This window comes from Apium graveolens, chromosome 4, assembly GCF_009905375.1.
Source record: "Apium graveolens cultivar Ventura chromosome 4, ASM990537v1, whole genome shotgun sequence".
NCBI classification, from domain to species: domain Eukaryota; kingdom Viridiplantae; phylum Streptophyta; class Magnoliopsida; order Apiales; family Apiaceae; genus Apium; species Apium graveolens.
In genome coordinates, this window is record NC_133650.1 from 294,888,072 (window position 1) to 294,958,994 (window position 70,923).

The following is a 70,923-nucleotide window of genomic DNA, read 5'->3' on the forward strand; positions in this document are numbered from 1 at the left end:
AACAACTATGTTTTCCATGATTTTCTTTTGTTCAATCATATAGACTTTGTATGCAGTTCTCTCAAATGAATATCCCAGAAAAATTACCTCAAAAACTTTAGAGTCAAATTTTCCCACATATTCAGAGTTGTCCTTCAAAATATAACACTTGCTTCCAAACACATGAAGATGTTTTAGAGTAGGCTTCTTTCTTAATAAGATTGAGTAGGGTGATTTGCCAAGATTCTTGTTGATGAGATACATGTTTTGAGTGTAGCATGCAGCATTGACAGCTTCTTCCCAATAATTAGTTGGCAAATTGGCATCTTGTAGCATTGTTCTAGCAGCCTTTACTAGTGTTCTGTTCTTTCTCTCAACTACCCCATTTCGCTGAGGTGTTCTTGTAGCTGAGAACTCCTGAACAATACCCTTATCTTTACAGAATTCACTTAAGATTGTATTCCTGAATTCTGTGTCATTGTCACTCATCAATCTTTTCACACATTCACGATCTTCAGCCTGCTTCTCAATCTTCTTGATGTGTTCAATTATGATGTGTGGAGTTTCATCTTTAGAGTGCATAAATTCTACCCATGTGTATCTTGAGTAGTCATCCACCATCACAAGTGCATATCTCTTTCTTGAAATTGACAGGACATTAACTGGTCTAAATAAATCCATGTGAATAAGTTGCAAAGGTGCACTTATCAAATTTACAGTTTTACTCTTGTGACTTGATCTTTTCATTTTTCCCTTTTGACAAGCATCACAGACTTCATCTTGAGTAAACTCCAGGTTTGGCATATCTCTCACTACCTCCTTCTTGACTAGAGTGTTTATTGCTTTGAAATTCAAGTGAGATAGCTTCTTATGTCATAGCTTGCTTTAATCTACAGAGGCCTTAGTGTAGAAGCAACATATTCCATCCTCATTTGCTGAGTCCAAGTCTACAACAAATAAGCTTCCCTTCTTTGCTCCTTTCAGAGCAACCTCGCCAGTCTTTTTGATGATAAAAGTGCATTCTTCTTTGTCAAATGAAACCTTGAATCCTTTGTCTGCAAATTGACTGACACTAAAAAGATTCACTTCAAGACCAGCTACCAGTGCTACATCTTTAATGACAATATTTCCAGAAATCAATTTTCCATATCCTATTGTGAAACCTTTGTTGTTGTCTCCAAAAATCATTATGGGCCAGCCTTCTCCTCAAATTATGATAGCAGGGTCATATCACCTGTCATATGTCTTGAGCAGCCAATGTCTATGATCCATATGACTTTCTTCCTTTTGCCCTGCACACATTGAGGATTAAGTATGTTTAGCAACCCAAGCAGTGTTGGGTACTTTCTTCTTGTTTACAGAATGTGCAGAATTAGAATGAGTTGATTCACAAAGAATAGTGTTCATGGACTGTTGTGCATTCTCCCTTTTGATGCAGACTCAATATTCACTTCTTTGAGGTCCACTCTCAGCTTATGGCAACTCTTAATCACTTTCAAGTTACAAGACATGCAGTCAAACTTGTCACAGAATGAGTAGGAATCATTCGCATTTGCTTTATTGTACTTGCATGCTCCTTCCACTGGCTTGCTAACAACCTTTTTACAAAGGTTAGATGATTCGCAGAGCCACATTTTTTACTTTGTTTTCTTGGAGCATCTACAACAAATGCAAAGTTGTTGCTTTTGTTTATCCCAATCTTCCCATTTCTATTCTTCTTCTTCTTCTTTCTTGCATCTTCAGTTTTAACTTCCTTGACAGGTGTCTTGGAATCCTGGTTGTTCATGGGCTTCTTTTCAATTTCAACTTTGGAAGTTGGAGTTGTTTCTTCATTTTTTTTTTCATTGTCTTCATCAGCAATTTCTTGCTTTATGATCAACTCTTCTTCACTGAAATTTACTTCACATGCTTTGAACATAGGTGAACCAAACTTTCTCAGCATAGCTGGGACATCTTTACTTTCAGTTGTTTTTCCTTTATCACCTACCACTTTCTTGTTGTTGTTCTAAGCATCATAATCAAGACCAATAGCTATGTTAGCACATGGCTTGTTCTTCTCATGATACAAACCAACCAACTCAGATGCATTCCTATAATATTTCAGTTTCACTTCATTTTTTTCCAACTTTTCCCTCAACACGACTTCAATTTCACTAGCACACTTTAGCTTGTTTTTCAAATATTCATTTTCTTGCTTGAATGTGTCAAGCTCCACAAGCAGCAGATCAAGTTTTTGCTTCTCACTCTCAAGCTTCTCATTTGCTTTTGTTATCCTACTGACCTCCTCAGTAGCTACTACCATGCTAGTGTGTATATAAAACATCTCTACATTCATCTTTTCCACAGTCTCCTTATATTGACTAGCATTTAAATCAATAGTGGTTATAGTTGGTACCTCTGATTTGGAAGTGGATGCTTCTCCATGCTCAAAGGCCATTAGTGCATAGTTTCCAACTTATTCATCCTCGTCATCATTATCAGTGTCATCCCAACTCTTCCCTTCTGCAATATAGGCTTTTCAAGACTGTTTCTTCAAGAGAGCTTCGTACTTTGCTTCCAGTTCCAAGTAAGCTTTATCCTTCTTCACCTTTTTGGGCTTCCTGCATTCAGTAGCAAAGTGACCCGACTCATCACAGTTGAAGCACATTATCTTTGATCTGTCCACAGATCTTGTTTTGTAGCCACCTTTGATAGCTGAATTATACTGAGCTTTTGGTTTTCAATTGTTGATGTTGGAAGATTGTCCCTTGCCTTTGAAAAATCTTGGCTTCTTGACTCTTAGGTTGGAGAATTTTCTAGCCAAGTAAGCCATGGATTGATCCATTTCATCTAGCTCATCCAAGGTGTAGTATTCATCTTCCTCCAGCTCTAACACAACTTGCTTCTAAGATCCTTTATTCTTTTGTTCCACAGCTTGAATAACTGGAACTTGGTTATCTTGCTCATCTTCACTTTCTTCTCTGTCATGTACAATCAAAGCACTGGAACCATCAACAACATATTCAAGGTGTGCTTTCAATGACTTTCTCTGCAGCATCTTAAGTTCATAAGTTTTTAAGATTCCATATAAAACTTCCAAAGTCATTCTGCTTAGATGTCTTCCTTCTCTAATGGATGATATTTTCTGTTCAAGATGGTCAGGAAGAGCTAGCAGGAACTTTAGGTTAACCTCATCAGCTTCATAATATTTATTATGTAGCTACAAGTCATTTATCAATTTATTGAATCTCTCAAAAACTTCAGTAATTCCTTCCTTCACATAGAATTTCTATCTACTCCCAGTTCTGTTTGGTTGTGTCACAGTTGATAATGTTATTGTACATTACATTGTCAAGTGACTCTATTAAATTCAGTTGTAAGCCACTATCTAGGGAGACTTTCTCCTTTTCAGGTTCAGTATACTGTGAGGGATCTTCAGGAGCGTAATTGTTAGATATATTTGAGATGTCATGTCTAATATGTTTCATGTTTAGTTTTCAGATGTTAACAAACAGGAAATATCAGTACTTACTGGAATCAGTACTTACTGGAAGTCAGAATTTAAGGATAACAGAACTTAGATTATCAGAAGATAAATATCAGAAGATAGATATCAGAACTTAAGTACGGGAGGACTTACAGTTAAGGAAGGAAGCTGATTTACAGGAAAGAAGATCGAGACTAATACAAAAGAAGATATGCATGGAAAGAGTTAGAAGATAAGAAGACTTGTATAAGATATCTGATTGATATATTTTAGGAGACAGAATTAAATTCCGTATCAATTAGAAGTTATCTTATAACTGTGTACTATATAAACACAGACATAGGTTTACACTATATGTGTTATCATTATCGAGAAGATTATACATTGTAACCTAGCAGCTCTCGTGATATTTGTTCATCACTGAGAGAGAACAGTTCCATTATAACAGAGTTTATTAAATATATCTGTATATTGTTACTTGTGTTCGAAATCAATTTAATTGTATTAAACACTGTATTCAACCCCATTCTACAGTGTTGTGTGACCTAACAATTGGTATCAGAGCCTATCTGTTAATACATACAGTAAAGATCCAAACAATCATGTCTGAAGAAGCAGAAAATCCAACCAAGTCCACCAAAGCTGAAGAAACTAAAAACACTCAAATCCACAGTCGATGTGAGACTATTAGGGTTCCCATACTGAGACCTTCTGAGTATCCCATATGGAAACTGAAGAAGGCTATGTTTGTGGAAGCTACAGATCCAGAATACCTTGACAAAATTAATGAAGGACCACATAAGTCAACCAAGCTCTCTGTTGTAGTTGCAGATCAGCCAACAAAGACCATACCAAAGGAGAAAAGTGAGTATACAGCTGAAGATATCTCATCCATTGCCAAGGATGCAAAGGTAAGGCATTTGTTGCATAGTGCCATTGATAATGTCATGCCAAACATGGTATTTCATTGCAAGACTGCAAAGGAGATATGGGATGCTTTGGAGATAAGATGCCATGGAACTGATGCAATCAAGAAGAACAGGAGGACTACACTCACTCAAGAGTATGAGCACTTTCACTCAAAAGGTGATGAGTCATTAACTGACTTATATGACAGGTTTGTCAAACTCTTGAATGATCTGTCACTGGTGGACAAGGAATATGATCTTGAAGATTCAAATCTAAAATTCCTTTTAGCTCTTCCTGAAAGTTGGGATTTGAAGTCTGCTACTATAAGAGACAACTATGCTCTTGATGAAATTTATAGTATGCTCAAGACTTATGAACTTGAGATATATCAAAGGAGCAAGAGACATGGGAGAAAGTTAAGGACAGCTGCTCTTAAGGTTGAGGAGGAAACCTGCAAAGGAAAGGCTCTCATCATAAAGTCTGATTCAGAATCATCAAGTTCTGATGATGATAATTCAGAAACTGAAAGTTTACCTAAAATAGATGCTGATAAAGAGATGATGAAATTGTGTGCTCTTATGGTGAAGGGTATCACAAAGATAGCTTACTTGAAATTTAGAAGGGGAAAAAAGTTTTCCAAGAAAGGGTTCAGAAAGTATGAAGGCAAAGGTGCAAAGTCTGACAGAGGAGACAACTCAAATGTCAAATGCTACAATTATGGTGAAAGAGGCCACATATCTCCTGACTGCAAGAAAGGAAAGAGTGACAAAGGCAAGGCACTTATCACAAAGAAGAAAAGCTGGACAGACTCTTCAGATTCTGAAGATGAGGTGAATTATGCTTTAATGGCAAATGCTAATGGCAGCCCTGAAACTGCTGAATTAAAGGTACCTCAAACAACTTATGCTTTTCATACTGATGATATTACTGAGTTGAGATTATATCTTAAAACCATGTTTATTAGCTACAAAGATCAAACTTTAACATGTGAAAGATTAACTTCTGAAAAACTTGCTTTTAAGAAGAGGAATGATTATTTAGAAAAAGAGTTAGTTATGTTCAATCAAACTTAGAAAGAAAGAGATGATGCTTTTTATGTTAGAGATGCATTGCTAAAATTAAATAAATCTCTAAAAACTGAGTTAGAAAAAGAAAAAGAGATTATCAGGACTTGGACTAACTCTGGCAGAACAACTCAGAATTTATTAAGTAGTGGAAACTGGAAAGAGGGCTTAGGTTATGGAGATGATAAAAGTGAAAAAGGAACTGAACAAATTGAGCCAATTATTGTTAAACAGACTGCTAAGCCAAAGGTAAAGCATGTTAAGTTTGTAGCTAAAACTGTAAAGTCTGATTCTGAAAAGATGAAAGAGTCTGTGACATAAGTTAAGGAGAAGTCAACTTCTGTCAAATTAGAACAGGATAAACCAGCTGAAGTCAACAGAGGCTTAATGACAAAGAAGCAGCTTAAGCATAAGCTGAAAGATATAAGGAATGTCAACAAGGTTAAGGCAGCTAGGAAAAATAGGGATGGAAAGGAAGGTGTGAATAAAAGCAATAATTATATGCCTGTTCCTAATGCTCCTAGAAAGAAATGTTATAACTGTGGAAACTCTAACCATCTTTCTTCTTTTTGCAGGAAGAATAAGAATATAAACTCTTTACCTCCTAAGTCAGGAATTAAGAGTCAGTCTGTTAGGTTTAAGCCACAAAATCCTTATTTTCATTGTGGTAGTTTATGGCATTCCATTTATACTTGTAAGGAATATCATAGTTTATACTATAATTATTATAAAAAAACCTTTTTTGAAGAAAATGGCTTTAATTCCTTCTAGTGTAAAGTCTGATGCAAAGTCTGATATAAGTTCTGATAAACAACATGTTAGCATAAACTCTGATATTAAATCCGCTGCAAATGCTAATAAACTTAAAAAGGCCAAAGGATACAAGCAAGTCCGGGTCCTTAAAACTAACCATTAGTGGTCTTTGTGATTGCAGGGCAACAGGATAAACATCCTAGTACTGGATAGTGAATGTTCAGGACATATGACTGGAAATAAAGCCCTGCTCTCAGACTTTATGGAGAAAGTTGGCCCAGGAGTTTCTTATGGAGATGGCAACATGGGAAAAACTCTGGGATATGGCAATATTATTATTGGGAATGTCATCATTGAAACAGTAGCTCTTATCTCAGGACTTAAACATAATTTGCTGAGTGTGAGTCAAACCTGTGACAGAGGTTATCATGTGGATTTCTTTGAAGAACACTGTGAAGTTGTAAGCAATTCTACAGGCAAAGTGGTTCTGAAAGGTTACAGACATGGTAACATTATGAAACTGCAATTACTCTAACTAATCATGTCAGACAGCTGGATAAGTTGGTCAAAGATTCTGTTAAAATTATAAGAAGTGATAATGGCACTGAGTTCAAGAATTCAATCATGGAAGAGTTCTGCAAAGAGCATGGAATCAAACATGAATTTTCAGCACCTGGAACTCCACAGCAAAATAGAGTTATAGAAAGAAAGAACGGGACTCTCATTAAAGCTGCACGAACTATGCTTGATGAAGCAAAGCTGCCAACCTACTTTTGGGCTGAAGTTGTGCAAACTACTTGTTTTACACAGAATGCAACACTCATAAACAAGCAAGGAAAAACACCATATGAGATGGTGAAGAAAAAGAAGCCAAATCTGAAATATTTTCATGGATTTGGTAGCAAGTGTTTTGTTCTTAAGACTCATCCTGAGCAGCTGTCAAAATTTGATCTAAAAGCTGATGAAGGAATTTTCGTTGGATATCCACTTTCCACAAAAGCCTTCAAAGTCTACAATTTAAGAACAAGGCTTGTCATGGAATCTATCCGTGTATCTTTTGATGATAAGAAGATTACTGGACTTGAAGATTTCAATTATCACGATCAGCTGAGATTTGAAAATAAAGACTTAAATTCTGATTCTGTAAATTCTGATGACTTAAACTCTTATCCTGTAAGTACTGATGTCATTAAATCTGTGGTAACAACTTCAAAGGAAAATACACCTGTCCAGGGGGAGCAAGCTGCAAATCCTACCACATCTCAAGACTCCCAAGAAGCATCAGAACCAGTCACTAGCTCTTCAAGTTCTAATTCATCTAGTTCTGATGAGCCAAATTCTGATAATTCTAAAAACTCTGATACTTCAAATCCTGAAGGATCCAAGTCAAAAGTCAAATTCTGAAGTCTCAGAGAGCATAACTATAGGGGAGCATCAGAAAATGCTGATGGAGATAGCATGGATCATGGGGGAGGATTCAGTTCTAGAAGTCAACTTCAATCTGCAAGGAAGTGGACCAAATCACATACACCTGACTTAATTATTGGAGATCCTGAAGCAGGTGTCAGAACTAGAACTGCAACATCAAATGAATATCTCTATCACTCTTTTCTATCTCAGACTGAAACAAAGAAAGTGGAAGAAGCTCTTCAAGATGCTGATTGGTTGCAAGCAATGCAGGAAGAGTTAAATGAATTTGAAAGAAATAAAGTCTGGACCCTAGTGCCAAGACCAAAGAATAGATCAGTTGTTGGCACGAGATGGGTGTTCAGAAACAAAACTGATAGTGATGGCATAATTACAAGGAATAAAGCATGGCTGGTTGCTAAAGGCTACTCTCAACAGGAGGGTATTGATTATGATGAAACATTTGCACCAGTTTCTAGATTAGAAGCCATAAGAATCTTTTCGGCTTATGCTGCTCACAAAAAGTTTAAAGTCTTTCAAATGGATGTGAAAAGTGCTTTTCTTAATGGAGAATTGGAAGAAGAGGTCTATGTTGAACAACCTCCAGGCTTTGTAGATTCAAAATTTCCAAATCATGTCTACAGGATTGACAAAGCACTTTATGGCCTTAAGCAAGCTCCTAGAGCATGGTATGAGACTTTAGCTTAATTCCTTCTGGAAAGTGGATTTCACAGAGGTACAATTGATAAAATATTGTTCTACCTCAACCATGGAAATGACTTACTTTTGGTACAGATATATATTGATGATATCATATTTGGTTCTACAAATGCCAAACTCTGTGAGAGGTTTGCAAAGCTAATGCAGTCAAGATATCAAATGAGTATGATAGGAGAACTTAGTTATTTTCTGGGCCTTCAAGTCAAGCAAAATGAAGAAGGTACTTTTATCTGTCAATCCAAGTACACCAGAAATTTACTGAAGAAATTTGGAATGCAAGATTGTTCAACTGCATCCACTCTCATGGCCACTGCAACCAAGTTAGATAAAGATACAGGTTCACCAGTAGATATTACTAACTACAGAGGTATGATTGGTTCTTTACTCTATTTAACTGCAAGTATACCTGATATCATGTATGCTACCTGTGACATTCTCAACCCCGGGGTCAGGAGTTGTCGTCACCAACAACAATAATATTAAACATAATATAATCCAAATCATTAATTATACATAACTACGACCCCTTTACCAAGACCTTTTTCAGGTTTAAGTATGATTTAGGTTACAACTATTACAAAACCAACTTACAACAAACTATCATATTGTAATTATCCTAATGCAGCAACTCAACAGACCACCTTTGTTCCAACACAACCATCTCAGAGGAGCCTGACACGAAAGAAACTGGAACTCTGCCCTGACTACCGTGGAAGAATCTCCTAAGCATCTGCAATATATATATAAAACATTCTGCAAGGGTGAACAATCGCTTGCTCAGCAGTACCACTATATGAATAATAAATAAAACAATTTATGATAAAACAGTGATAGGAACAGAGATTATAGCTCGTGTACAAAAGCAGAGTAAACATTTATAAACTGGATATTCAAAACTAGCATGCTCCGAAAAACAACAATAGCAGTCGTGTGTCGTATATAATTACCAGAACTAAAGCTTAGCATGCTATTTCATTTTCAATTCATCTGTCTCATCAAGTTGATTTGTTAATTGATTTCGAAACTGAATCGATCAAATCTATTGGACGTTCAACGGGTGAAGATAGCTGATCAGTCTACCCTCACCGGACACTGACTAATGGCCATCCAGAATAAGAATGTGTTCGAAAAGACTAGCTAGGTCTTTCCCCCAACGCTGGACTAATCGGTTAAACAGAATGCCAAACTCAATTAGCCACTTACGCAATCACATGCTGGGCCGTTACCGAATAACGGGCCTCTTACACAACTCCAATAGATTAACTGAATTCCCTTTTTGCCTATTTCCAAAATTCCATGACATAAACATTCCACGGCATAGGTGGATTAAAACCTTCTCTTTTTATCCAGTTTCCAAAATCACTTTCACCTATCTCTTTTTAAAATCATTCTATCACAGCACACTATTCAAAATGCTTTTCATTTAAATCACGCTTAGAGATAGGCGCTTTCAGAAGCTACTTTTCCCCAAAATAATTTGAAAATAGTGATTTATAACTACAGGGGATACGTAACTTAAAATGTTTCTGTTTCATTACGAGAATAAAATAACAGTTACTCATATATACTGAACCACAAGAGTATGGTCAGGGGTACTTGCCTTGCAGGGATGTTCAACTATCACTGATTGATTTCGGATTGACTCGGACGTTCGGCTTATGACCTAATTAGCAGACTATCCTGGATCTGACTTCAACGCTTAGGTCATTCTCTTGGAACCTCGTTGCGCTTGTTGACTGACCACTAGGTTATCTTTAGTCCAATGTCAATTCTCAGACCTTCCGACTAAAACCTACAGGAGTCGAAATACTCTATGTTAGACGTCTAGGTATGCTTGACATATCCTCAATACCAATCCTACCCAAACGATAATAATCCCGACTCGTACTTATATGTACTATTATAATACAATAACACACATAACAGTCAGGGTTCACGTTCTCGAGAAATCGGTTTGGTATTCGTTTTCGGAAAATACGCATACTCGTCATTTAACAAAATTAGGGTTATTGGGTTTTGGAAAAAAAATATTCACCACAGCATACAATCAAGTTCCGCATAAAATATATGTATATACTTATTTATACTTGCACGACGTTCCGATAATTACAGGGTATGTCCCGCATTTTTGAATTTAATTTAAAAAATTTGAGCAGCACCTCCTCTGTTTATTGGCATACCCATCGAACAACTCGACGTCAAATCACAAACACAACCAATGAATCCATTCCAAACCAATCACGCAATCCACATTTCACAATTTCCCAACCACTGATTTGAATCAACTAATTATTATTATTATTTACATCTTATATTTTTATTCGTATTTTATATTTATTTATTTATTTGTAGGACTCAGAATAACGTCATCACCATCCACCGTCGGATGAGCCTCAGCGGTAAAATTCGCGGGTACCCGTTACTTCGGGTTTCCGACGCGAATTTCGCCGATTAAAATCTCGGAATAATAATAATATTCAAAAAAAATCAAGAACAGTTCATCGAAATTTTATCCAAAATTAACTGAATAATTAGAACCAATACTTCGAATTCTCATAACAATTCAAAGAATCAATTCACAGCCATACTCGATCAACTTACACACACATATGGTTGTGCGTATATGTTTACCGAATAGACAGTAACGAAACCGAAGCAACAGGGTAACCGCGCGTATATCACACGCATGCCGGCCACCTCGCTGGAGATGAACACTGCGGCGGCCGGAAAGTAACCAGAACTGTAACACAACAAGGCAACACAGCTAGACACACGTATATACATCTGTTTTTATATATATATATATGCATAACCCAGAAAATCAATCGGAACCACCCACCTTACCGGACGGAGCGGCGGCAACTGTACCGGAAAACAGGGTCGGGGAAAGAGACACAAAAGAGAGGAAGAGAAACAAAATCAGAGATATAAAACAGTGGTTGATCGAAAGAGAGAAGAGATTTCCAGGAGAGCTTGAGAAAATTCACAGAACATTTGCGAGAAACCCCGTCGAGCACAAGGGTTTTATGTAAATTAATTAGCCAAACGCAGCTTGCCACGTGTGTGCCTGGTTTCTATAAATTAGACACGTATCCTGGTTTCTACTGTAGTCTCAGATTTTGTTCGCATTTTGCCAAACTAACGAACCAACTTATAAATAAAAATTAACCCGAAACCTCAAAATTTAGTTGTAAAATATTACAAATATCCCGGAGTTAATAAAACTATAAATTTCTTGGTTTTTTTTAAACAATTTCTAAAATGCACTTTATACCCGCTTTTATCAAATAAACGAATCAACGCGCGGGTAAAATTAATCCCCAAAATTCCCAAAATAATTTTAAAATTCTCAGGATAATACGAACTTAATAAAATATAAGTTTCATAATTTTTTGAAGATTTCCATGATTAAATATGGATTTTACCATTAAACACACTCAGAAAATCATTTAAAAATAAATAATTAATAAAATATTGATTTCTCAATTTTATAAAGTCCTAAAAATAATTATTGAAATAATAAAATTATAAAACCAATTTTAGAGATCATCCAAATATTTATGGAATTAAAACTATAATAAAATTACTTTTACAGACGACATAAAATCATATAACTCGATAATAATTCACACAGTCTAATCCCCCATATCAACATATCACAATTAATTAAATAACAATCAATAACTGCTGCTAAAATCACTATACATATTTATTTAATTATTTAAACCTTTATTACACTTTTAAATATTAGAATAAAAAGAAAAATGCACAAGTCGTTACACTACCTATCTTTGTGCAAGATTTCAGACTGATCCAAGAGAACTCACTTAATAGGCGTGAAAAGAATTTTCAAGTACCTTAAGGGTATTGCTGATCTAGGATTGTGGTATCCTAGAGAATCAGATTTTAAGCTAATAGGTTACTCAGATGCAGATTTTGCAGGATGCAAAATAGACAGGAAAAGTACTAGCGGAAGCTGCCAATTTCTTGGAGGCAGATTGGTTTCTTGGTTTAGCAAGAAACAAAAGTCAATTTCCACATCAACTGCAAAAGAAGAATATATTGTTGCAGGAAGTTGTTGTGCACAGATTCTTTGGATGAAGAATCAGTTACTGGATTATGGGTTAGAATTTTCTAAAATCCCTATTTACTGTGATAATCAAAGTGCTATTGCTATGACAGGTAATCCAGTTCAACACTCAATGACAAAGCACATCAGCATTAGGTACCATTTCATAAGGGAGCATGTGATGGAAGGTACAGTGGAATTGCATTTTGTTCCAACAGATCAACAACTAGCAGATATCTTCACAAAACCACTATGTGAAGCTACAAGACTGGTAAATGAACTTGGAATGGTTTTAGGTTCTTTCTCTAAATCTGCTAAACCTCGACATCTATATGATTTTTTTAAAAACTGATCAGATTTGCTTGGTTCATAACTCTCCAAAGAAGAGCTAGGCCTTCACTTCTACCCTCAAGCTCAACTACAAGTAACCCTTTCGAAGCCAATTTTCCTTCTGATGCACTTCATTTTATCCTTTCTCCTAATAGTTTCGCATAGAAAAATAAAATCAGGCCTTTCTTGACATATAACGTATGTAAGGAACTGAACTTTCAAGGATTGGCCCACTCCCCATTGTTCCAGCTTAGCGTACTCATAATGGTTGGCGATCCTGCAATGTAGAACCCACCATTAGCAAGTTTTTTTGACCTGAACTGTTATTTTCTTCTGGGTTGGTCATGTTCTCATCTTCCATTTCGTCATTCAATTTCAGCCCAGTAGAGTTGGCCTCCTCAGTCCTACGTCTCTTGGGGTATGTTACCTTAAGCTCAATTAGTTCCTCATCCATATCATTTCCTTCCATTATCACAAGATTTGGACTTAAATGTTCAGTTGAGATAAGGTTATTGATTCCCCGAATTACGCATATATTATTCTTATTTGAAACATTCTGCCTATCTTCAACATCTCCTAAATTAGTGGGATTGATTCCATCTTTTACGCCCCTAACAATAGCCCTTCCTTATCCAAATCTCCTCCGTCATTTGTCGATGGTGCAGGCGGACCTATGCCACCCTGTTTCAGCCATTTTGCTCCCATGGTGTAATTTTTACGTCTCGGATCAGCACGCATCCAAACTCCATAAGGCCTTTCTATCAGATCAACGTGTGTATCAAATGATTTTTCATAAAATTTCTCACTATGACCGATTAAACCACATATAAAGCAGAACGTTGGGATACTCTCATACTTGAAGGTTACCCAACACCAATTATCTCCATTTTTTCTCAGTTTCATTCTTCGTTTCAGGGGTTCATCCAGTGCTATATTGACATGAATTCTCAAATAGTCCCGCCACGCTCCCACGAAATAATTGGGGTCTAACTCTACAAATTTGCAAATGTAATCACCAATGTCAGCCACCACTCTTTGAGACATAAAGCCAGCATTCATCCCATGTAATTGGACCCAGAGATCTAACTTATTGATTGGGATTTTCGAGGATTATCTCCCTCCATGAGACGTTCAGAAATAAAATGAAATCTACCGAAAGTCAATTGACTCCCTTCCATTACTCTCTTGATATCCAACTCATGATAAAACTGAAAAATGTATTTATTTCTGTCCAGTTCTTTCACGTATAAGCCCCTTCCCAGTCTCCATAAGGCCTATATCTTAGTTTGCATTTTCTGGAAATCAATATTGGACTACGTTAAGAATCTTCCTATAAGACACCAACGTAAATCAATTTCTGAAAGATCCTCAGTCTCTTCCTCATAGTTTAATCCACCTTCCTCCTCTTCCCCAATTCGAATATTTGCACAACTTTCCTTCATTTCCTTGATTGGATTTCGGTACCCAGCCATAACGGCTAAAACGAACAGAATAAGACAAAGATACTAATGCACATGATTAACCTTAGACTTTCCAACCATGTCAATAGGAAAGACAATTACTCTTCTCGTGCAAATGTGCTTAATTAACAAAAAGAAATATCACACGCCAATTATGTTTAAAAGAATATCATGTATAATATTGTAATATACATTAAATTTTTAACCGAATTTTTTTAAAACAAAACCGAATCGAAATATTATTCGGTTCAATCCAAAAAAACCGATAGACCAAATTACCTAAAATTATGGACCTAACCGAAATAATATAATTCGATTCAATTTTTCAGTTTCAGTTCGGTTTTGCTCACCCCAAATTGGGTGAGAAAATTTGAAGTAAAATAATAAAATGTCAACATTTTATAACCTTTTAATAACATATAAAGGTTTGTTATATTGGTATAATATAAAAAAATGGACGGAACAACCCACAAAGAAAAGTATAAGGAATTGAGTAGGACGGAGGGATTATATTTTAACTCTGAAACTGAACATATCTTAGTATGATTTATTTATAAAATTATTTTTCCGAGGAAAAGAATATAATATGTATTCTTTTCTTAAAGTATAAGTTAAATATTTCTAAAAAGTAAGTAATGTCAAACTTAAACCCTAATTTTGGGTAATAACTGGATCACAAAAAAAATCCTGACCCGAATTGAAGAGCGGGGCAGTACCCAAACAAAACAAAAGGGCGACAGATTGAAATCGGACCAAACTCAAACAGGACACTTGGGGGTTATGATTTGGGCACGTCAGAAACTAATGTCAGGTTCAGGCAGCCATCTAAATGAATCATAGACCCAGTACTTGCATACAATACATACAATAACATCAGTACCTTTTTGCAGTACCTCGTACAATCCAACATTTCCATATTCATTAGATCCGCCGCCTTTTCAATCATACACGATCAACGATGATACACATAATTCCTTAATAAATATGCCTTGTTGTTGTATCCTTCTTGCACCTAATAATAATAATATCTTCTCAATTGATTTTCCCCATAGCCATGTCAAGGTATGCCCCCTTTTTAATTTTAATTTTGATTTTTATGTGTTTAAATATTTGCCAGAGTGTTTATTGTGTTGTCCAAATTACAGCTAAATGGTGCTAGGTTTTGATTCGATCATTTTTATAGCTGGAGCAGTTTTTCGATTGATTTACGGAGTTTGTTATACTGGAATTAACTAGCTAACAGTCATAATCAGAAATATGAATGTCACCAGGCTGCAAGAAAAGTATTAATATAATTTCCACTATACGACCATGGTTTAGTCGAATTAATAAGGATTGAGTTAGTTACTGTGTAATTCGTAAAAGTATAAAATGTTTACCATTAGCTCTGAACATCCTTGTTTTGTCTTCAATTGGGATCGACAAGTTGAGAAGCTTGTCTATTGTCCACCATCTGCGTATATTTGTTTTTATCCTGAGATCACTTTTCCTAGAGTTACACGAACTTCTGCTCATCCCATGCCCCTCAGAGGCAAATTTTACATTTACGCATTTATTATTTGAGATACATTTTGAAAGGAAGAGTTGGGAGGGTGTCGGCCCTAAATATCATTTTAGCGTAAAAAATGGTCCAAAATGTTACTTCTGGAAATTATGGCCCAAAATATCAGTTGGCCACGCAAACCGAAATAGCGTTTTGACAAAATGCTAGATCGTCTCACATTTTGTACCATCTTGTTTTTTTTAAACACACAAACGCTACACCAAGGCACATTTTGCCTTCCTTTTTTTATTTTTTATTTTATAAACGCTAAATTGTGTAACGTTTTGGTCCCCAAACACAACTCCATGTAGCATTTTGACCCCAAAATATTACTTTATCTAGCGTTTTACTTATATAAAAAAAAATAATTTTAAACCAAATAAACAATTGTTCAACACTAAAATAATTAAAAATTATTTTAAACTGTTTTCAAATCCCAAAAGAGGATTGGTGAACCCTGAAATGTTAAAAATTGTTAAATTATGTCACATCCTTAAATTTTAAAATTATTTAATTTAGAGTTTACATTTTTGGTTCCTAGGCCTTAAACCCTAGATTAGATTAAATTAGGGTTTAGGCTAAAGGCCTTACACCCTAACCTTAAATAGGTGTACGTTTTATTAATTTTTTTTAATCTATACTATATTATAATAGCCGGAATAGAGATGATTTGGTTCAACGGTTTGGTTCAACGATAATTCCCTAATTTTGATTATTACAAAAATAGATAAATAGTGTTATATATCTAATAAACTATTAAATTATTAAACTACTACTAAATATAGTATACTTATCCTACTAAATTACGAATACAACTTATCATATTATTAAAAGATATAAATAATAGTGTTACATATCTGCAAAACTACTAGAAATAGTCTATTTATTCTACTAAATTACGACCACATGTTATTCTATTATTTTTAATAAAAATTTATAATCATTATATATTTATATAAATATTTTAAAAATATAACATAACTTGATAAATAAAAATTTAAAATATTAATGGAAACCCGTGCATCGCACAGGATTTATGCTAGTATTTTTAAAACCCAAAAAAGGATTGGTGAACCCTAAAATGTTAATTTTTTTTTAAATTTGATGTGTTTTTGATCCAATTTTCTAATATTTTTAAAACCCAAAAGGGGATTATTGAACCCTTAAAAATTAAAAATAGTTAAATTAGGGTACATCACTAAATTTAAAAATATTAATTTAAAAAATAAATATTAAAAACGTAAAATTAAGTAGTATTTCCAGCCCCAAAATAACATAACTTAAAAAGCTAAAGTAATAAAAACAAATAATATCCCGAGTAAACGCCACATAGTGTTGCGTTTTATAGAATAAAAAAAGAAAAAAAGAGTTAAAACGCTGCACGAAGTAGCGTTTTGAGCTGTTTTCTAAACACTACACGATAGCACGTTTTCAAGTGACATTTTGGGCCTTAATTTTCAGAAATGACATTTGGGGCATTTTTATTGAAGTGATAACATTTTGGTCCATTTCTCGAGTTAGGAAGAGATTAAGTTTATGTTTCTTTCCTTCAAATTATAAGGCATGTATTGTTTTACAATGTTTATTTATTCCATTATACTACTTCCCTCGTTATATAGTCCCGATGTATCCCTAAGTGTTTCCTAATTTCTTGAAAACAACCTAAAAACTGATTTAAATTTGGACAATGGGGTAATCGGATTAGGCCTGTCAATGGATCGGGTTTGGATCGGATCGACCTAAATCCATATTCATATCCATTTATTTTTTCGGATTCAGATCGGATCAGTCCCAGATTTTTTATAGGCCGATCCATATTCGGATCCTTTCGAATTACGAATTTCGGATTGGATATCCCCTCCATTTATGTATATTTATTTTTTAACATAACATATTACAAAAGCTATTTTATAAATTGGAAACATACCAAAAATTAAACATACCATTGGATTGTAGAGTATTTGATTCTCACAATAGAAAAAAATTGATGTATTGATGTGGAATTATTATCTGAATTGAGATTTGGGGTGGGATTGGCAGTGATATGCCGTTCTGAAAAGTTAAAAAATTAGGGTATAATATAGAGGACTGCAGTCTAGAGATTGGACCATATGAAGTATAGATAGAAAATGGGCCTTTACTGAGGATAAAACTTCTAAATTAGAATTAGTAAAAAATCATTTTATTATATAATATTATATATATATATAATTTTTTATATATAAATAAATATATATATAAACTGAATCGGGTTATTAAAGGATCGGATCGGCGTAAATCCATATCCACTTCATTTATAATCGGATTTTTCTTATCGGTTCCCGGATCGGATTTTTAATAGGTCAATCCATATCCGCTAAAATAGTCTCAGATCGGATCGGGTTGGATCGGATTTTCGCACCATTGACAGGCCTAAACCGGATAGCTTAGTATACTTTAAAGGGATAACTAAAATATTAGATTTAGTATTTAGAGTTAATAATTCCATAATTTGGACACTATTAATCTCATGAAACAAGCATAGTCTTAGTGTTAAATTTAAGTAATTTGGTCATTGTCGCGGGATCATTTATACCATGAAAAAAATAGCCTAGGATAACTTATTAGATAAATATCTGAAATTCGGTAAGGTTGAAAACCTTGATACATAATTTTGTAGACTTATTACTGGGAATATATATAAAGAATCTGTAGATGTACCGAAGTTGAGGTCCATATGTTGTTGGGTAGAGTTTTTATATAGTGTACTCAGTTCCGATTGTTATTATTATTAAATATGGTCGAGCTTAAGTAAAACTCAACAATAATTTTAACCGAAAATGATATTGATGATGTAATTTAATGTATGCATTTGTTAAGTGCAGATTACTGGCATTCAGCAATATTAGGAGGGCAGTAAACTCCCTTCTCCAAACTCCTAAGGCCAGACACTCTCGATTGTATAATTGTGGGGCACCATGTGCATATGGGATGCCATATTCACTGTCTAGATTGTACTCTCAATATAAAGTATCAAACAGGAGACTTGTCTGTTGCATGTCATGTGAAGTAAAAACAACTTTGCAGAAGGCTGGAGGTCGTAGAAACCTTTATTTTTTAGCAAGCAACAAAATATCATCTCATGCTCAAATTGCTTGGAAAAGGCTCTCTCACATTTGTTCCTACAGTGCTCCAATTTTACCCCCAATTAGTAGAATTGCTTGTGCAGTGAGTCTTGCTTTGACCCGTTCACACCTGGTAGCACCTGGTGTTCTTGCCTTAATTTTCAGGGAATTAACATGTTCGAAAAGGATATGGGCAGAAGCAGAAGGGTTCCCCTCCAAGGATTCACTGTACATGCATGCACAAGATGGGCATGTGTACTTGTCTTCTTTTGTTTTCTCTCTTTTTGAAAGTTTAATGATGCTTTTTAGAGCAATATATTTAACGGTTATATTCTCACCTTGCATTGCTATGGCTCCATTTGCGGATTCTTTTGGCATCGAGTTTAGGAAGAAATGGCTTCGTCTTGTTCATTTAACCCTAGAAATAGCAGGCCCTGCGTTTATTAAATGGGGTCAGTGGGCAGCAACAAGGCCAGATCTTTTCCCTAGTGATATGTGCACTGAGCTTGCTGAACTCCAAACCAATGCTCCAGCACATGGCTATGATTACACGAAAAAGTCTATTGAAAGAGCATTTGGACGCAAGATTCCTGAAATTTTTGAGAAGTTCGAAGAAAAACCTATTGCATCTGGTAGTATTGCTCAGGTTCATCGGGCTACTTTGAAGTTCCGGTATCCCGGGCAACGGAGTAAGCCTATTCTTGTCGCTGTAAAGGTCAGACATCCTGGAGTAGGTGATGCAATTAGAAGAGATTTTTTGTTAATCAATTTCTTTGTGAAATTTTCAAAAATCATACCTACCTTAAAATGGTTGAGACTGGACGAAAGTATGCAACAGTTCGCTGTGTTCATGATGAGTCAAGTTGATCTTGCGAGGGAGGCTGCTAATTTGAGTCGTTTCACTTACAATTTTCGCAGATGGAAGGATGTCTCATTTCCCAAGCCTCTGTACCCTTTGGTGCATCCAGCTGTCTTAGTGGAAACTTATGAACATGGTAACAATATTCTGCACTATGTAGATGAGGTTGATGGACAAGAGCCTATTAAAAGTGGTCTTGCCCATATCGGGACTCATGTCCTTCTCAAGATGCTTCTGGTACTGTATAATTCATATTAGTTGGTGTCTTTTTACTCATATTATTGTCATTTGGTTTAGTTATGGTGTACTTTTGGTTTTTTTTCCTGCACATTGTGCTTTGTCTCTTATCCTCCATCCCATACTGTTTATTCCTGTTTATTTTCCCATCTTTTAATTTGGTTGACAGTTTATTGAGTTTAATGCTTCTGTTTGTACTGAATTTCCAGGTTGACAATTTTATTCATGCGGACATGCATCCAGGAAATATTCTTGTTAGAGTTAATCAGAAAAACGCTCCATCGAAAGGGCTGTTCAAATCTAGGCCCCATGTTGTTTTTCTTGACGTTGGTATGACTGCTGAACTTTCAAAAACAGACCGAGTCAATCTGCTAGAGTTCTTTAAGGCTGTTGCTTTAAGGGATGGACGCACTGCTGCTGAAAGAACCCTCAGATTATCCAAACAACAAAATTGTCCAAACCCAGCAGCTTTTATAAAGGTGATATATGAAAGCCTGACATAGTTTTGTAATACGAGCATGAATAACGGCAAAGTGTGTGCGACAGATGTCTAATATGAGGTTGCTACTTGGCTAATGCATATATATACAATGTTTATCGGTTAACTGATCACACTGCCAATCAACAGGAATAGATTATTCTCTGCTTTAGAGACAAAACATGTATTATAATAGGTTTTGGGTTCCAATTAAGAAAACTAACTTGGTTTTCAGGTGTCATATGTAACTGTTTATGATGGCCTTTTAATATGTTCGATTCAATTTTGTATAATTGATATAAAAATTTGTTTTGTGCACTAGCTGATAGGGTCATGATTAAAAAACTACGATTTAAGCTTACTTCTTCCCTGCTTTAGTAACAGTTAACTAGTATGCGTGCAAGATTTCAAGGAGTAGCTTTTATGAGGTAGCTTTGTGTCTTTAATTATGTACTTTCTAAAAATTAAGTTTTGCTTTATCAGGAGGTGGAAAGTTCTTTTCGATTATGGGGTTCTACTGAAGGTGATGTAATTCATCCTGCTGATTGCATGCATGAGTTGCTTCACCAAGTTAGGCGCCACAAAGTTAATATTGATGGCAATGTAACCACTGTGATGGTGACCACCTTGGTTCTAGAGGTATGTTGTGCGGATCTTATGCTTATTAGCATTACTTAAGTTACTATCACTAGAATGAATTGGTCAAAGTGTATGCTTCGACCACTGCTTCCACTAACTGAACATCGGAACTAAAAATTCGTGTGTTGAAATCAGTTGATTTCATGCCCCTACATCACAGTTCAGAATAGATTAATGGAGAATACTTATGCTTTAAAAATATAATCTTGTCAGTTGTCAGTATTGTTGTCTTTGTTTTATAACTATGAAATCTTAATTGTAGTTAGTGAGATAAAAAGGAAATAGTTAGTGGAATTAGCAAAGAAAAATGGTTAGATCAGAATGATACATAGTTTACTACAAGTGATTACTGATGTGCAGATTGCTTTTATAGCATAGATTTTTTGGTATTATGATTGTTTGTGATGCTGGGTTTCTATCTAATGTTCAATTTTGCCCTTGACCCGATTGGGCAAGTTTAAAATGAGCTTTAGCTTTACGCTCTAAAAAGTGGTAGAACTATGTTGTTCATTGTCCAGATTTATAAACTCTACTGTTTGTTACCCATCGTTGATCCTGCAGGGATGGCAACGGAAACTTGATCCAGAATATGATGTGATGCATACATTGCAAACTATGCTTTTCAAAGTTGACTGGGCCGAGTCTCTCTTCTACACTATTGAAGGACTAATGGCCCCTTAAAAGGTGCCCCGGTTTATTACGTATCAAAATTTTTGATAAAGTAGTTCAATACTTGTATTTCTTATGTTGGAGTAAAATATTTATCATTTGAAAATAGAATAAGAGGTGGCAGTCATTCCCTTCAGGCTGTGACGAAGTTATCTGTCAAGTATAATTTTACATGTTATTGACAAAAACTTGTAGCAAAAGATTTTTGATGATGATGAAAATCAGTATGAAAAGATTGTAAATGATGGTGGTTGTGCTGCTTACCTTGTTTGATTGTCACTCCGCGCTTTGGCAAATGAAGTCGTTTTTACTCTATCGAAGTTGTATAACATGTTAAGCACCTAAAACAGGATGCTTTTGGACTGAAACAAGCAAAAGGTCATCCAGATGCAATATAATATCCTTGGAAAGCAGGTCCCAGTGAGGGGTTTGATGGATATATTAGAAAAGAAACATGCTGGATAATGGACTACAACTATATACTTCTGCTTACTGAAATAGATTATAGATCTGAAAAATATGATTGAGTGCAGGGTAGATGAATTGAACCCAGCAGCCAGCGAAGTTTCAGAAAACTAGAATCCGCTGCTGAAAATTGGATCGGAGATCATCAACGCTGCACTCAATAACTTTTTAAAGATCTGCATTGTTTTCCTTTCATGGTATTGCTTACCCCTGTGCTTCCCTTCAATTTAAGAGGCTCTATATAAATGAATTTTACATGTACTACCTCCCCATCTTTTTCTTGCTCACTTGCTGGGTGATCTGTTTGGTTTTGTTAGAGAATAACCAAGGCATTGCAAGGTTGTACGCTATTGGCTGTTGGTCGTACAACTGTACTGCTTGTTTACAGTTTGATCTAATTTTAAAAGAGTACTACAGTTTGTACTTGGTAAATGAAGTACTTATCCCAGCCTTACAGAGGAATGACATTATTTTGTACTGCCTCCTTTTCTTTGTTGTTGTTAAGACTTTGTAGCATCTTGTTCAGCAGTATCTCTGTTTGGTCACCATAAGCATCATGCTTGTATTTATTTACTCTATGTATAACTCTATGATAGTTTAGGCAAGTGACACTATTTTTACTCTAACTCTAAATTCGACTATGCTGGCTAACTTTGCTCATGCTCTCGTTTGTTTGTTCATGACCGGTTGTTCAGTCCTTAAAATAAACGTTTACAAAACAAGACATGATTTTTTTTTAATTCACAAAAATATACAAAAACATTTATGCTATTTTGCTCAAGTTTCTGTTCTTCGAAATGGATCCGGGAAAAATATAAATTTATCTTTTTTAACTTAAAATAAAATAGTTAAATTCTCATGCAGAATAAAATAAAAAAATAGTTATAGAAACAATATATCAAATTACACAAAAAACTGAAAACTATAATTTTTTAGGAGTATAACTATCAATAACAATTTTTTGGAAATTATACATATATAAAAAATATACATGTCTTAGATAAAATCAGTTTTTTTCAACATAGCCTATTCAATTCGTATGATAATCACATGATTCATTGGAATATTTGCTAACATAATAATTATGATTACAGATTTCGGAAAATAAAATTATTCAGGTGAAATACCGATTTTTAATTTATTGGTCAATTTTTGACAAATTAGATTATTTCTTTGCCGATTTATGGAATCGGTTAAATTAGCAATTTATAGAATTTTTTGAAAAATCGGTTAACTTCTGCAATAAAAATCTTAATATAAATATAATTATTAGGAAAAATTACAATTATATTTTCGGATTTTCTTGTTAAGACGATATTTCATTACCAAAAACCGGCGATTCCGAAGTCTCAGATGAAAGTAATGCTGCTCCGACCTCCTCCTCGGTCTCTCTCCGTAATCTCTCCCCACCGCTTCTTTTTCTCTCCCCTTAAACCCATCTCTCTCTCTACTCTCTCTCGTCTCTCTCCTCTCTCATCTCTCTCCACATCCGCAGCACTCTCCTCGTCTCCCTCTCTCCCATACGGCCCATCTCTCCACAAAGGCACTAAACCCCACACCATCAAAACCCAAGATTCAGACCCACTAATCAACGAACACAACTTCACTCGAGAGTTCAACATTGCAGCTCTTCGCGTACCTTCAGACCACTGCTTTGTGCTAGAAAATCGATTACGAGGCCATTTATTGAATTGGCCTCGTATTCGCAACATTGCTAGAGTTGTTGGTGATGATGTTGATGATGATGTTAAAGAATTTATCGTATCGAAAAATGAGACTGAGGAAGAGGGTAGTTTGGTTTCTTTGAATAGGAGGGTTTATGGGAAATGTGAGGGGGATGGGGAGAGATTGAGTGGGGTTTTGTATAGAGATGAGCTTGTTAGGACTTTTGATGCTAAGGGGTATGTGAATTTTAGGAATTTAGCCAAGTTGTCGAGGCCGAAGAAGAGGAAGACTAAAAGGGGCGGGGGAGGTAATGAGGGGAGAGGGGAGAGAGGGAGTGTTTATGTTGTGGAGGTTAACGAGGAGGAGAGTGAGGGGGAATGTGATGAGATGAGTGGATTGTTGGGAGATGATTTTACGGGAAGGAAGTGGAGGGGCTCGACGAGGTTGTTGCTGTTGGATGAGCGGTATTCGGATAAAGAATTGGATGAAATGCCGGTTGCTATTAAGGTCGTTCTACCTTAAATTAGTTTGTTGGGATGTTTGATGTTTGTGGAAACTAAATTTAAAGAACTAATAGTAAGCTAATTAGCTAAAGGATATGTAGTTATGTCGATGGTTGAGAATGTATAGAAGATAATGTAGTTTTGCACAACTTGTACATGTTTAATTCAGGAGTTTGATTTTTGTGTATTGTATTTGATATTTAGGCAGTCTTCATTGAAGGTGGAAGTGAAGGTATGACACCACCTATAGAACTTGTGAGATGCAAGCTCACTTTGTTTTATGCTTATTGGCAGATGAATGAGGTAAAAATTCACAATCAATATTATTTACTTGTGTTTGTGGTAATTGTTGCTGTTCTCCCTGTCAGTATATCACGACTATCTTTGTGTGCTGTATATCCTTTGTTTTCGTGGTCTATTTTCTTTTTACTGGAGGGACCGTGTCTCTCATCTCCAAGAACCTTAACTTCCCCCTTTGTACCAAAAAAATTTAGAACATATCAAAAAGAAAAATTTAGTAGTTAATTTGACTAAACTATGGCATATTCTTTATTTACAAACATGGCTGTCTGGATTACGAAGGTTATGATGCTCTTGCAGATTTTAGAGGCATTGCTACCGGAAGGGTTGATTGTTCCTTCAGCCTTTGAGACAGTTGGGCATATTGCTCATTTAAATTTAAGAGATGAACATCATTCTTATAAGAAGCTCATTGCGAAGGTACATACTCCACACTTTTTATTAATCATAAATAGCATCATCTGAATTGTGGAAAATTGGTAACATTTTATTAGACTGAGTCATTATATTTCTTTCATTCCTTTCCTCGCCAGGTTGTTTTAGATAAAAACCAGCCAAAGATACAAACAGTTGTCAATAAAACTGATGCCATTCATAATGACTACAGAACTATGCAGCTTGAAGTTCTAGCAGGAAATCATTCCCTTGTGACAACTGTAGTTGAAAATGGACTGCGTTTTCAAGTGGACTTATCAACAGTGCAAGTTTCCTGTATATTGTTATTGTGGATATGTGTAGAGCATGAATTTATAGCTGTTAGACTTTCTGTTTAGTGACTTGATAAGATATATTTTTTCTTTTCTTGTGTGCAGTTATTGGAATTCAAGGCTTTCAACTGAAAGGCAAAGACTCCTTAATTGCTTTACACAGGATGATATTGTCTGTAAGTTTGTGTTTCAGACTTCGCTTCTTGAGTTACTCGACATTATAACCTATTATTTAATAATACGGTATATGTTTTGATTATGATGATCTTTTGTCAATATTTTGTTGTGTTTAACATCTTTTGGCAACATTAATGCCGAGGTGCTGCTTCTATGATACAGGTGATGTTTTTGCTGGGGTTGGTCCTATAGCTATAGCTGCAGCAAAGCGAGTTAGACATGTGTATGCTAATGATTTAAACCCCAATGCGGTTGATTTTCTTCAAAAGAATTGTGTCATCAACAAACTTGAAAGAAAAATTGAGGTACGAGTGTTCTTATCACACAAATAATGACCTTTTTAAGTTTACAAAGTATCATCCAGAACTCATTTCAATATTTGCTTTACTGAGCACTCTTTGGAGCTAGCAGGAGTATATTTGTGTTAATGATCATACTTCAAAATTTGGGCATTTACCGGGCACTGTACATTTGGGACAATTCCTTGACATCTAATATAATTTCAAGTTTCAACTTTTTCCATGAATGTATATTGTCTTTCATACATGCAACGTTTATTGTTAATGAATTGTTTATCCATGTATTCATATGAGGCTTTTCATAGTTCATTGCAGATTAATAGCTAAATTTGATTTATAGGTCTTTAATATGGATGGCCGGAGGTTCATTGATTCTGTTATTGGAAGTTCGAAAGTAAAGTGCATCACACAAGTGGTCATGAATTTACCAAATGACGCTGCCGAATATCTTGGTATAGATTTTTCCAATACAAATCACACACACACAAAGTATATATATTCAAGTGCTCTACCCAATTAAATTATTTCTAAGAATGGCTTTGTACATTAATTAACCATATGATAGCCTATTACATCTTGAATTTGGTATGTACTTGTAATCAAAACTATCACGCTTGCACTGTTGCAAGACATGGAACAATATAGATATTTTTGCAGCATACTAAGTTTGAGTTACCCTCGTTTTGACTATATATGCAAAACTGATTGCAGATGCATTCATAGGATCATTTGGTAACTATGATAACACTAAAACATTCACGCTGCCGAAGATTCATGTTTATGGATTCTCTAAAGCTCAAGACCCAGAATTTGAATTTCAAGAGGTATTGTTTTTTTCAGTTTTTCTAGCACTGCAGGCCTTCTTTATAGATTCAGAATAGTTCTTTCTATTAAATGATTAGTTAAATTTTGGTAGTACGGCTGAATGAAAAAGAAGATTTCCCTACTAAAATTGAGTCTTTCACATTGTACATCTTTGTTGATCTTTTGAATGTTCCCGATTCAGCGGATCAGAATTGCATTGTGTGAGGTGGCATTTGAGATACAGTTGCATAGGGTCCGCCTTGTAGCACCAGGAAAGTGGATGATGTGTGCATCATTTATACTCCCGGAGAGCGTGGCATTTGCAAAGTGAGCTTTTAGTTTGTAGCTAGTTAGGAATTAGGATAATTATGCTACGGGTCAGCTGTTCAAGTTTGTATATAATATATAATCATACTTAAAAGCAATAAAATTCTTTTCCTTTTATTAATGACTTGTGAGAAATGATGAAATGCTCAAAATTGTCATGGTCAGATAAAAGTAACACATAATTGCCAAATGACTTGAAAGTACAACAGGCCTACCGTCATTCCTTCCCTATTGAAAGTCATGGAACCTTAATGCAATATTTGGTTTAAAAGATTTAAATTAATTTGAATGAGTAAATTAATCAGGCAACGAATTAGGAGAAAACAGAATGTCATGTTTTCTAGTATCAGAGGAGCAAAAAGTGATTACAGTAGCATAGGAACTCTCCTGTGAACATATGGTCATAGTCCAAACAAACTCTACAGTTAAAATTTTGCAAGTCAATAGACCATCAAGTTGGATAATACACCCACTTTGTTCCCATCATTCTACCCAATACCTTATGAGTTACTATGTACAGTATTCTGCCGCTGTAAAAAATTGAATAAGAACTATCGCGGTCCAACTTTTGTAATACTGAAGTCGCTTGATGAAGATAGCATATGTGAGCTTTGTGAACAATCTTTTCCATGGCGTTTTCTCTCGGTGAAAAATCCAGGTTTCTGGGGTTCAGGCAGTTCAATACTACTATTCAACATCAGAACCGCAGATGACATCTCTGGTCGGTCTTCTGGATATTCTTGAACGCAAAGTAATCCAATTTGAATGACTCGAAACACTTCACATTGACTACTTGACTCCAAGATTGCTCCGTCAATAAATTCCTCAAGCTTCTCTCCATTAAAACATCTCCATGCCTAAATTTTGCAGTTTCAGAGCCCAAACTTTTAATATGCATTCGAAATATGTCTGTAAATATCTTGAAAGAATATTAGCATATGACTTACATGTCCCAGAAGATTGAGATTGTGATCTGGATGTTCGAAACATCTGTTCTTTTTCCCGCTTACTATTTCTAGTACTAATACACCGAAGCTATAAACATCAGATTTTGTTGAGAATACACCGTCAATCACATACTCCGGGGGCATGTAACCACTGTTAGACATAGAAAGATCATGTTAGTTTTTGTGGGAAGAATTAATTTTTTACTGCAAAGGTTGTAGAAATCGTACAATGTACCAACAACCCTTGTTGTATTTGCTTCAGTTTGGCTTCCACCAAAGCTTCTCGCCATGCCAAAGTCCGAGATTTTAGGATTCATCTCATCATCAAGTAAAACATTGCTAGCTTTGAGATCCCTGTGAATGATTCTTAGTTTGGAGTCTTGATGAAGATACAAAAGTCCCCTAGCAACGCCATTTATTATGTTGTAGCGTTTTGGCCAATCCGCCGACTTGTTTGTATCTTTATCTATTTACAGTATAGGTATTAGTATACATCTTGCAAGTATCTTTGTATGAAAGGGCCGACATCTAGAATAGTAATATACCGAAAATATAGGAATCTAGACTTTTGTTAGGCATGTACTCATAGATCAATATCCTTTCTTCTTCCTCAATGCAATAACCAAGAAGTGAGACAAGATTCCTATGCTGCAGTTTAGCAATTAATGAAACTTCATTTTTGAATTCGTCTGCTCCTTGTCTCGAATTCTCTGACAGCCTTTTTACGGCTATTGGTTGTCCATCCTCTAGCAATCCCTGCAAAGTAATCACTTTGATCTCTTAACTTCCTCCTATTTTATCTGAACATTGTTCTTCTTTTTTTTATTCTTCGCCTTTAAAATACTATCTTCTCGATCAATTTATAAATATATTCACCTAGTTATGCATCGATGTTTAGATATGCTAAACTCATTTTACCATGTCTGCAAAAAGTTAGAACTGCAAACTTGCATATGTTCATGTTGGTTGCAATCAAACATAATACACAGTAAATTTCTATTTTTTTTGGCCCTACATCAGAGAAACTATAGAACAACTTTTGACCATATTAGCAAAAATTTATTGTATTATGCCGAGTCAAAAATCAAACCAAAACCAATCCATGAGTTCATCTATATTTTAGTTGTGGCCGAGAGGGTCTTAGTGACCAACCCTGTTATTTTGCAATACTGACCTTGTAAACGGGTCCAAAGCCACCCTCTCCAACCTTGTTGCTGTGGCAGAAGTTACTAGTAGCATTAACAATTCTTTTGAATTCAAAAAACGGTAACTCCAGATCTTGCTCTTCCTTTGAACTTGACCTTCCTGCGTAGTGAGAAACAACTTAAAAGCAAATTGTGCCACAAGTGAAAAAAAGTGCTTGATAATAGACTCTGATTACTAAAATCCTGATATCAAGCACTTGCCTTCACCATTCAAGAGCTTGCCTTCTTTATTGAGCTTTTTCTTCTTGAACAAATACAGGGTGATCAAGGCTAATATTGCGGCTAATACTGCAAAAATTGATATGAACAGCGCTCGCTTCATTTTGGAATCTTTTTTCTCATCTACAGGAAATCAACACTTAAAATTTACTTTTGAATATGTGCTTAAATAGTTGAGTTTACTATCTGCAACTGTGTGATAAGTCTTACCCAATTCAGAGGCTGACATTCTCACATAAATGTCTTGCCCATCTTGTGTAATGCCCTTGATATCCATCAATTCCTCGAACCATAACAAGCATCCACTTCCACCTTTATCCACATTTATATTTGAATAAGCCATACAAGAGCAATTCTTTAAGCACATACTTTTGCATTCTTTGAGATTCATGCTCAAATTGTACCACGACTGTCGTGTGTCAGGTAATTTTACTCCTGAATACTTGATAAAACCGTCTCCATTTCCACAGTTTAATGGTGTTATACGAGTACATCCATTTGTCCAGTCGGCTGCTTCCCATTTTTCTGGAATTTTCGGATTGAACCCTCTCAAACATGAACATCTTGGAGAGCTGCTAATGTCACAAGTACCATATGGACCACAAACTCCATATAGATCACAGTCACCTGCTAGCAAAGTTAAATACGTTGTCCATTCTTGATCCTGACTATTCCATATCAGACGCTGTAAATTGCCATTCATAGTCAACATAAACCTTGTTTTGGTACTTGTATGAAAAAGGTGTGCTGCATAATAGATTTCCTTCTGCTCTAGGAAAAATTCATTCGAGTAGATTCTGTTTGATTTTGGCATTGGACTACCACTAAAACGATTACCAACCCATGGTCCACTCCTAGCATGTAGTTTTGAATCTTTCCACAACGTGAGCTGTGGATAACCATGAGTATCCATTCGGTGAACAAAACTTCCTGGAGACGGATCATCAACACTTTTCCATGATGAGAGATACCATTCTAGACCAGTCACTAAATTCTTTCCCAGTTTCATGCCAGGCAACATTGTATCTCCCATATAGTCGAAACTCTGCCATTCAAAATCTTGCAAGCCATCATCCTTTTCGTCCCTGAAAACAAGATTTCCGGTATCCAACAGCTGAGCCACTGGATTTGATACAAATCTTGAGGTATTAGATGACCAAATTATTGTATTAGCACCAGCACTCGCAAATAGTGAAATGCCCTTGTTATCAACCCTTAGTATCCCAGAAGTGTTATTTAGTGGTGCATCTCTATTAGCCACCCATACAATTGTCCCATAAGAAATCTTCTTGAACCATATACCAACATACATATTTGTGCTACTTCCGGGACTGAAAAATCCCAGTTCAAATTCGTTGTTTGCTGATACAATGGTCTCACCGTCTGTAATCGTCTGATTTATACTCAACACGTCTACAGCAGCGGAGTTGGTGAAGGTGGAGAGTAACAAAATGGCGGAAAATATAACTAAGGCTGCGGATTCCATCCTTCCACTGTACATTCTCTCATCAAGAATTCAAACTTGCAATTGTTGAAAAACTATTCTTGTTTGTATCCTTTTGAATTTATGCATATAGAGTGACAGACAGAAGTCACATGTATATCAGCTTTTATAGAGTTCATTAACAAATTTCACTAAATCTTTGTAAGTTGTAATAGAAAGAAAATATAAATGGTTTGGTTGAACAACCAGGATATGGTCCATGATAGAGAGATAATGTAAAAGACATCTATAACAGTTGGTTCATGACAGAGATTAAACAATTGAGTTGTCAGACACCCGTTTCCAATCAATTCCACATTATTTACATGGCTTGTTGCCATATTTTAATTTAAGGGCGGCCATCAAAAAATTCCAATTTGTTTTTATCTGGAAAAAAATTATTTATATATTTAAACAAAGGTCTCGGTCCCCGACAATCGTGTATCAGGTACCATTTATATATCACAATGTTATAAGGGCATCGAATCTATATTTTAAGAGTCCATATTGAATATTTTTTTACCTTTCAGCTATAATTTTCCGCGAAGAAGAACTTCCGATCTGCTGAAAAGCGGAAAGGTAAAAAGAGAAAAAAAATTAATTTAATCCGACACACGAGTAATAATGTGTTAGATAAGGCTTCCATTGCAGCATGGTGTTATGTGATGTGATGGAACATTACTTAAAACAATTGCTTAAAGATCGAAGTCAGGCTTGAAAAGTTGATGTAAAAGTTTTGGCCCAAACTAGACCACGTACGGTAAAGGCCTGCTTTGAACATCTTTGGCTCACTTTCTACAATTTGGGTCGTGACTAAAGTAGTGAAGTTGATTCTTTTGCCCATCATTCATCAATCAAGCTAAGCATTCCCATTTCACTTTATTCTTGTCCTAGTTGATCCTGACCTACTTTCAGACTGCAATGATCAATATCAGCTTAGACTTTCATACATTTTGTTAATATGATTATGTTGTTATTAAACAAGACTTTTGTCCTGATTTGAAACATTTAGGGGCCGTTTAGATCATGTTATTTCAACCTGATTATCGGGGAATGTGAATGAAGTTCTAATATATTTTTGTATTAAAATGTTGTTCCCATTTTCTTTAACTATGTTGAAATTTCATGATTCAAGCGGACACTTCACATAGGTTACTCGACGTCAAGTGTGTCTTGTTAAAATGTGAAACAAGTCCTCTGAGCTTCTCTTCGTTAAAGATTATACTTCAATAATATTCTCAGAGAGTAAAATAGTTAGGTGTCAGAATCAACAAAACAAGGACTAGGAGTAGTTTAGTACCAATGGTAGGCATAAGTAATACAAGTATTCTGGCTGCACCCTAGACTATATACAGTATTCTGCTGTTATAAACGTCAAAGCCTACAATCTACCGTGGTCTAACTGTCGTGATACAAAAATCGCTAGATAAAGATAACTTCTGCGTGCTTTTTAAATGATCAGTTTCATGCCGTTTTCTCTCTGTAAAAAATCCAGGTTTTTGGGGGTCGGGCAGTGCCATTTTACTACTCAACATCAGAACCACAGATGACATGTCTGGTCTGTCTTCTGGATATTCTTGAACGCAAAGTAATCCAATCTGAATAACGCGAAACACTTCGTATTGGATACTTAACTCCAAGATTGCACCGTCAATCAAATCCTCAAGCTTCTCTTCATTAAAACATCTCCAAGCCTAATTGACAAGTTACAATTCGTTTAACTCCCACACATACTAAAACTATGTCGGTAACTATATTGTTAATTTACATGCAGATGCCCTTACATGTCCCAGAAGGTTGAGATTGTGATCTGGATGTTCAAAACATCTGTTTTTCTTCCCGCTTACTATTTCCAGTACCAAGACGCCAAAACTATAAACATCGGATTTCGTTGAGAATATACCATCAATAACATACTCTGGGGGCATGTAACCACTGTAAGACAAAGAAATAACATATTAGTTTTTGCTTAAAGAACTAAAATGCTTAGTGATGTTGTATGAATCATACTATGTTCCGACAACCCTTGTTGTATTCGCTTCAGTTTGGCTTCCTCCAAAGCTTCTTGCCATGCCAAAGTCCGAAATTTTTGGATTCATCTCACCATCAAGTAAAACATTTCCAGCTTTAAGATCTCTGTGAATGATTCTTAGTTTGGAATCTTGATGAAGATACAAAAGTCCTCTGGCGACTCCATTAATAATATTGTAGACGTTTGGCCAATCTTCCAACCTGCTCATTTCTTTATCTAATCATTTGTATTAGTATTAAACTATCAGTTCATTCTTATTTTTTAATGATATCAGAATGTTAGATCAATTGCTCCACTAATGAATGATGAAAAGTTAGATCTTATTCATTCCGAGAATATACCAGAAATATAGGAATCGAGACTTTTGTTGGGCATGTACTCATAGATCAGTATCCTTTCCCCTTCTTGGATGCAATAGCCAAGAAGCGAGACTAGGTTCCGATGCTGAAGTTTAGCAATTAATGAAACTTCATTTTTGAATTCATTTATTCCTTGCCTTGAATTCTTTGACAACCTTTTCACAGCTATTTGTTGCCCGTCCTCTAACACTCCCTGCAAATTGATCATATCAAATATTCTAAATTCTCCTTTAAATTACTTATCTTGACATTGTTCGTTCTTCCTTTATCAACTCTTTAGTGTTATCTTATCTCACAATTTTATCAATATATTCAGCAAGGTGTGCAGATTATGTTTAAATATACTCAACTCATTACACTAAGCCTGCAAAAAATTAAACTGCAAACTCTTATCTGTGCCGGATAAATTTCACGTTGCTGGCAATAAAAACATAATGTGCCTCATATGCAAACGTTTTCTTAGTAAATTATTTGCTAACCCGTTATTGAGTGTCGGACACGATAATGCAAGAGTCAGAACTATTATTTCCAGAATTGGCAAGAAACAATTGTTACATTGGAGTGATAGAGCGTGTCCTAGAATGACGAAACATGTTTTTGTGCAGTAGGTACTGACCTTGTAAACAGGTCCGAATCCGCCCTCTCCAATCTTTTTATCATTGGAGAAGTTACTAGTGGCACTTGCAATTCTTCTTAACTTGAAAGATGGTATGTCCAGATTTTCCTCTTCTTTTGAATCTAAGCTCCCTGCATACTAAGAAGCAACTTAAAGGGAAATGGTGCCACAAGTATTACAATGTGTTTGACAACATACTAGAATTAAGTCTTGATGAACTACTCAAAGCAAAGCTATATGTTATCCAACACTTGCCTTCTCTATTCAGCTTTCTCTTCTTGAACAAATACAGAATGAGCAAGGCTATTATTACTGTTGCTACAGGACTTGATATTAATAGCATTCGCTTCACTCTGGATCTCTTGCTTTTACCTACATTATAACAAAAATTAAAATAAATAATCAAAATAGAACAGATGTGTAAACTAACAGTTTTACCTAGTTCAGAGCCTGACATTCTCACATAAATGTCTTGCCCATCTTCTGTAAAGCCCTTGATATCCATCAATCCCTCAAACCATAACAAGCATCCACTTCTGCCGTTTAAAACATTTATGTTTGAATAAGCTGTACAACTGCAATTCTTCAAGCAACGACCTTTGCATTCCTCGAGATTCATGCTCAAATTGTACCACGACTGTCGCGTGTCTGGCAATTTTACTCCTGAATACTTGATGAAACCGTCTCCATGCCCACAATCCAATGGAGTTGTTCGAACACATCCATCTGTCCAGTCGGCTGCTTCCCATTTTTCTGGTATTTTTGGATGAAACCCTTTCAAACATGCACATCTCGGAGAGCTGCTAATGTCACAATTACCATATGGACCACAATGTCCATATTGATCACAGTCACTAGCTAGCAAAGTCAAATAAGTTGTCCATTCTTGATTCTGATCTTGCCATGATAGAAACTGTAAATTACCATTGGGGGTCAAGATAAACCTTGTATGGGAGCTTTCATTAAGAAGATGCAATGCATAATAAATCTCATTCTGGCCAAAGAAAAATTGGTTCAAGTAGAGTCTGTTTGATTTAGGCACTGGACTACCACTAAATCGATCACCAACCCATGGTCCACTCCTAGCATGCACTTCTGAACCTTTCCACAACATAAGCTGTGGGTAACCATGAGTATTCATTCGATGTACAAAACTTCCAGGAGACGGATCATCCACACTTTTCGACGATGAAAGATACCATTCTAATCCAGTCACCAAATCCATTCCTAGTTTCATGCCAGGTAACATAGTGTCTCCAAAATAGTCAAAACTCTGCCACACAAAATTTTCAAAGCCAACTTCTTTTTCATCCCTGAAAACAAGATTTCCGGAATCTAACAACTCTGCCACTGGATTTTTCACAAACCTCGAAGAATTCGAAGACCATAATATTGTATTAGTAGCCGCATTAGAAAATAGTGAAATTGCCTTGTTATCAATCCTTAGTATCCCAGAAGTGTTATTCAGTGGTGCAGCTCTGTTAGCCACCCATACAATTGTACCATATGATACTTTCTTGAACCATATACCCACGTACCGATTCATACTACTCCCGGGGCTGAAAAATCCCAGTTCGAATTCATTGTTTGCTGATACAAGAGTGTCCCCATCTTTAAGTGTCTGATTTATTCTCAAGACATTTAGGGAGGTGGAGCTAATAAAGATGGGGAGTAACAAAATGGTGAAAAGTAAAATGGAGGTTGTGTGTTTCATCTTTTTGCTCAAGAATTCAATCTTGTAATGAAGCTTTTTCCAAGAAACAAGTAGTGTTGAAGTTCTCTTATCTTCTTCTCCTTTGAGTAGGGACAAATGTCACATGTTAAAATGTATTTCAGCAAGCAAAATTCTCTACGTCTTTGTAACTAAAAAAAAGAGAAAGTGAAGTGCTTAAATACAATATTTACCGTTCAAAATGCAAATATATTACTAATATTTCTTCTGTAACTCAAACTAAAATGTTGAAATATTACAAGTCGTTGGAACAGTCACCCACTTTGTTCTGATCATTTCAATCTAGGTGTGCTATGAATTACTACTTATAGTAGTCTTCTGTTGTTGTAATGAAAATCTAGGAACTATCTTGCTTCAACTTCCGTAATACTTGATTTATTGGATGAAGATAACATAGGCTTTGTTTGTGAATAATCTTGTTCATGATGTTTTCTCTCTGTAAAAAATCCTGGTTTCTTGGGTTTGGGCAGTGCAATGTTACTATTCAACATCAGAACTACAGATGACATATTGGGTCTGTCTTTGGGATATTCTTGAACACAAAGTAATCCGATTTGGATAACTCTAAACACCTCATGTTTGCTGCTTGTCTCCAAGATTTCCCTGGCAATCATTCCCTCGAGTTTCTCTTCATTGAAACATCTCCATGCCTAATTAATGTAAAGTCAGTGTTTACAAGTGTTCATGTCACGAATTAACATTTGGAATATACGCACTTACGTGTCCCAGAAGGTTGAGACTGTGATCTGGATGTTCGAAACATCTGTTTCTCTGCCTGCTTACTATTTCCAGTACTAAGACACCGAAACTATAAACATCAGATTTTATTGAGAATATTCCATCAATCACATACTCCGGAGGCATGTAACCACTGTTAGACATTAAAAAACATGTTAGTTTTTTTAAAAAAAATATGCCAGAAATACTTTGCAATGGTGTAGAAATCGTACTATGTCCCAACAACCCTTGTCGTATTTGCTTCAGTTTGGCTTCGTCCAAAGCATCTTGCCAAGCCAAAATCTGAAATTTTTGGGTTAATATCATCATCAAGTAGAACATTGCTAGCTTTAAGATCTCTGTGAATGATTCTTAATTTGGAGTCTTGATGAAGATACAGAAGTCCCCTGGCTACTCCATTTATGATATTGTAGAGTTTTGGCCAATCCACCATCCTGCTGACTTCATTATCTGTTCATTTTACAATAGCAAGTTCAATTTGAGCTACTATTGAAAGATGTAAGAGACAGTCTGTCTGTGGAGTCTAGAAGATAACAGCACAATACTATTGTTGAGAAAAAATTGACATCGAGGAGGAATCACCGAAGATATATGAATCAAGACTTTTGTTAGGCATGTATTCATAGATCAATATCCTTTCCGTATCTTTAATGCAGTAACCAAGAAGCGAGACAAGATTCCGGTGCTGAAGTTTGGCAATCAATGAAACCTCATTTTTGAATTCATCTATCCCTTGTCTTGAATTCTCTGACAGCCTTTTTACAGCTATTTGTTGCCCGTCCTCTAGTAATCCCTTGTAAACAGGTCCAAAGCCGCCCTCTCCAATTTTGTTATTGTTAGAAAAGTTACTGGTAGCAACTAAAATTCTCTGGAATTCAATTGATGGCAACTCTAGATCTGAATTTAACATTCCTGCGAAATGAAATGAACTTAAAGTGCTGCCACAAATTCTTCACAGTTCAACCCCAAATCCTGATGAAGTACTAAAAAGGGGCCTATTATAAACTCGCATAATTTTAAGTGAAGAATAAGGTCTCAAAGACTTGCCTTCTCTCTTCAGCCTTTTCTTCTTAAACAAGAAAATGACAATTAAGGCTGATAATGCTGTTAATACTACAGGAATTAATATGAATAGAATTTTCTTCACTCTGGATCTTTTGCTTTCATCTATAGAAAAACAAAAATTTAGGTTAGTTTATTTTGTACTTCTAGCCAAAGCAGATTTAATAAAATATGTATTTCTGCGACCTGAAGTAAAATTGTCTTACATAACTCAGAGGCTGGCATTCTCACAAAGATATCTTGTCCATCTCCTGTATAGCCCCTCATATCCATCAATCCTTCAAACCATAACAAGCATCCACTTCCACCTTTTTCTACATTTATATTTGAATAAGCTGTACACGTGCAGTTCTTCAAGCACATACTTTTGCATTCCTCAAGATTCATGCTCAAATTGTACCACGTCTGTCGCGTGTCTGGCAATTTCACTCCTGAATACTTCATAAAACCGTCACCATGTCCACATTCCAATGGAGTAATTCGAACACACCCATCTTTCCAGTCGGCTGCTTCCCACTTTTCTTGTATCTTCGGATCAAAACCTCTCAAACATGAACATCTCGGAGAGCTGTTAATGTCACAAATACCATATGGACCACAAAATCCATACTGTTCACAGTCTGTCACTAGTAATGTCAAATAATTCACCCATCCTTGATCCTGATCATTCCATATTAGACGCTTTAAATTACCATCTGAAGTGAATTTTAGCAAGGCAGTAGGTGTAGTGGAACTTTGATTGAAAAGACGAAATGTGTAATAAATTTCCTTCTTGTCAAGAAAGAATTGGTTGTAGTAGATTGTGTTAGATTTTGGTACTGGATCACCACTAAACCGATTACCAACCCATGGTCCAGTCCTAGCATGTAGTTCTGAACCTTTCCACAACAAAAACTGCGGAAAACCATGAATATCCATTCGTTGTACAAACCTCCCTGTAGACGGATCATCAAGACTTTTCCACGATGAGTAATACCAGAAATGGCCTGTCAGCAAATCCGCTCCAGATTTCATGCCAGGTAAAATAGTATCTCCAGGATAGTCGAAACTCTGCCATACAAAATTTTCTGAGCCACCATCTTCTTGGTCCCTAAAAACAAAATTTCCGCTGTCCAATAGCTGAGCAACTGGATTTTCCACAAATCTCGAATAATTAGATGACCAAATTATAGTAGTACTGGCATTATCAAATAGTGAAATTGCCTTGTTATCGATCCGTAGTATCCCAGACGTGCTGTTTAGTGGTGCATCTCTATTAGCCACCCATACAATTGTCCCGTATGATATCTTCTTGAACCATATACCCAAGTACCGATTTGTACTACTTCCGGGGCTGAAAAATCCCAGTTCAAATTCGCTGTTTGCTGATACAATTGTGCTGCCATCACGAATTGCTTGCTTTCCTCTTAAAACATCTTCACCAGAGTTGTTGTAGAAGGAGAGTACCAAAATGGTTGAAAATAAGAGTAAGGCGTTAATGCATTCCATTGGCCTTTGATACAAAAAAGAAAATCACAATGGTTTCTTTCCATTGGCTTCTAAATATTCGATCGGTCTGATGTTAATCAGTCAACTTTATTGGTCCTACCAACTTGTCGTATGTAATAGATACTAAGTACCTGAACTATTTCAGATTTCATTTAAAATTCTAGATTTAATCAAATAATATATTTGGATAAGTAAAACAATTCAGATTTGAATTTCATTTGAAATTAAAGACATTCAAATTTTAGTATAAATACGAGAATTTGAAATAACAACACAAATCATGTCATTTGAATACCATAATTTCAAATAAAATGCGTGTTCACAAACAGGGCATCAGGGGTCAGGGGTTTGATTAAATGTGCATGGCACTCTCACTGACCAGTAGCGGAACCAGAAAGGACCCTATGCATTATTTGAAGGAGCCCTCTCAAGTCTAATTTGAATTATTGTAGTAGTAGGGGGGGCCAAATGAGGAAGCCCTTGTCCCAACTCCATCTGAACTTCAGTTTTTGCAAGAATGCCTTTCAGAAGTCACCAGTTAAAGCCACGCCAGACCTAAATATTCATAAAGAATTAATGTTTTATTTAAAATTTAATTTATAAATAATGTGTTCTAGATAAACAATGTTTTGACATAAATTTAAATTGCTTCGACCATATATTCCAATATAAGACAAAGACTTGAGACAATCAAATATTACAAATGTTTGTGGTTGTTGATGTGTTATGCATGCTTTTCTCTGCAGTAGTGTGAACTCTGATCTTTTTGTTAGTGTGAGTGCATTATTATTCTTCTCTTTGTGACAGTCTGAACCTGTCTTTTTCTTCCTAAATAATTATAATATATTTGTTAATTAACAAACAAAGGTAAATAAATACGGGGGTTAAACATATTGAATTACATTGAGTCAATAAAATGGCACTTAGTTCTTTGCACAATGCACTTTGTTAGGCTCGCACTCCATTCAGAGCTGAGCTTCAGTTCTCGATGATGTAATGATGTTAATACTTTATAGAATAGGGGGACAGTCCCTGCCCCTTGCAAACGTTTGCTAGGAACGAATTAAGTGGCAAACAGTTTTTAAGCCGTTTGATGGTGTCATTTGCTAGGGACGAATTAAGCATCAAACAGTTTTTAAGCCGTTCAATGGTGTGATAGCAAACGTTTGAATGGTGTCAACACCATCCAACGGCTGTGATTACAAAAAATTGCCCCAGGGACCCGTACATTGTCCACGGCACAGAGAAATTACTTTTTTGCATAACACGTCCCTGGCAAACCGTTGCTAGGAACCGTGACCGCCCCCCTATAAAATAATGGTACAGGGAGGAAACTGGCGCAGATATAAACTAGCCTTCTATCAATAATCATGCCGGAGAAGCTAACTGGTTCTATGAGGCCAGGGCTATAATGCTCTCTGCACTATACACCTCTTGAAATCAATGAGGAAACTCCAGCCTAATTTACAAAAGTAGTCAAGACATTCTTCCACTGTACCTATCCTCTAACTAAGCAATGTGATTAGAAATTAAACTACAATATTATACAATACAATCATCTGAACTGAAGGAAAAGAAGTTCTTTTAAAGAAAATAATCCACTGCAGAAAACTAAGCACTACCGTGGTTCAATCGCAGTAAAACTGAAGTCGTCTGCTGAGGGTAACGTATGATTGCTTTGTGAGTTATCTTTTACATGCCGCCTTCTCTCTGTGAAAAATCCAGGTGTCTCGGGTTTTGGCAGCGCAATTGTACTGTTTAACATCATGACCACAGATGACATGTTTGGTCTGTCTTCTGGGTATTCTTGAACGCAAAGTAATCCAATTTGAACAATTCGATCTACTTCATATTGACTTAACTCCAAGATTGCCCCGTCAATCAAATCCTGAAGCTTCTCTTCATTAAAACATCTCCATGCCTAGAAGATTTAATTTCTGAGCTTACATGTAGAGGTGCAATAAATAAATGCTTGCATATGATATGCTTTTTAAATTAAAAAAGCATGTCTATAGCATAAATGTGTATAATATATGCAAATGCACTTACATGTCCCAGAAGGTTAAGATTATGATCTGCATGTTCAAAACATCTGTTTTTCTTGCCGCTTACCAATTCTAGTACTAGGACACCGAAACTATATACATCAGATTTCGTTGAGAATGTGCCATCAATCACATACTCAGGAGGCATGTAACCACTGTCGGACATAAAGAATGAGCACTTTAGTTTTAGGTAAGAAAACAAAAACTTTGTTGCAGAGTTGTATAAATCATACTATGTCCCAACAACCTTGTTGTATTTGCTTCAGTTTGGCTTCCTCCAAAGCTTCTTGCCATGCCAAAGTCTGAAATTTTCGGATTCATGTCGTGGTCAAGTAATACATTGCTAGCTTTAAGATCTCTGTGAATGATTCTTAGCTTGGAGTCTTGATGAAGATACAAAAGTCCCCTGGCAACTCCATTTATAATTTTGTAGAGCTTTGGCCAGTCTGCTAACCTGCTATTTTCTTTATCTACACATTTTCAATAATATCTATTCAAATTTTGTTATAATAAAATGATGTAAAAGATGAAAAAACAGTATAACAGTAAGATTGTAACTCAGGGGTATAATTGTTGTGAAAAAGGATAACTTCTAGAAAAGGGATATACCAAAAATATAAGAATCGAGGCTTTTGTTGGGCATGTATTCATAAATCAAAATCCTTTCCTCTTCCTCAATGCAATAACCAAGAAGTGATACAAGATTTCGATGCTGAAGTTTAGCGATCAATACTACTTCATTCTTGAATTCTTTTGTTCCTTGTCTTGAATTCTCGGACAACCTTTTCACGGCTATTTGTTGCCCATCCTCTAGCAAGCCCTTCAAATAAATTAGTAAGACATTGGTTTCTTTTCATAGAATTTAAGACGTGTCTAATCCAATCCATTAGTTTTATAAATCGTTTCCCCAGGTTATGCAGATTATGTTTCAAATCTACGAAACGTCTGGAAAAACTCTGACCTGACCACACTGTTGGAATAATCTTAAATTTAGTTATTAATTATTTGTTTATTTAATTATTTGATATTTAGCAATAGATTAATTATTAGAGAAAAATATTATTTTAGAATTGTTTAGTAGTGGGCTAGTGGAGTTATGGAGTAGATTATGGACATGTAATTTACCCATTAATTAGTAGTGGTTAGTTTTAGTAGTAGTTAGTTTTAATATGTTTGTAAAGCATATATAATGGCTAGTTTACCTTGAGTTTTACAGGAGGAAAAGAAAACAAGAAATATAGCAGCACAAGTTCTCTTCAAAAATGTAGGTGTCTTCTTTTTTCTCTAAGTTTTTCCAACACACACATGTGTACACTAATTTTTTTGATTTAAGTAATGTCTAAGCAATTGCCTTCTCATTGCAATCATAACTCACCTTGTAAACAGGTCCGAAGCCGCCCTCTCCAATCTTTTTATCGTGGGAGAAGTTGCTGGTGGAATTTGCAATTGTTCTGAACTCAAATAATGGTAACTCCAGATTTTGGTGTTCATTTACATGTAACTGTCCTGCGTAGTTAGAAGCAACTTAAAAGCAAATGGTACACACTAACACAAGTATTTAAATGTTCAAAGGACCCTTTTTTAAAGATTAAACACTTGCCTTGACTATTCAGCTTTCTCTTCTTAAAAAAATAGAGGGATCACCCAGGTTGATACAAGTACTGTTAATACTACAGGAATTGATATGAACAGCTTTCGCTTCACTCTGTATTTTTTGCTTGTACCTACAAAAACAAATCAAAGTAGCATAGTCATTTAATCATTTTGATTTTGACGTTTTTATTTCTACTCAGCGCAGACTTGAGAAACAGATGTAAATGTGTAAAAATAATAGTCTTACCAAACTCGGAGACTGACATTCTCACATAAATATCTTGCCCATCTTCTGTAAAGCCCTTGATATCCATCAAATCCTGAAACCATAACAAGCATCCACTTCCACCTTTTTCAACCTTTATATTTGAATAAGCTGTACAAGAGCAATTCTTCAAGCAAATACTTTTGCATTCCTTGAGATTCATGCTTAAATTGTACCACGACTGTCTTGTGTCTGGCAATTTGACACCTGAATGCCTGATAAAACCGTCTCCATGTCCACAATCCAGTGGAGTTGTACGAACACACCCATCTTTCCAGTCTGCAGCTTCCCATTTTTCTGGTATTTTTGGATTAAACCCTCTCAGACATGAACATCTTGGAGAGCTGCTAATGTCACAAGTACCATATGGGCCGCAAACTCCATATTGATCACAATCACTGGCTAGTAAAGTCAAATAAATTGTCCACTCTTTGTTCTGATCATTCCATATCAGACGCTGTAAAATTCCATTTGGAGTCAGTTTAAACCTTGTAATGGAACTTTTACTGAACAGCTGTACTGAATAATAGATCTCATTCTCTTCAAGAAAAAACTCATTCGAGTAAATTGTGTTTGTTCTTGGCTCCGGACTACCACTGAAACGATTACCAACCCAAGGTCCACTCCTAGCATGCAGCTCTGAACCTTTCCACAGCGTAAGTTGTGGATAACCATGAGTATCTAATCGATGTACAAAACTTCCTGGTGACGGATCATTAACAGTTTTCCACGATGAGAGATACCATTGTAGACCCGTCACCAAATTTGTTCCCAGTTTCATGCCAGGTAACATAGTATCTCCAATATAGTCAAAACTCTGCCATGCCAAATTTTTTATGCCATCATCTTTTTCGTCCCTGAAAACAAGATTTCCACTATCCAACAGCTGAGCCACTGGATTTGCAACAAATCTTGAGGTATTGGATGACCAAACTACTGTATTAGTAGTAGCATTAGCAAATAGTGAAATAGCCTTATGATCAATCCGTAGTATCCCAGAAGTGTTATTCAGTGGTGCATCTCTGTTGGCCACCCATACAATTGTCCCGTATGATATATTCTTGAACCATATACCAACGTATAGATTATTGCCACTTCCGGGGCTAAAAAATCCCAGTTCAAATTGGCCATTTGCTGATACAATTGTCTCTCCATCTTGAATTGTTTGATTTGTTCTTAGAACATCTACAACGGAGGAGGAGTTGGTGAAGGAGAGAAACAAAATGGTGGAAAATAAAACCAAGGTGTTACATTCCATTGTTTTGCTCTTGTAAGTTGTTCCTATCATCAATAATTTACACATTTAAAAAATTTAAAAGCAAGGTTTGACAAGAAAGAAGAAAATGTAAGTTGAATCTTAACAGTCAAATATCATTCGGCAGGGTTGATGTCAATGTCTCATAATTTTAATATTACACACACAAACACACAGACTATGTTTTGGCTTGTACCTACCTAATATCCTTCAGCTCTCTGTTATGAGATTCTTCTTAATGTTCAAAAACGAATAAAACAAGCGTCAAATCCGTATTATCTTAATCACTTCTGAGTTCTGAAAATTTTAAAATGAGTACAAATATCGAATTTATTTTAATGAAAAACTTTATCTTTGTGTTGTGAGTAAGATCTTAGTGTTCTAGTAGTTGGATTAGGGATTACTGTCTATTTCAATGGACTTAATTTTCAGCTAATTGAGAATAGGTTGGTTGAACAACTAAATCACGGAACTGCTACTGATTGAGAAATAGAACAAGCAACATCTATTTCTAAACTATATATAATCCATCCAAGCAACCCACTCCATTCACGTTGCATTGCTTGTTAGATTTTTTTTAGTCGCAGGGCTAAGCGCAGCCTCTATATTTAACCTTATATTTTCATGATTGGCAATCTGCATCATCGAATTTGGATTTGTTTTTTGACATTTATTCCCTAACTAATTTATAGAGCCGTCTCCAAAATTTGACATAGACTATTATGCGGCTGTGGCAATTTGGGTTTAGTGTTGGATATTCATAAAAGAAGTACTGTTAAATTTATATTAAGAGCAATTGTCAACTCTGAAAATGAAAAGAAATCTATTAGATTTATATAGATGCTTTGTGTGGTTTTGGAATATGTCTTTGATGTCGCACACTTGCTCTGTTTGTTGCAATCTGGGGTGAAGGCTTCTGTAGTTCAGTAGGTATGTTATACACACTCCTAAGTGCAAGCAATACTTCAGGCTCAAATTGTACCATGACTGCCGTGTGTCTGGCAAGTTTTAATAAGATGTTGACATCGAAACTATCAAGCTCTCTTATATGATCAAATTGTAAGCAATACTGAAGTGAATGCTAAGAACAAAGAATGAACTCTGGGAGAAAAACTTCAAGATATAAACTTTACTAATTTTATTGCTGGACCAGTGAAAGAGAAAAACTTTAATCCTAATTTACAGGTCCGGAAAACATTAACACTACATAATTTGTTTATCTTGGAACCATCGTTGTGACACTTAAATGGTTGGATGAAGGTGATAATGACTCTCCTTCATGCAATTTCCTCTCGATGAAAAATCCAGGCTGTTTAGGCTGAGCTAGGGGAATTTTACTAGTTAACATTAAGACCACCGTCGCCATGGTTGGCCTATCAGCTGGATATTGTTGCACACACAACAACCCTATTTGGATGGCTCGGAATACTTCAAATTGATGCTTCTGGCTGGAGTGTGTAATAACCTTATCTACTAGCTCAAAAGCATTGCCATCTGTATAGGTTATCCATGCCTAAACAATTTGGAGACATGAAAATAATTAGAGTTATTAATAAGAGAAAGACAATCAAGGAATCGCATAGTTTAATGGCCTAGGCACTCACATGTCCGAGAAGGTTAAGATCGTGATCCAGATGAATAAAATTTTGGTTCCTCTCGCCCCTCACTATCTCTAACAGCAGTACCCCAAAGCTATAGACATCAGATTTCACCGAGAATAGGCCATCCAATGCATATTCAGGAGACATGTAACCACTGCAAGAACAAGTTGTATAATGCATCAAAATTTGGCTTATGGAAGTACTATTTGTAACAACTGGAGATATTCTTACTATGTTCCAACTACTCTAGTTGTATAGGCTTCAGTTTCAGTCTCTCCACAGATCCTTGCAGTGCCAAAGTCTGAAATTTTCGGGTTCATCTCATGATCAAGCAGAACATTGCTAGCTTTGAGATCTCTATGTATGATCCGCTGTCTGCAATCCTGATGAAGATAAAGAAGTCCCCTTGCAATGCCATTTATGATGTTATGCCGCATAGGCCAGTCAAGCTTGTAGCTTTGCTTTTTATCTGTGCAAATTGTCATTCTAGTTAATCCCATTTTTGAAATGCTAGTCGTAGAGTATCTGACTTGAAAAAGAAAGGCAGTGTATTAACAGAGAATAAGTATACCAAATATGTACGAGTCTAAGCTTTTGTTAGGCATGTATTCATACACCAACAATCTTTCTCCTTCCTGCACAGAACATCCAAGAAGCTTCACAAGGTTTCTGTGCTGAAGTTGAGCAATGCATGAAACTTCATTTTTAAATTCTGTCAACCCTTGGTTTGAACTCTTTGAGAGCCTCTTTACAGCTATTTCTTTTCCCCTGCCAAGCGTACCCTAAAAAGTATCGATGTTACAAGTCATAACTCTTAAGTCATATTCTGCACCATTATGCTTTGATGGGAAATGAATATACACTTGCAATGTGAAAACATTAACCATATGTTCGTTGATTTAAAGATTACCTTGTAGACAGGCCCAAAGCCACCTTCTCCAAGCTTAGAGTTGATTGAGAAACCATTGGTTGCATTAGCTAAAGTTGTCAAGTCAAACAAGGGCAGCTCTAAATCCTCACCACCGTCCCAATTTAAACCGTCATTTTCAAGATACAGCCCTGTTATCCCTACAATTACCGCATTCAAAGGCATACAATAAAAAATCTAAGCAAAGAGTTGGCAGAAAACCTAAGATTTGCTAGATCACTATATTACCTTTTGTGTGCTGCTTCTTCTTCTTCCAGAGCACAACGAGGCATACACCCACTATCGTTGTAAAAATCAACAGAACAGGGATAATTGTGTACCTTAATTTGGACCTTTCTTTTTTAGCTTCATATTCAGGCAAAAAGTAATGTCAATTTGGAAAACTACATACATTAACCAGAATTATTAAGAAGATCACTATCTGTGGTAGCAAAATGAAGACAAATTACGGTATTAGGAAAAAAATACCAGAGACAAATTGAGTTTACCTGATACTAATGCAGCCAATTCAGAAGAAGCCCTTCTTATGTAGAGATCTTGACCATTTTCATTGAACTCTCTAATATCTAAAAGCTCTTTAAACCATAACAAGCATCCGCTTCCACCACCTCTAATATCTGTATTTGCGTAAGCTGTGCACGAGCAATTCTTCAAACACGCCCTCTTACACTCATCAAGGCTCATATTTCTATCAAACCAGGAACGCTGAGTATCCGGTAATTTCAACCCAGGATGCATCACAAATGCCTCTCCGTTTGTGCACCTCAATTGTACTTTCCTTACACATCCACCTGACCAGTTTGCAACATTCCATTCCTTTTTATGTTTTGGCTCAAATCCATCCAAGCACCGGCATAATGGAGAATTGTTAATGTTACAACTCCCATAAGGTCCACATAACGCATAATTATCACATAAATCTAACTGACGAGTAAAATAAAGTTCCCAATTTTGAGATTTTTCATTCCACATCCATCTCTGATTATAACCCAGTGGATTCATTGACATCGCGGAATAAACTGAATCATTAAGAAGTTCATAATGGTAATACAACTCCTTATCATTAAAAACAAAACCAAACTTAAAAATGGGGTTTGGTTTCAGATCAGGTGTGCCAGAAAAGCGAACACCGTTCCAAGGACCAGCACGAGCTTGTATAGCAGAGCCTTTCCTCAAAATTATTTGTGGAAATCCATTACGATCAGCATGTAATGTATAATTACCTGGAGATGGATCATCGTCACTTTTCCAAGAACTGATGTACCTTTCAAGCCCTGTTTCCAAATTCCACCCAAGCTTAGCACCCGGTAATTGAGTATTTCCAGGTTTATCAAAACTTTGCCACAAGTACTTTTCAGTGTCTGTGTCAGCGCCGTCTCTAATAACAAGATTTCCAGAATCCAACAGCTGCAACACAGGATCATTCAGAGATGTCGAGGAGTTTGATGACCAAACTACATCATCAGAAGCATTGAGAATGACAAGATTTCCGTTGCTGTTAAGTTTTAGGAGACCAGATGTAGTACTAAGAGGAGTTTCTCTGTTGGCAATCCACACAATTGTTTGTCGGGGTATCTTCTTATACCATATGCCCAAGTATCGATTTGCGAACCTTCCAGGACTACAGAAACCGAGCTCGAAATGACCACCAGCTGAAACAATACTACTTCCATCTTTAAGGTATTGGTTGGCTCTTAAAATGTCTCCAGCTGCTGCTGCTGTAGAATCTATTGAAGCAAAGAACGTGAAACTGTAAAATAAAAAAGTAATTAATGCAATCGAGGAGCTCCAGTCTTCCATCAAATTTGCTATATCATTACTGAGTTATTCTGAAGAGGAAGATAGCGTTTTATAGCATATGTGCGACAAAAGATCAAAATTGGTTCCCAAGAAAATTTGCAAGGAAACTCTGAAGTTTTTATACTCAAGTACCGAAAGCAGATTAAACATGGATATGTCATATCATATGTTTAAGCATGCATGAAGTCCAAGAGCACTTTGTCAGTGACATTCAAAATTATATAACATTGGAAATTGAAAAATGTTACACGTCCCAAAAATTATTACAATTTTTTTCCTAAATATTTTATAATTGGTAACTTTTCTCAAAATAATATGGGATCCAGCTTATATTCATATATGCCCATAAATTAAATTACCACACCTGTTATATCACGTCATTTTGTAATTTTTTACATATATCAGTCATTAACTCTTGTAAATTATTAGGTTAGTCCCATCAATTTATTCTAGTTATCAAATTTGTTAGAACGTACATTTTTATGTGTATAAATAAAATTCGAAAAATACATTTGCAATGTAGTTTTCATTATACTAATATAGGATTTTAGAAAGTGTAAATATAATTTTCAATGTACAAGAAATGATAGCCTCCCATTTATTTATTTAGGAAAAGAAAATTATAGTTCCCTTATAATGGATTGAATATTGATAGTTGATAATAATTGAACCCTCACACACCAACTAATGATACTACTAAATTTACTAGGCCTACTGTCTAGCAGTGATGATACAGTTGAGATGTCTAATCGACAGGAAGGCCATTTGATCTGAAGTCAAACCAAGAACATTTCTTTGGTCCCTGTTGTAAAATTGTTCAGAGTGTGAGTTTAGTCAACTCTAATTAATGCCAACACCTCAACTAAATTGGAAAAATGGTAATAATTTTTTTATTTAATACAAAAGTTTAAATCCTATAAAAATTGGAAATGGATTATTATAAAGATGTGTACAACTAGAGCTGTAATCGAATCCCTCAAACAATTTTTTAGCGAACTCGAATAAAATTTTAAAAAAACAAACAATGTTCGATAATTTTGTCAGATAAATTTTTTTATCCAAATGTGAGTTCGATGATATTCGAATGAAATATTAACTGTTTGTGAAAATACTAAATTCACCTTGAAAAGAATTAACAAAAATGAATTAAATCATTTGAGCGTCCAACAATTATTCCAATACTTACATATCGGACCATGGATGAATATGCAAGAATACATTTCATGCTTGTTTGAGTAATAACCGAGATTGTCTAATATCATGCTAAGAATAGATAGATTGTCCATAAACGAACACTTTAAATCAGAAAAAAACTGTTCGTGAAAATTATATACATATCTCTAAAAAGAGTTATTTTTTAATTTATCCGATGCAAAAATTAGTTAACTATACAGTGAGATGACATAACTTTCTAGAGAATGTTTTGAATTTCGAGAGCTAACATATTTGAAAAGATAATAATGCCCCATGCATGCAGAATAACAAGTTAAATATAGAAAAATAGGTTGAGAATAATTTCATCCATTCTCCTAATTTTGATATGGAGGTAAAAGAGTTGATTTGAAAATATAATTTCCCTCATTTTTTAGCTGACTTCAAACCAAACCTTTTTTTGTGTACTAGTGAAACGCCAAAATTGTAATCATATTTATAAATGAAAAATATTACTAATACAAAATTGATTTCCGAAATAGTTATAGCATTACTCTTCATAATATACAGGTTTGAACAGATTTAAAATGATATTATTAAGATTAATTTCGGATAAAAACACATCTCACCAACTTGACAACTCAGCTTAACAGTGTTTACTTTATCTTTGTATAAATATAGAAACAACTAGTTAGAAATAACAACACAACAAACACATTTCTTATAACACACACAATGATAAAAGCTTAGCCAGTAAGTATTGAGAGTTTATTAATGGAGTTCTTCTTCATGATCTTCATCTTTTACAATACTAATATACAATTTGGATTAGTTACATTACTTGTCAAATAACATGGTATCAGAGTGGTCAAACGATTCTATTCCGTAAAAGTTCAGATCGAGATCTCAATCGAAAATCACAAATTGCTCAATACTCGATCTTCGCCTTGTTGTTTAAGATTCGTTCAGAATCATTTAACTCATGTGTTCATCTTATATTAGATTTCTTCTGCAACTCTCTATAAATCGCATATTCTTGATTAATTGAGTACTAGATCTTTGTTAATCCCAGACAAGCTAACACTTGAATTAGGGGGGGTTGAATGTAATTCTTGTTTGTTCATCTTATATTAGATTTCTTCCGCAACTCTCTATAAATCGCATCTTCTTGATTAATTGAGTACTAGATCTTTGTTCATCCCAGACAATCTAACAGTTGAATTATAGAGGGGGGGATTGAATGTAATTCTTGGTTTCTTCTTAATTTTAAGAACTTCTCTCACAAATATACCTAACAGTGTTTGAATATGCAAATGTGCGGAATGAAAGTATTGATGTATTCAAAACACAAAGTAATTTAAACACAAGTATTTAAAAACTTTCGGGTGGATTGAACTTATCCACCAGAGATATATATATTTCGGGGACTCGGTGATACAAGGATTGCACACAGCCGCTTACAAGCAGAATCACAAAGAACAGAGAAATTATTCACAGAGACAGCTTTTTTTTAGTTCTCTAGTTGATTGCTATATTTACTACTAGCTACCCTTGTTTTATATATTACCAAGTTACAAGTGAATAAGATAAACTAGTAAAACAAAATATGTCTTTGTCTAATCACATGCTTCTTCCAGTATGTTTGATTTTCTTCAAGTAAGCATGGAAATGAAAATGCTTCTTTATTCTCTAAAACCTGATTACAGGCTGCCACATTCCTTTTGTGTGTAATTAACCCATGTGACTGTCAAGTCACTATCAACTCCTGTTTGAAATTCGTCATCCGTTGAGACTCAGTTGGATCATCCATCGAAGCTCCATTGAATCATCCGTCGAAATGTGACTTGGATCATCCGTCGAAATCTTGTAAAGAAAATCCGTTGAAAGTGTTTCCATAACAGTTGACTCAATTTCACTTATGTAAAATTACAAGGCATCTCATATAAACAATTTTACTAACCTATTTTACATATATATCATTCTTGCAGTCAACATGACTTAGAATGTCCTACAACTTCTAATTCTTTAAGGCATTACAATATACGGGAATGTGCTACAAAATACTTATTAATACATAAGCTACTCTTTCAACGGATGATAGACTCTTTCAACGGATGACAGACATGATCATCCATCGAAAGTTACAATTACACTTCATCAAATTTACTAAGGTGTTTTTGTAACATATCATCAAGTCTATAACATATTCCTAACAATCTCCACCAATTTATGTCTACTGGAATTGTAGGCATAAATTTAGAGGGACTTGATGATAACCAAATACTTTTTACAACATATTCATTTAATGGCAGATTTAATGATAAGTGTTGCAAATTTTATTTGAAATTGACAAAAGAAAGTTCACACAAGTCTTGCAGCTTTGTTCAAGGTGCTCCTCTAGTCTGAGAAAATTGATCTTTTCTCCTTGAATGTCTGGTCCTCTTTCCTAGCTTTTCATTGTTCTCTTCAATCTGGAGTTGAAGTTGTCTGTAGAACTCAACTTCATATTCATTGGACAAATCCAGCATCTCTTGCATTTCATTTAGAGTTTCATTACTTGATATCTTTAGCTGGTCCTCCAGTCTGAAGAATTTTCCGGTATTCCTTTCATCTTTGAACTCCATCAACCAGTAGGGTTTCAAGTGCACTCTGCTTCCAGTGTAAGGAATAGTTAAGATTCTTGGAAGTGCACTTGGGTCTCTCCAGCTTTGTCTTATTTGATGAATATTATTAAGTATCTCTATTTTGGCCACCTTGGTAAATCCAAAATCTTTCTTGATTGCAGAGAATATCTTACTAAGACAGTATAGCCTTCATTGAGAATCCTATGAAGAGGCCAAATAATTTCCTTGCCACCCCTGTACTTGAACACAAGTCTCTCAGGCAATCTTTTGCGGGAATCAATAGCTCTCACTTTATCCAGATCATTCAGATAGAGATTGATGTTTGAGAACTCCTTAATGTCACAAATGAATAGTTGATCTCCTTTGTTGACTGTAGGTTTGGGCTTGGGTAGTGTTTTGGATTTGAATGGAAGTGACTTGACTGGCTTGCTTGGTTTTGACTTTTTTCTTTTAGCTGAGGTAGTTGGAATTGAGAAGTTTATATCAGTGATAGGTAGGCTTTCCCAGTCTATTGGTTCATCCTTTGGAATTATTTGACTCACCATGAAAATTCACATCTGGATAGACCTTGATTTCAGCTTGTGATAGAGTGTATATATATATATATATTATATGATTTTATTCTCATATTAATTCTATTTTGCACTGATTTGGATATTTATTTAATAGGTTTTGATGTTTTATTATAGGTTATAAGGAAATTCTAGACTTGGAAGGATTTGGAGCAAAAAGTCCAATTTTGAAGTGAAAATAGAAGAAAATTCGTAATATTGGACTCCACGGGCTTCAAATACTGTTTGGGCCGTATCTAGAGATCCAGAAGTCCGTTTTTGACGATCTTACAGTCCATGCGAAGCCCACAGAATTATATTTAATTCAGAGATGGTCTAATAAGGAGAATTCAACTGGAGCAGCCCATAAACTGCAATGAACATACAACTACGAATTTTTATTACAGAATCCTATTCGGTTTAGAACTCTCACTTGTAATTTGATTACAATAATAAAACACTTATACTATTTAGAAGAAGATCAGATTTTATTATTAGTTTTAGAAATATTATTAGATACGTATTATTGTAGAGGAGGAATAGTTAGAGTTTTATATACAGAGAAGAAAACCATGGATTTTGGTTGGGTGACAAGATTGAATGTTACAGGTTTTCTCATCTGATTTTCTTACGTGTTCTTATTAGTTCAATTATGCTTCTTTATTATCTTAGTTTTTTTACTTGTGTAAATATTAGCGAGTAGTCGTTTATAGGGCATTAAGGGGAAGCCATGTTTGCATTATAATCTTTGCATGATTTTCACAGTGATTTGATTGATTATACTTAACTCTAATTGATTATGTTTTCATCATTAATTTGTGTAGTCGGCCGATATCTTGAATTAATTCTATGCAATAGGATTAATAGATCGGGATATTTTACTCACTAGAGGCACACATACGATTAGCAGAATCGAAAGTGAGAGCGGGAGCATCATTGGATTTCTGAGAGCGTTAATGCTTGGGAGAGATTAACAGTTGCTCTAATTACCTAACTAATTAAATTACTAGAAGTGATAAATTGTGTAAGATTTCGAGAGTTTTAATGCTCGTGAGAGATTAACATACTTTAGTTATATGATCACATTTATTGTTGCAGCTTAGAAGCCGATTATTTTGTAAGCATGGTGGACCTGATTGCCCTAGGTTTTTAATTACTTGTTTAAAGTCTAATTAATTAGTGTTAATTTAGTCATAGTTATTAGTTAGTTAAAATCTTTATAATCGATTTTTCCTTGAAACAATTGATAGTAACTAAATCAAAATTGATAGAACATGTCTCCTTGTGGATACGACCCACTTGCCACCTTGTACTAGCAATAGACACCGTGCGCTTGCGGTTAGTTAGAATAAAATAAACACATCAGCTTGCTCCATAGTGTGCAAGGTTGATTGATTTGTAGTGGTAGACTGGGTAGGCTCAGGGTCATCTTCTTCCTCTTCTTCTTCTCCAAAATCCAGCTTCCTTTTGGCTGTTTCCTTTCTCATCCTTTTTCCAATTTTCTGCTTTGGTTCCTCCAGTTTCTCAGTTTCAGTGATAGAAGCAGGCTTCTCAGCTTCAGATTTGGTAGAAACCTTTTCAGCCTTTTTCTTAGCTTCTAAGGCAGCCTGCCTTTTCTGATTCTTAAGTCTCAACTTTTCTTCTCTTTTGGCTTCTACAAATTATGGATGTCCAGCCATCACAGAAAATTTTTTTCCATGTCTGTAGACTTTGGCTATCCTCTCCTTTAAAACTGAATCTCTTGGATCTTTGATGTGAGCAATAGAATGACCAAGCAGTTTCTTTTCATCTGGCTGAGAAGTTGCATAGACTAGGTCCAAAGAATTCTTGGTAGAATATTTTGAAGAATGTTTCTTGGGCTTCAAGATCACATTGGCCTTTGGCTGTCTTCTAGCAGATGTTTGACCTCTCTTCATGTTCCGCAAGCTCATTTCACTGATAGGAATTTGTCTCAATTGTGTGAAGTGTTTCACATATTTATCTTGCTTTGCAATTGGACCAAAAACCTTTTCAATCTTTTCATCAATTTGCTTCATTTGTTCATTTAGCCTGAGCTCAGCTGCTGTAATATTGATCAAGTCAATGCTATCCAGAACTGGTGGCTTACAGAAAGTAATTGCTGGAACAATCACTTTGCTGACTTTAATATGCACATCCTTCTCCCCCTCACTACCTTGGATAAGTGCATCTTTCTCCCCCTTACTGACTGGGACAAGTGCATCTTTCTCCCCCTTTTTTATCATCAAGTATAGCAGGGGTTGGAGTTTGAGCAGCCACCAGTTTTTGAAGAAGAAATCTTTGATGAACCTGGTTGAGATGAATCGGTGATTGAATTTTCCAATGCTGTCAATCTAGTGTTCAAAGAGTCAATTTTGCTACTCAAGTCAGACTCCTTCCTGAGCTTTTTTTGAATGTCTTTCATAGTGGACTCTGGAAGTTTACACTCCATTCTTTCATTGGTATCTTTCTTGACTTGCCCAATGGTGTTCTTGGTTTCATCCACATATTGACTCTGTTTGAGAGATTGAATCTTGTGCAGTTGTAGAGATTCAAGATGGGTTTGGAGAAGACTTTTGGTGTTGGCATCTATAGTGGCTTGAAGAGATGTCTGAGTTTGATGGATAAGCTTGAAAATAGTTGATTTAAAATGATGGTCACTGTTGTCTTTTCTAAACATCTAGTATGGAGTGTTTGTGCTTGAGCTAGGATCTGCATCTCCCCTTAAATCCATGCCATCATCTTCCTCATTGTAAGCACCTCCAAATATGCCACTGGAATCTAACTCAAAATCATCACTAACCATAGGTGGAAGAGAGTTGATTGCCTCATTGGCCCTTAGCATAGAAGATGTTGTATGCACCAAGTTTAATATTCTCTCAATAGCCTCATTGCCCTGTTCAGCTAGAATTTGATAAGCTGGAACAAGATGATTAAATGCCTCAGCCTCAAAAGAAACAGAATCTAAAACAACTTGATATTCTTGCTGAAATAACTGCTTCTTTTTAGCCTCATTGACATCCCTTAACTCACTAATAATGGGCTCTTCCCATTCTTCATTTATACCTGCATTTCTCTATTGATCTCTCTTTTGTTGCATCAAGGGCTCCCCTTGGCTTCCCACCCTCACACCCTCACCTTCACCATCTAAGGTGGAACTCCTCTCACTCACTCTTGCCATGCTGGAAGAAATAGCATGCATTTTGTCACTCATTTCCTCTCCTTTTGCCTGAGAGTAACTCAGTCTCTCACTCAGTTCACTCTCTTCCCTCAATCCTAGTAGTGATTGAACTACTACTAAGTCATCTACACTTGTAACATTTGTGAAAATTTCAAGTGGTGTAGTGACATTTAACGGATGAGAGACATCCGTCGAGATAGTAGTTGAGAAATTCAACGGATGATTGTTGTTAAGCACATCTGTCGAGAGACAATCACTAGTCAACGGATGAAGAATATCTGTCGAGAGAGTAGAAATGATAGAATTTGGAGTTGAAACTACTGTAGAATCTATGGTGATAGATTTGAGATTATGCACAGATTTCTCAGTAGAATCAGAAAGAAATGGCAAGTGAGCCAACAAATCATCCAAAAGATGATGCTCACTTGCTTGAGATTTTGGCTTCTCCATGAGAGTTAAAGATGGAGAATTAGAAATTGATGTGTGTATCATGTCCACATCCAGTGAGTTTGTGGGAGAATTTTATGTTGAGGTGTTTCAATTATAAGAGATTTTGACTGTGACTCCATATTTATTGGAGCCACGTCAATCTGACTTTGAGAAGGTGCATTAACTGAGTCTTTGACTGCAGTTGGCACTGTGTATGTACCCTTTGTATCCCCAATTATTTTAGATTTCCTCTTTCTAATGTAAATTTGAGGTTGGTCTATATCCCTAACCCTTTTGGCATGTGCTCTTGGTTGAGAGCTTGTTTTAATAGTCACATCCTTTTAGGAGGATGCTACTAGCAATGAGCTTAAATCCTTATTAAGCATTACAGCCTATTGAGAGAATGCAATGTGGCTGGTTTGGGGTTCACTTACCTCACTCTCCTTATTCTTAGGGTTTCTTTGATTTTCACCCTGTCCCTCACCTTGCTCACCACCCTGCACACTCCCCTCTTGGTGTTTGGTAGATTTTGAAACTAGTTTCTTTTGAGAGGAACTAGAGTGGGTTTTCTTTGACTTGGATTTATAAATTATTGATTTTGTGGCTTGGTAGACACCTTTTTGGTCACTGCATGTCATAGGCACAGTTGTTTGCAAAGAAATTTGTGGTTGGGTAGAGATTGGAGCAGAGGAAATTACCTCATTTACCTGTTGTGCCTCCATGATTAGTAAATAGATGAGGGGAATCTCACTGTGGTGATTTTCCCTGTTTAAATCATCAATAACTCTCTTTTCTTGAACCCACCAATCAAGCTCTTGTTGATTGGGTTCTCAATTGCAAGATCTTCAGAAAAAAATTAGCTAGCAACATAAAGAATCTAGCATAATATATGTTCATAGACCTTTTCTTAATGTCTTCTAATTTATACCATAATTCTTACATTACTAAAATTAAAATATTTATCACTCAAAAGCATGTAAAACATGTTAATAATAGAATAGCTAATAGCATCAAAATTACTAATCTTGCCAGAAAATGCCTTAACAATAGAATCACAGAGAAAATGTAATAACCCCAATTTTTGGAATTTTTGAAACACGGATGAATAGTAACTTTTACTGATGATGCTGATTAAGGAAAATTATCAGACCACGCTATATAGGAGTACTGTTATGGAAATTCTAAGACCGTATTAGTATTCCATAAAGTAAATAAGTGTATGTAAAGATCGTCAGAATCCAAATCCGAACACTTTGATTTTTCCCGAAAATCCACCAGATACCGAAAGAATTTAGTATAAGGTGACATGATAAAAAAGATTTAAATTCAAGGATTTTTAGAGAGGATCATAAAAGGAATATAAAATATTGAGAAAGGTTTAGGGGAACCTAAGTAATAAGATCCCAGGTATGATCCCTCAAACGATAAACGAAAACGAAAGTTAAGCGAACCGTATAACAGATCAGCGGTCATTAACCAAGTAATTAGAAGCTAATCAAAGAGGTTGGTGAGGATGATGTCATCAAACCAATAAGAAGAGGACAAGCATGGGAAGATGACATATGATTGATGACATAAGCATGACCAAAGAGAAGTGTGTTGTTGGTTGATTAAGAACCACACAAAATTCACCATGGTTAAAAGTAATAAATCAAAACAAAAACCAAAAACAACCAACCAACAATTCATTTCACCAAAAACACAAAGTTGACTTCATTTCTTCAAAGAAAGCTCTCGGCCATTCTTTTTTTTTTCAAGAAGGAAAATCCAAAATCCGAGATCCAAGCCTTGTTAATTAGTGAGGTAATTATCTAATACTCCTTATGCATAGATATAGCTATCCTATAAGTTTGAGCTTCAAATTCATTCACAATCTCCTCTTAAAAATCATGGAAGAAGAGGGTGAATAGTGTTTTTCAAGAACTTAAATTTTTGTTCTTGAGTTTTTGTTTAGATTAAGTTTGGATAAGGACTTTCAAGGTGATTCCAAGCTAATTAGTTACTCCCACTCACAAGGAAGGTATAATCTCGTAACCTAGCTTTGTTATTGAATGTTAAGAGCATAATATGAGTATTATAGTTCATAAGAGGCTTGATTGTTGTGTATGTAGAGATTAGTTGGTTTTGTGGTGTTTTTGGAGTTGTAAATCTTGGTTATTAGTTAAAGAACTTAAGAATGGCTTTAGTTCATGTTTGAGATTGATATAAATTGGAAAAACTTGAGGTGTTGGGGCTGTTGTAGTGATGTATGGATGGAATTTGGTTGTATGGTTGAATTGGGGTTGGTTTGTGGATTGATTTGGAGTAGTATAAAATTTGGTAATCGCGTAAACATAGTCGTCGTAATGCCCAATTTACTTTAGACTATTTTTGTTCTTAACATCAGGACCCGTGAACTCACTGTTAGGTTTTGACCATTGCCATGATTAGATAGTTCATGCTACGAGCTTCGTTTTGATATGTGGTTCGTTTAAATCCGATATACGATTTAGGAGAAACGACCGTTTTAAGTAACGGCGTTTCGCGAACGAACCGTTACCACTCGCCTTACTTTGAAACATAGGTTAAAGACCTTAAAGGACTAATTGGAGTAAGAAACATTTATTTGAAGTGTATTATGCAGTTGGTAAGGCACTCGCGAAAGAATCTCCTTAAAACCCTTAATGGTTAATTTACTAAAAATGGTGGAGCCGAGGGTACTCGAGCGACTTAAGTGAATCGTTAAGCGCAAAAGCGAACGTTAGGGTTCAATTGGTTAAAGTCTAGTTTCTTAAGCGACCGTGGTTTAATTCCGGCTTATGTTGTTGTTCATAGGTTACTGGATCCACTCTAAGCTTAAGTCTACCCCGGAGCACTCAGGCAAGTTATCTACCCGTTATACTGTTGTTGTGATGTATACATATGTATATGCATTATCTTGTGATAGATGCATGATGGTTAATTAGCAAATCTTGCGATATATTGGAGCATGTGATATGGTATATATGCATGTCTGTTTCGTAATCTTGATATATATCTGTTGATTCAAATGCTTATAGTTGCATAATACCTATGCTAAAGATAAGCAGTAGTTGCGTATACCCTTAGTATAGGGGACCCAAAGGTGGACATTTTCTAAAATCGGGAGTCGATGTTCCCGAGTATATTATATATATTTATATATATATAGATATAGTCTTCAAAACTATGAATCGAATAAGGTTTATTCGATAATTTTATTTTATTAATGAATATTATTTTGAATATTCATTTGAGGGCTTATGACTCCGTTTATTTTATTAATGAATATTATTTTGAATATTCATTCGAGGGCTTATGACTCCGTTTATTTTATTAATGAATATTATTTTGAATATTCATTCGAGGGCTTATGACTCCGTTTATTTTATTAATGAATATTATTTTGAATATTCATTCGAGGGCTTATGACTCCGTTTATTTTATTAATGAATATTATTTTGAATATTCATTCGAGGGCTTATGACTCCGTTTATTTTATTAATGAATATTATTTTTAATATTCATTCGAGGACTTATGACTCCGATTATTTACTAATTAATATTCTTTATTTTATTAAAGAATAATGTGTCGATAATCAAACTCACTTTTGATTATTCAAATAAAGATATTACTTTCGTATAAGTATATCTTTGGTTATTTAATATTCATTTCAAGTATAAGTTTTACAACTTCTACTTCAATTATTTTTATAAAGATTATTCTTTATGGGAATATTATTTAAATAATAATATTCAGATATTTTCTAATATATTGGGACTGATTTATTTTATTAAATCAGCATCACTCCAAACATTCTTAGAAATGTTTTCGAGTCTTCAAAATGATTTTAAAGGTTAGAGCGGATCCCAAAACTCATTTTTATATTTAAGATCTTCCTTTAAAAGGGGATTTAAATACTCGCTCAAAACCTGAGGGATCCGGCTATGTGGTGTATTTTATATTCGCAACGAGGTTGCTGCTTTGATAAATGAATTGATTACTTACCCAACGTTCGGGAAGTAAGTCCATCTATTGAGTCGGCATAAGCAACATGGGCTCAGTGGGCGTCCATGAAAGTGTAAGTGGCTCAGTGGGAGTCCATCAAATGCGTAAGTGGCTGAGTGGCAGTCCAGCATAAGGTTCTATTGTGGTCAGGGTGATGACCAGTGGGGAATTCGTCCATCTACTAGTAGAAAAGGTTACTTATTGGTATCTTTGCCTGATCAGCAAGATATCAGGTTTATGCCAAGGTTTTCTCCTTTCCAAATTCATTGGATATTGCAACTCTGTTTATAATTTTCATAACAAAGGATTTCAAGGAGTGTATGAAATATATATATATATAGGTATATATATATATCGGGACTTAATGAAGTATCTCGTAACTTCATTATTTATAATGATATTTCAAGGATTGAATCTATTCAAGTCTTATCTTGTAGTCTCATCTATGTGATGAACTTTTGAAACTGATTATACCTTGAACGGTGGTAGTTCAAGTAGTATTCGGAAAAGACATAAGTATATTGGAGTATCTTGTAACTTCATCTTTTAAACTTATATCTAGTAAATGATTATCTTGTGCATGTCAAAGATTTTCAGAAAAACGTTGAGACAAGGTTAGATATATGAGATCACCTTGCAACGATATTTTTATACAGTTATAAACTGGAACTCTGTGGATGTTATACATGTCAGAGGATTTCAAATATTATGAAAAAAATATATATATATATATGTATATATATATACTGAATATTTTGCGACTTGGTCGTGTTAAGATATCAGCTTGGTTCATTTCTTCTTGACCAAGACTTTCATGAGTACTATGAGAATGCTCATATATTGTTAATCATTATACATATTATTTTGGTGGGCTTGTTGCTCACCCTTGATTTTTTCTTTCATCACACAACAACAGATAGAAAAGATGAACAAGACCAAGCTTCCAATTCGCAAGCGGTTAGGAAACGTTCCGCAGTTTTCTGGAAGCGTTGTTGCCGCCGTAGCTGAGGTAGGAGCTACCAATATGCTAGGTTTTCAACTATTGATGAACCAGACTTATGTATAATATGAATTGTAATAATGGCAAGGAATATGTAAATTATTCAGAAACCCTTTTAAGGTGTAACGGTTTATAATTGTGGAATAAAATGACTTGTGTTATTTTTGGCATTCATCTCTGAGACTATAACTTATGGTGTGTATGTGTGTATATTGTGGGGTCACAGTACTCAGTAGTCGGTTGACTGTTAAGATTAAGTATTGATAAGGGAAATGGAACTCGTGACAACCCGAATCCCCGACCCCGGATTTGGGGGTGTTACAGAAAACTCCACTCTTTTCTAAGTCCCATTCTCCTAACCTTAACTAAGTTGGAGGGATTAAGAGAATAACACATAGAAATAAGCATGTTGCTCACATCTGTGTCTGTTTGGGGAACAAGAGTGTTATTTTCACGCAGTTTAAAGCATGCTTGTAGTGTATCACAGTTAATACAGTGGTCCTTACCTTTGAGAGAGAAGACAATAGTCTTATCTTTTGAGTTGAACACGACAGTAGTCCAAATCTCCTCAACAACTTCACAATAGATGACCGGAGATTCAAGCATAGCATAACTCATTTTACAGCTTCGAATGAAGTCCATCATTTTGTGATAGTCCTCAGAAGTAGCAATCTCCTTGTTCACCAATGCTACAAAGTTGTTGTTCTCATATACAAACCCAGTTTGAGACAAGATTTTGACTACTGGTGCCATTACTGTGATTGAAAGTAGTTGCAGAGAGAGGGTTTTTGCTTTGGAGATGAAGAGAGTTAGTAGAAATTGCTTTGAGAAAGATAAAAGTAAAATAGAAAATGAAACGGGGCTTTTATACTTTCTCAGAAATAGACAAGTAAAAATTAAAAAGGAAAATAAGGTACCCAATAAAATTTGCCCAAAATAGCCGTTAAAAAAATAAAATAAACTGCATAAATTCTAAAGGTTATCCATCGAGATATACTTACAGACTGTAAGTAAATTCGACGGATAAGAAATAGAATTAACGACTGTGATTACAGCAATTCGACGATGTCCATCGAGATAAAAAGTACCCAGAATAATATTTGATTTTTTAACAGATAATGAAATTCAACGGATGTTCATTTTCGACGGATAATGAACATCCGTCGAGATGTAAATTTTGACTTAGCCAAAATTTCATCTTTAAGGAAATAATCAAATTTGATTCTGGCTGCATTATAAATTATTTAGACATCAGAACAATTTAGGAGTAATTAAGCATACCTAACTCACTTACCGACCTAGTAAATGTGGACTCATCAAGTGGCTTGGTAAAGATGTCTGCAAGTTGCTTCTCACTTGGAACAAAATGAAGTTTCACAGTACCATTCATGACATGTTCCCTAATAAAATGGTACTTGATGTCAATGTGCTTTGTCCTTGAATGCTGCACAGGATTTTTAGTTATTGCAATGGCACTTGTGTTGTCACAGAAGATTGGGATCTTTTCTACATGAAAACCATAGTCCAATAGTTGATTTTTCATCCATGGAATCTGTGCACAGCAACTGCCAGCAGAAATATATTCAGCCTCAGCTGTAGAATTAGAGACTGAATTTTGTTTATTACTAAACCAGGACACTAGCTTATTTCCTAGAAATTGACAAGTTCATATTGTACTTTTTCTATCAATTTTACAACCTGCATAACCTGCATCTGAATAACCAATTAGATCAAAATCAGAAACTTTAGGATACCAAATGCCAAGTTTTGGTGTTCCTTTGTGATATCTGAAAATTCTCTTAATAGCTACTAAATGAGATTCTCTAGGATCATCTTGAAATCTAGCAAAAAGACAAGTAGCAAACATTATATCTGGCCTACTAGCTGCTAAATATAAAAGTGAGCCAACCATGCCTTTATAGCTGAAAATGTCCACAGACTTTTCAGTAGTGTTCAATTCAAGTTTAGTAGCAGTGGCCATGAGAGTTTTTGCAGATGTGGAATCCATTAAGTTAAATTTCATTAAAAGATAATAAATGTATTTGGTTTGACTAATGAATATTCCATCACTAACTTGCTTAACTTATAAACCAAGAAAGTAAGTTAGTTCTCCCATAATGCTCATTTCATATTTACTTTGAATCAATTTGGCAAACTTTTTGCAAAGTTTCTCATCTGTAGAGCCAAATATAATATCATCTACATAAATCTGAACAAGTATACTAGATCCATTAACATTTGTAAAGAAAAGAGTTTTATCAACTATACCTCTTGTGAAGTGATTTTCTAAAAGGAACTTTGACAAAGTATCATACAAGGCTCTAGGTGCTTGCTTCAAGCCATAAAGTGCTTTTAACAGATAGTAGACATATTCTGGAAAGTTGGGGTCTTCAAAACCAGGAGGCTGACTGACATAGAGTTCCTCCTCCAAATCTCCATTCAGAAAAGCACTTTTAACATCCATTTGATAAACCTTGAAATTGGCATGGGCTGCATAGGCTACTATGCCATTTGTTCCTGACTACTATGCCATTTTCATCCATCTTGTTTCTGAATATCCACTTGGTGTCAATAAGATTTTTGCCTTTAGGTTTGGGTAACTGCTTCCAAACTTTATTCCTTTCAAATTGGTTTAGCTCTTCATGCATAGCTAAAACCCAATTAAGATCCATCAAAACTTCTTCTACCTTTCTTGGTTCTTCTTGAGATAGGAAACTATTGTATAGACATTCTTCTTGAGTTGATTTCCTAGTCTGCACTCTTGAAGTTGCATCACCAATAATAAGTTCAAATGGGTGATCTCTAGTTCATTTTCTTTGATGAGGTAGATTAGCTCTAGATGAAGAGGCTTTATAGTTGACTTGCTATGTGACTGAATTCTGTTTAGAAGAAATTCCCCCTAAGTTTGTGGATCTTTGACTTGAAGTTGGGGTCCTTTCTGAGTGTGATCTGTATTGACTTTCAACTCCTATTGATGGCTCAATGGATGATGCAGTTTGTCTCTTAACGGATGATGCAGTTTCTCTCTCAACGGATGATGCACTTAGTCTTTCGACGGATGTTGAATTATGTGCTTCATTTGTAGCTGACTTTTCTGCATTATCCTTACAGATTATTTCTATATCACTTTCATCTTCACTATCATCACAAATCATCTCAACATTGTCAAATTTGAGGCTTTCATGGAAACCTTCATCTTGGAATCCTTCAATCTTCTTATCATCAAACACAACATGTACAGATTCCACAAAAATTTTGGTTCTAAGATTGTAGACTCTGTATGCTTTTCCAACTACATACCCAACAAAAATACCTTCATCTGCTTTGGCATTAAACTTTCCATACTGCTCAGTTTGATTTCTTAGAATATAGCATTTACAGCCAAAGACATGAAGAAAATTTAATGTTGGATTCCTATTCTTGAATAATTGATAGTGAGTCATGCATTTTGCTTGATTGACCAAAGAAATATTCTGAGTGTAGCATGCAGTATTTATAGCTTCAACCCAAAAGTAAGTGGGTAACTTTGATTTTTCTATCATTGTCCTTGTGGCTTCAATAAGAGATCTGTTCTTTCTTTCCACTACTCCATTTTGTTGTGGAGTTCTAGCTGCTGAAAATTCATGCATGATTCCATTTTCTTCACAAAACAACCTCATAACAGAATTCTTGAACTCAGTTCTATTGTCACTCCTGATTCTTCTAACCTTAAGATCAGGATGATTGTTGACTTGTCTTATATGATTGATATTGATTTCACTAGCTTCATCTTTAGATTTGAGAAAATAAGTCCAAGTGAACTTTGAGAAATCATCAACAATCACTAGGCGGTATCTATTCTTTGAGATTGACAATACATTGATTAGTCCAAACAAATCCATATGCAGTAGTTGTAGAGGTTCTTCAATTGTAGATTTAAGCTTCTTTTTGAATGATGCCTTGATCTGTTTTCCTTTCTGACAGGCATCACACAGACCATCCTTTAAGAACTCAACTTGAGGAATGTCGCTTACAAGATCTTTCCTGACTAATTCATTCATAGTCTTGAAGTTTAGATGGGACTTCTTGTACCATAGCCAACTTTCATCTTGACTTGCTTTGCTGAAAAGACAAGTAATAGAATTTGCACTTGATGAATTGAAGTCAGCTAAGTACACATTTCATTTTCTCACTGCAGTGAGAACTACTTTGTTGTACTTCTTGTTTGTAACAACATAGGATTCAAAATTGAAAGTAACTGAGTTGCCCTTATCACAAAGCTGGGTGACACTCAAAAGATTGTGTTTGAGTCCATCCACTAGAGCAACTTCCTTAATGATGACATTATCCTTAGAAATCAAGCCATATCCCACAATATACCCTTTGTTGTCATCTCCAAAAATAATACTTGGGCCAGCTCTCTCCTTGAACTCAGTGAGCAGGGTAGAATCTCCAGTCATGTGCCTTGAGCAACCACTATCCAAATACCAAAGATTCTTTCTGTTTCCTTGCACACATTAAAATTAAATCAAGTTGATTTTGGTACCCAAGTTTCCTTGGGTCCTGCCTTGTTAACCTTCCTTTTGGGTTTCTTAGGCTTGTCCCCATTTGACTCAGGTGATTGAGATTCAACCTTGGTCAATAGAGTATGGCTTTGAAAACCATTCACAATTGCAGAACTATCATGCACAGGTTGATTAACATGAAATGACATGTTATATACAAATATGTTATTCCAGTATGGCATGCTAAATGGCATTTAAGGCATACTTAATGTAACATAGTAAGGATTTTATGCAAATGGCATATTAGCAAATTGTGCATTCAGATTCTGTGCAGGCATAACATTCATAGGCATTGTGGGAATGCTAGGAAATGAGGGAGGTGTAGACATAAGTGCAGGCATAGCAGATTTGCAATTAACAGATAAATGATTAACACTACCACACTTAACACAGATTTTTCTAGGTGCATATTTATCAGGTGGATAGTTGTTATATTTGTTAATTCCTACTTTTCCATTCATGTTATTTTTCCTTTTAGATTCTGCCTTAACCTCAATTTTCTTCAATCTATCATTTAGTTGCTTCATTGATAGATGCCCTACATTGACTCTTTTATTCTCCTTGATTTGACTTATTTCTCCTGTAACAAAGTTCTTGAAAACTGATCCATATTTTTTATTTAACTTAGCTAGCTTGACTTTGCTAACTGGCTTTCTTTTACTAGACGAATGTGGGTCTTTGTCTTTCGACGGATGAATCTTTTTGTCATTCGACGGGTAACCTTCATTATCCGTTGAAAGTCCTTCTTCCAAACTAGGATCCAATTTCTCTTTACTCTTTTTCCAGGCTTCCTCACAGAAAGACTCTATACCTTGAACTTTGGTAATTTGAGTATAAACATCTCTAGATGATTTCCAAGCCTTAATTACTTCATGTTCTCATTCAAGTTGCTTTCTTAAAATCTCCTATTTCTTTAAAGATTCAGGTAATTCTTCCTTAGCAATTCTACACTCTATTTTCAGTTTCTCAAACTCAATAAATTGAGTTTCTAACACATCATTTCTCTCACTTAAAAACATATTGTTATCTTTAATTCTGGTATTTTCTTTAGTGAGTGACTTGAGTGTAACACACAAGTTATATAACTTCATAGACATGTCATTTATAGCATCATTACACTCAGCTTTATAAAGATGTGCTAGATTAGTGGTAATTACCTGATTGCTTGAAGACCTGACCTCTGCTTCATCTGATTTGGCCATCAGAGCTAGGTTGACATAACTTGGTTCCTTATCTTCGTCTTCCCCATCTGCTGCCCAGTCATTTTCCTGGGTCAAGAAAGCTCTTTCTTTTTATTTGAGTAATTCATAATATTTCTTTTTATAGTCAACTTGCTCAAATTTCTTTTTCTCAGGATTAGGCTTTCTGCACTCATTAGCAAAATGACCACTCAAGCCATATTTGAAACACTTGAATTTGGATTTATCCACCACGTTTCTATTTGGCTTGGCTGCTCCACAATTCTTTTTGAATTTGATTTGTAAAACCTTCTTGATAGGAAAGCTAGATGTCATCTATATCCTCCATTTCATCTTGACTAAGATGGTATTCATGTTGAGCTACTAGCCCCTTTCCTTTGCCTTCACAAATCCTAGAGTTTAGTGCAGATTCCACAGCTTCAACATTCATCTCTTTCACTCTTTCTTGTTCAACTACCAGTGCTATAGATCCTCATTTCTTCCTTTCTTTCTCAATTTGCTTATCTTGTTCCATTTCAAGATCATAAGTCTTTAGAATGCCATACAGTTTCTCCAAAGTAAATTTCTTGTAATCTTGAGAATTTTTGAGAGAGACAGTCATAGGCTTCAACTCTTTTGGTAGAGATCTAAGGAACTTCAGGTTTGAATCTTTTGTCTGATAGACCCTTCCATGCAGCTTTAGTGCATTTAGTAGTTATTGAAATCTACTATATATGTCACTTAAAGATTCACTGTCTTGACAATGAAAGTGCTCATACTGCTGGATTAGAAGTTGCACTTTATATTCCCTCACTTCTTCAGTTCCATCACAAATGATCTGAATTATATCCCATATATCTTTAGCAGTCTTGCAGTTGATGACATTGTTAAACATATCTCCACCAAGACCATTGAACGGAATGTTCATAGCCTTCTTTTCTTTGTGTACTTGCTCAATATCTTCATCTGTCCATACTGCTTGTGGCTTTGGGACACTTTGCTCATTGCCTACAACACCTTCTGTGTCTATAACAACTCTTACAGGAACATAAGGCCTTTTTCAATGCAATCAACATACCTTTCATCTTGAGAGGGAAGATGCATATGCATTTTTACCTTCCAATGGTGATAGTTATCTTTATCCAAGAACGGGATCTTTACTCCAACATCCTTCATGCTCATCTTATTAGTTGCTTTGATCTTTAAACTCTTAGTGTGTCAAGAGCTGGCTCTGATACCAATTGTTAATCCCATACAATCTAATAGTTGAATTACAGAAGGGGGGGGGGTTGAATGTAATTCTTGGTTTTTTCTTGATTTTAAGAACTTCAATAACAAATATATCTAACAGTGTTTGAATATGCAAACGTGCGGAATAAAAGTATTGATGTATTCAAAACACAAAGTAATTTAAATACAGGTTTTTAAAAACTTTCTGGTGGATTGAACTTATCCACCATATATATATATATTTTTTGAGAACTCTGTGATACAAACTGCTTACAAGTAGAATCACAAAGAACATACAAATTCTTCACAGATACAACTTTTTCTATTTCTCTAGTTGATTGCTTAATTTACTACTAGCTAATATTGGTTTATATATTACCAAGTTACAAGTGAATAAGACAAACTAATAAAACAAAACGTGTCTTTGTCTAATCAAATGCTTCTTCATTTCTCCATCCAGTATTTTTGATTTTCTTCAAGTAAGCATGGAAATGGAAATGCTTCTTTGTTCTCTAAAACCCGATTATAGGCTGCCACATTCCTTTTATGTGTAATTAACCCATGTTACTGTCAAGTCACTATCAACTCCTGTTTGAAATAAGTCATCCGTCGAGACTCAGTTGGATCATCCATTGAAACTCCATTGAATCATCCGTCGAAATGTGACTTGGGTCATCCATCAAAGCCTTGTGAAGAACATCCGTTGAAAGTGTTTCCATAGTAGTTGACTCAATTTTACTTATATAAAATTACAAGGCATCTCACATAAACAACTTTTCCAACCTATTTTACTTATCATTCTTGCAGTCAACATGACTTAGAATGTCCTACAACTTCTAATTCTTTAAGGAATTATAATACACAGGAATTAATGTGCTACAAAATACTTATTAATACATAAGCTACTCTTTAAACGGATGACATATAGGATCATCCATCGAAATTTACAACTACACTTAATCAAATCTACTAATGTGTTTTTGTAGCATATCATCAAGTCTACAACATATTCCTAACAATCTTATACACATTGCTTTGTTGAATCTGATCCCCAAATTCTAAACCTAAACACATATTTATGTATTTTCTTTATGTTAAAATCTATTACTATGATTATATGGATAATCAAACTGCTAATCAAACCAATACTGGTTTCAACGTTGATTCCTCTAGTATATACTATATCCATCCTTCCAATGCAAGTACATATCAACTATTCTCTACTAAGTTCAATGGAACTGGATATAATAACTAAAAGCGGAGCATGATGCTTACATTTTTTGTAAAAAATAAGTTGATTTTTGTTAATGGAGTTGATGTTAGGCATGTTGTTGGAACTGATGAGAATAAGCCATGAGAGAGATGCAACGATCTAATAATCTCATGGGAATTGTTCAATTTAAATGAAACGATAGCTAGAAGTGTTCTGTTCTTAAAAACTGCTAGAGAAATATGGAAGGACCTTGAAGATAGGTTTGGATTTGCTTTGATTACTCATATTAATTCTCTTAAACAGAAGCTTTCTGAATTGATTCAAGGACAACAAAGTGATTCTGAATTCTATACAAAGATCAAAACTCTGTGGGACAGTATAGATGATACTCAACCTCTGCCAATTTGTGTATGCACTGCTTCTACATGTACATGTGCTCTAACTGAAAAGATTTAGAATGCTCAACAAACTCAAAAAGTTTTATAATTCTTGATGAAACTCATTGATAGGTTCTCAGCAGTTAGAGCACACATTTTCATGATGAATCCTATACCAATTGTGACTCAAGTCTATAGGATTGTTGGTCAAGAAGAAGATCATAAGGAATATTTTATTCCCTAACAATACAACAAGAATTGTAGAAGGGGGGTTGAATGTAATTCTGGCTACTTTTTCAAGATTTTAAAGCAGTTCTAACTCGATGAATATATAAGTGTTTGATTTGCAGATTGCGGAATGAAGTAGTTATATAATCAAAACACAAATTAATAAAAACACAAGTTTTTAAAACTTTCTGGTGGATTTGAAAGTATCCACCAGATATATATATATATATATATATATATATATATATATATATATATATATATATATATATATATCGAATGAGAACCCCGTGAAGCTTGAATAGCTCACAGCTGCTTACAAGTAGAAAAAACAAACTATAGAGAAATTCTTGACAAGTACAGCTTTTTCTATCTCTCTTTTTAAATGTGTTTGCTTAGTTGAATGTTCTATTACCTACACTTGGTTTATATATTACCAAGTTTACATGACAATAAGACAAGATAATAAAACAAAACATATATAGTCTAACTCCATGTTGCTTCACTACTCTATTGCAGCATCTTTGAATATCTTCATAATAGCATGGAAATGGTAATGCTTTTTTATTCTCAAATTCCTGCTTAAAAGGCCGCCACATTCCTTTTACAAACACCCAACGCATGTGACTGTGTTGTCACTGTCAACAAATATTTGAATTTGATCATCCGTCAGGTACATGATTGTCATCCATCGGGTAGCTTTATTGAACATCCGTCGGGTAGCTTTGTTGATCATCCGTCGGGTAGCTTTCTTGATCATCCGTCGGGTAGCTTTCTTGATCATCCGTCGGGTAGCTATTTGTCACTTGACTCCATTTCACTTATACAAAATTACAAGACATCTTATATTTACAGTTAATTAACATATTCTGCATATCCACTAGCAGTCAACATGACTCATATGCTCATATA

The 70,923-nt window shown here is 35.3% G+C and overlaps 6 protein-coding genes and 1 pseudogene across 8 annotated transcripts; 2 read left to right on the forward strand and 5 right to left on the reverse strand.

The window, feature by feature from the left end:
* Positions 1–14,896: 14,896 nt before the first annotated feature.
* On the forward strand, positions 14,897–22,587 carry LOC141721238 (uncharacterized). 2 transcript variants are annotated; one of them, XR_012574677.1, is made up of 6 exons: positions 14,897–15,219; positions 18,565–19,900; positions 20,110–20,379; positions 20,862–21,017; positions 21,579–22,348; positions 22,469–22,587. XR_012574677.1 is itself a non-coding variant. In XM_074524062.1 (5 exons), the coding sequence occupies exons 1-5, from the start codon at positions 15,212–15,214 to the stop codon at positions 21,696–21,698; spliced, it is 1,890 nt and encodes a 629-aa protein (XP_074380163.1). In that variant the 5' UTR covers positions 14,897–15,211; the 3' UTR covers positions 21,699–22,587. The 2 variants fall into 2 exon arrangements, 1 of the variants encoding a protein (XP_074380163.1); XM_074524062.1 differs by having other exon boundaries at positions 21,579–22,587.
* Positions 22,588–23,456: 869 nt separating this feature from the next.
* LOC141721239 (tRNA (guanine(37)-N(1))-methyltransferase 1) lies at positions 23,457–27,054 on the forward strand. Its single transcript, XM_074524063.1, has 9 exons — positions 23,457–24,323; positions 24,524–24,622; positions 24,920–25,039; positions 25,153–25,319; positions 25,432–25,502; positions 25,666–25,808; positions 26,143–26,254; positions 26,514–26,626; positions 26,809–27,054. The coding sequence occupies exons 1-9, from the start codon at positions 23,505–23,507 to the stop codon at positions 26,935–26,937; spliced, it is 1,773 nt and encodes a 590-aa protein (XP_074380164.1). The 5' UTR covers positions 23,457–23,504; the 3' UTR covers positions 26,938–27,054.
* A 299-nt stretch (positions 27,055–27,353) lies between these two features.
* Positions 27,354–31,041, reverse strand: LOC141721240 (G-type lectin S-receptor-like serine/threonine-protein kinase At4g27290). Its single transcript, XM_074524064.1, has 7 exons — positions 29,515–31,041; positions 29,287–29,427; positions 29,055–29,185; positions 28,426–28,636; positions 28,109–28,346; positions 27,881–28,031; positions 27,354–27,790 (listed from the first exon to the last, which is right to left on the reverse strand). The coding sequence occupies exons 1-7, from the start codon at positions 30,803–30,805 to the stop codon at positions 27,485–27,487; spliced, it is 2,469 nt and encodes an 822-aa protein (XP_074380165.1). The 5' UTR covers positions 30,806–31,041; the 3' UTR covers positions 27,354–27,484.
* Positions 31,042–32,004: 963 nt separating this feature from the next.
* Positions 32,005–35,652, reverse strand: LOC141721241 (G-type lectin S-receptor-like serine/threonine-protein kinase At4g27290). Of its 2 annotated transcripts, none has more exons than XM_074524066.1 (7): positions 34,233–35,652; positions 34,050–34,166; positions 33,795–33,925; positions 33,161–33,371; positions 32,798–33,029; positions 32,572–32,722; positions 32,005–32,481 (listed from the first exon to the last, which is right to left on the reverse strand). In XM_074524066.1, the coding sequence occupies exons 1-7, from the start codon at positions 35,506–35,508 to the stop codon at positions 32,176–32,178; spliced, it is 2,424 nt and encodes an 807-aa protein (XP_074380167.1). In that variant the 5' UTR covers positions 35,509–35,652; the 3' UTR covers positions 32,005–32,175. The 2 variants fall into 2 exon arrangements, with proteins under 2 accessions (XP_074380167.1, XP_074380166.1); XM_074524065.1 differs by having other exon boundaries at positions 32,798–33,035.
* A 64-nt stretch (positions 35,653–35,716) lies between these two features.
* On the reverse strand, positions 35,717–38,836 carry LOC141721242 (G-type lectin S-receptor-like serine/threonine-protein kinase At4g27290). The gene is made up of 6 exons (XM_074524067.1): positions 37,533–38,836; positions 37,312–37,431; positions 36,847–37,176; positions 36,477–36,714; positions 36,247–36,397; positions 35,717–36,176 (listed from the first exon to the last, which is right to left on the reverse strand). Exons 1-6 carry the CDS (start codon positions 38,812–38,814, stop codon positions 35,871–35,873), a joined length of 2,427 nt encoding a protein of 808 aa, XP_074380168.1. The 5' UTR covers positions 38,815–38,836; the 3' UTR covers positions 35,717–35,870.
* A 979-nt stretch (positions 38,837–39,815) lies between these two features.
* Positions 39,816–43,991, reverse strand: LOC141721243 (G-type lectin S-receptor-like serine/threonine-protein kinase At4g27290; annotated as a pseudogene).
* Positions 43,992–45,061: 1,070 nt separating this feature from the next.
* On the reverse strand, positions 45,062–48,473 carry LOC141721245 (G-type lectin S-receptor-like serine/threonine-protein kinase At4g27290). Its single transcript, XM_074524068.1, has 7 exons — positions 46,990–48,473; positions 46,730–46,846; positions 46,484–46,641; positions 46,145–46,355; positions 45,805–46,042; positions 45,577–45,727; positions 45,062–45,485 (listed from the first exon to the last, which is right to left on the reverse strand). Exons 1-7 carry the CDS (start codon positions 48,299–48,301, stop codon positions 45,189–45,191), a joined length of 2,484 nt encoding a protein of 827 aa, XP_074380169.1. The 5' UTR covers positions 48,302–48,473; the 3' UTR covers positions 45,062–45,188.
* Between the last annotated feature and the right edge of the window lie 22,450 nt (positions 48,474–70,923).

Excerpts from the sequence above, each read along its gene's own strand:
- LOC141721238 (XM_074524062.1), top strand. Across the intron at positions 20,380-20,861 it reads ACCCAGCAGCTTTTATAAAG|GAGGTGGAAAGTTCTTTTCG; the intron begins GTGATATATGAA and ends TTGCTTTATCAG. Across the intron at positions 21,018-21,578 it reads TGACCACCTTGGTTCTAGAG|GGATGGCAACGGAAACTTGA; the intron begins GTATGTTGTGCG and ends TTGATCCTGCAG.
- LOC141721239 (XM_074524063.1), top strand. The coding sequence starts at position 23,505 with ATGAAAGTAATGCTGCTCCGACCTCCTCCTCGGTCTCTCTCCGTAATC. Across the intron at positions 24,324-24,523 it reads AAATGCCGGTTGCTATTAAG|GCAGTCTTCATTGAAGGTGG; the intron begins GTCGTTCTACCT and ends TTTGATATTTAG. Across the intron at positions 26,627-26,808 it reads CAGAATTTGAATTTCAAGAG|CGGATCAGAATTGCATTGTG; the intron begins GTATTGTTTTTT and ends TTCCCGATTCAG.
- LOC141721240 (XM_074524064.1), bottom strand. The coding sequence starts at position 30,805 with ATGTACAGTGGAAGGATGGAATCCGCAGCCTTAGTTATATTTTCCGCC. Across the intron at positions 28,637-29,054 it reads GCTTTGGACCCGTTTACAAG|GGATTGCTAGAGGATGGACA; the intron begins GTCAGTATTGCA and ends ATTACTTTGCAG. Across the intron at positions 27,791-27,880 it reads ATCTCAATCTTCTGGGACAT|GCATGGAGATGTTTTAATGG; the intron begins GTAAGTCATATG and ends TGCAAAATTTAG.
- LOC141721241 (XM_074524065.1), bottom strand. The coding sequence starts at position 35,508 with ATGAAACACACAACCTCCATTTTACTTTTCACCATTTTGTTACTCCCC. Across the intron at positions 34,167-34,232 it reads AATGTCAGGCTCTGAACTAG|GTAAAAGCAAGAGATCCAGA; the intron begins GTAAAACTGTTA and ends GTTATAATGTAG. Across the intron at positions 32,723-32,797 it reads ACAAGGGTTGTCGGAACATA|TGGTTACATGCCCCCAGAGT; the intron begins GTATGATTCATA and ends TTTGTCTTACAG.
- LOC141721242 (XM_074524067.1), bottom strand. The coding sequence starts at position 38,814 with ATGGAATGCATTAACGCCTTACTCTTATTTTCAACCATTTTGGTACTC. Across the intron at positions 37,432-37,532 it reads AATGCCAGCCTCTGAGTTAT|ATGAAAGCAAAAGATCCAGA; the intron begins GTAAGACAATTT and ends GTTTTTCTATAG. Across the intron at positions 36,177-36,246 it reads GTCTCAACCTTCTGGGACAC|GCATGGAGATGTTTCAATGA; the intron begins GTAAGTGCGTAT and ends TACATTAATTAG.
- LOC141721245 (XM_074524068.1), bottom strand. The coding sequence starts at position 48,301 with ATGGAAGACTGGAGCTCCTCGATTGCATTAATTACTTTTTTATTTTAC. Across the intron at positions 46,356-46,483 it reads GCTTTGGGCCTGTCTACAAG|GGTACGCTTGGCAGGGGAAA; the intron begins GTAATCTTTAAA and ends GATACTTTTTAG. Across the intron at positions 45,486-45,576 it reads ATCTTAACCTTCTCGGACAT|GCATGGATAACCTATACAGA; the intron begins GTGAGTGCCTAG and ends CAAATTGTTTAG.